Here is a 72,089-nt window from a genome sequence, read left to right as displayed (position 1 = left end):
AAAAAAAGTTGTGTTTCAATACTGTTTCTTCCCCAAGGCCTGATTACGGTTTGGTATTCTTAACTTACTTATTGAATTTTCCCTCAAGTAGTCTTTGTGCCTGAAAATTGTTGAGCTGTTCCATCATATTAGCAAGAAGTGCTTGTTCTAGTATAGTACAGCAAGGACAACAAAGCTCAACCAGTGTTACGTCACTTCATTCATTTTTCACCTCTTTTCGCTTCTGTATTTCATCTTTGACAAGATCTTCTCTATGTCTTTGTATGATCAAAGTCAAGAAAGTTAGTTTTTGGTGTACTGAATATGGATCAAAGAGTCTTTTTATCCAAAAAGCTTGCGTTTGGTTAAAATCAATATACATATTTTATAAAACATTTCAGTTTAGTCTCAAGTGCTGTTTGGGTCATTCTTTAATTTAAAATTAATCACATTTTACAGACAGAAGAGCCCAAGTAAAAGTATTAATTCATGGAAAAATGCTAACCACACTGGAATGTGGGTATATTTATCCAAACTGTAAGAAAAGTTCTCCAGAACTAGGACAGAAGAAAATATTTCTTCTGCTGGTCTTATTTAAATAATAGGAAAAGGAAGAAATAATAATAATAATAAAAAAAAGAATAAAGCCAGCAGCTCTTCATGACAGGTATCAAAGATTGCTAGGAAGCCTTTTTAATGTACAGAAGTAGGGCATAAAATTTTGACCACGCAATGGCCCTATCTGTGTGACTCTGACTGCCTTTGCAAGTAAGGTTAACACATCCTTTCAGTTTCTCTCTTTTACTGAGCCTGCCCAAAAGTATTCCAGTTAAGGACAGCTGTCTATTAGTGGCTTTCTGATGTGAATACCAAAAGCAGGCCCGGAGTTTTAGAAGCTGGGTAGATTATTTTAGAGGATAGTTTTGGAAGAAGAAATGCACAGAGATTATGAATATATATTAGACATAAAAAGCAGCAGCCTGATGTCATGAAGTTTGATGACCAAAAATGCAGTCCAGTTTCAGAGGAAATTTCAGACTTAAAAAGTTCCATACTTCCTTGCCCATTCCTAAATTGTTTTTCCCGTCATAATGTTGGGATTGGGGAAAGTAAAAAAGACTGTAAAATGGGCATTCAAGAATCACAGAAGTTTTTTTCTGGACAGGTTGGCTCGTTGCAAGAGACTCTTCTCTGTGTAGCCAGGAGGCTCCTTGGTTGTTGTCTGATCAGTCCTTGGAGCCTTATTGAAACAAAACCTCATCCCTTCCTATTAGTCCAGACGTAGCACTGGTGAGCTGCAAGGCTGCTTCACGTACTCTTCTTGCAGTGTTACATGCTTGTTTTGAGAAGTGGTGAAACAATCTAAAGAGATTCCCTGTAGCTTATAACCAGGACGTAGTGACTTTGTGCACATGCCCTGCTTTCACAGAAAAATAATACTATTTTTCACATAATTTATACAGAATAAGAATGAGTTGATGGTGGTTCATGGGCTGAGTTCCAACACTAGAAGAAACACTCTATTAAAACCTTCTTCTAGATTCTGCTCCTTTAAGAGGATATTATTTGGTTCACATAGTGGTACTGAATGCATAGCAAAGATTCTGGGAATCATGGAGTCTACAATATCTACCAAGACAATGAACATCCTGTAAAGCATGTTGGACCTGTTTTACATCAGCAGTAATTGTTTGACTATGTAAATCTGTGCCACATCTATTATAATAAATACTGGCTTATCATAGAAGTGAGACTGATTTTCTAAAGTATAAGCTTTTACAAATTTACCATTCAAGCATCATTCATTTCAGTGTTTGAATACGATGTGTTATATAATTGTATTACTATTTATTTTCTAATCACCGATTTCCTGGCATGGCATATTCTACTTGCTTCAATATATACGTTTCCATCATGAAATTAGATGGCTTTGGTTTTTCAGACCTTCTGAGCACCTGCTGCTTTCATTGGGGTGGGCAGGACTGGTACAAACTGGTACAAGAAGTACCAGTACCTCAGTATCTCAGACGATAAGGAAGAAACCAACCAAACAAAAAAAAAACCCCACCACCAAACCCTCAGAATACCTTTAGAAATTCAGTTCTGACACAAATCTATAGGAACTGCTTTTGTTTGGGATTTTACATTTTGATAATATGTAGATTCATTTTGTGGCACTTTTTCTGACGGCCATTTTTGTATCTTGACGTATTTGTACTTTATTTCTATATTAGCTTTTTCTTCCTTGAGGTATCAAATCTTCCCCTTTCTCTTTGTGCCTTAAATGTTCAGATTTCTTCACAAAGCCTAGGTGGTGCAAACTGTCCATGAAGTTAAATGATACAGTAAAGCAATTCTCAGTGAGCTTCATGGCTACCATTTTAATACTCTCTATATCTATTCTTTAGTCAGGTGCACAAGTTAATTGTATTTGTAGTGTGCAAGATCTAATAAGCAATAGAGGACTACTTGCATTTTAATATAAACCCCCTGAATACCAAGAGTATTTTTTATATCTGTGTTTACAATGAACAGTGTTATAGAAAGGGAAGATCTCTTATTGCAAAATAACTAGGCCAGAAACAGCTTTCTGTGTATTACTTCCTGAGTTGCTTTAGGATCATCCTTATAAATTTGAGTCTAGTTCACTGTGTAAATTAGAGTGATAGTCTATAATGTGATAAACTTTTATGATTATGAGGGAAAATAACAGTGTCTTCAGGTGGTACAGTAAGCTGGAGTTTCCATGGAAGAAAGAAGACAAATTTATGTTATTCTGGATATCAAAATTTGGGTATAGAATCATAGAATGGTTTGGGTTGGAAGGGACCTTAAAGACCATCTAGTTCCAGCCCCCCTGCCACGGGCAGGGACGCCTCCCTCTAGATCAGCTTACTCAAAGTCCCATCCAGCCTGACCTTGAAAGCTTCCAGGGATGGGGCATCCACAACTTCTTTGGGCAACTTGTTCCAGTGTCTCACCACCCTCACAGGAAAGAATTTCTTCTTAATATCTAATCTAAATCTATAAATAAGATGTGAAATAATACTACTGGTCCATGCAGTGACCAGTTGCTTCCTGAAGCTGCTGAAACAGTTGCAATAATTTCATGTTCATTGTATAATTGACAGGCAACCAAGAAGTTGAATCTGCTAAGAATTCCTAAAACATTGTTCCAGTCTTTAAGTGCGTATGACAGTTGATCAATGTGATATAAAAATATAGACAAATATAATTCATACGTGTATGCACCATAATACACATACTTTATTTAAATAAACTCACAAATATACACATTTAAAATAAATAAATGTCTAAAAATGTTGCAACAGAACCTTTTCTATCAAAAAATATAATTCTGAAGGGTCCGAACATCAATATACATCACAGTTCAATTCTTTCTAGTAATATGAAGTTGTTTTTATTTCTCTTTTAGATTGCTTTTGTCCCACTAAAATGAATTGGAGCTGTGGGTTATTTTGTGTGCTGATGTGTATGAGGGTTATGTGTTAGAAATATGGCATCTCGATTTCTTATTCATCTCCTATACAAATCTTTGGCCTGTGGAGTTCTTATGAAACATTTGGGTTGTAACCTAAAAAAATTAGGTTATTAATATCCATCTGACATCTTTTCATGAATAAGTCAAAGATCAAAAGCAGCAAATTTAAAAATCTCCAATTTATCTTTGGTCAGAAAGATACTATGAAAAATAGGGACTGTCAAAGTTGTCACTGAGCTAATGAGCAAAGTCAGACAAAATACTGTAGGACTGGAAGCAGGGACTGTAGGTATCCTTCGGGTCCTGGACTTCCCTAATTATTGCAATTGCATGCGATTTTGGGGAATATATTAAGCAAAGTTTCAAGTAGGGAAGACTGTGCCTTACGTTAGGGCTTTCTCTTTCACCAAGAAAAATGAGCAGTGTTTTCTTACTTGTCCTTTTAACTGTGCTGAAATTCACTTGTTCATTCCTATTTCTTTTTTTTTTTTGTCTCTTACTGAGAGAAAGATTGTTTATTACCTTCACCCCTATAACTTTTGAGTCACTTAATAGACTAAAAAAGTTTTTTGGAAGACCAAATATATTTCTACTTTCCTTTTCTTGTATTTTGTTAGTATGCTCAGGAGAACTCTAGTATATAAAGCTCTGATTCGTCAGATCACTTAATCCCAGGTTTCAATCTTTTTGACACACACAATTAGGTGGGTGTTCTACTGAGTCAGTTCTTCAAGATGTGATTTTCTTTTATGGAAGTGATGTGGGTTATAATAAAATGAAGGGACCATCGAACTGGTTCAAAATCGTGCATTTAATTTCTGTGATTTTTTTTTCTTCACTGTGCCTGATAAGATTAATATACCTCTAAGTCTCAATATCATTTTATACAGTTTATTCAGGAGAAAGACATATGTTGTCTCTTTGCCAGTTGTGTAATGCAAAGAACAACAGATTCTCTTGGTTATAGTTCAAGTATCTGCACGTCAGTACGTTAAGCTGATTGACCTCAATGTGTCTGTCTTTCAGTTTGTGTAATAGCTATTTTGCCTTGATCACGTCTCTAAGCAGGACATACAGACTAGGGTTGTGCAGTCTTGTAGCATTTATGGCCAGATGATCTCCTGATCTCTATCCTCTAAAGGAGGCATGAGCGATCTGTGGCCTATGCTGTTCCCAAAGGCATGTCCAGCTCCTGTGGACCCTGGAAGGTCAGATGGACTTTTCCATTGGGAGGGAGAGGGCCAAGATCTGGAGCGCAGTCTCACGTTGAAACCCAGAGGCTCACACTGAAGCTTGTGTTGAAGCTGGCAGAATGCATGAAGCCAAATACGGTATATCACACACATTTAGCTCTGTTGTGCTGGCCCTTCAAGGTCTGGCTGGAAACAAAAATGTTTCTCAGGCATAGAGTAGCTGTCCAAGCCTGTGAGGTTTAGGAGATTAGAGTAAATTAGTTATTGGTACTGAGGTGGTATTGGTTTGTCAGTGTACCAGCCCTGAAGACAAACTGGCTCCAGATAACTCCCTCTCTTGATGCATTTGTATGAACGCACGTGACAGAGTCACAACGATGCTCTGCTCTTGCTCTTTCAGTTTTTTTCACGGACAATTTTGCCTCATATAAGTCTTATTATCTGCCCCAACTACTCTTTATATGATAAATTAAGGAATTAAAAAAACAAAACAAAACAAATCAAAACCCTCATCCAACTCAAAGCTAAATACAGAATTCCTCAGTGTTCATGAAGTCAGGTCTTGAATAGAGTTTCACACATCCAATCAGTCCTTTCTTTAAGGCTAAAATTGACCTTTTCTGAAGAAGGAGTAGGGGGAAATGCCCGACCCTTATGGAAATGCATTTCTACTTCTAGTTAGTTCCTTGAGGTCTTCTGTCTAGTTACTTCAACAAGTGTCCCCTTAGTTCTTCTGGACGCCCACTGGATGACACTGCGGCCATCTCCCTGCAATCTGAGGTTTTACAGAAAGCTACTTTAGTTGTACCACACCGTTTGGGGCACCAATGCAAACCTATCTTCTGGGAAAAGATAAATAAGTACTGGAAAGGTAGGGATCTGTGCCAAACATTTTGTGGCACAGATGAATGCTTGTAAAGATGCAGTGACCAAATCTAAAGAAGTGTTTCAAGATGCATTAACTACTACAAACAAAAACAAATGGAAGGCAAGAAAGGATTCTTTCAGTTAATATATACTTATTAGAATCACAGGCCCACCAATCAACTGAATATTTGTCAGACTGATTCTGGCAGGTACTCTTTAAATCACATTCCTTTTCCTTTGTTACCTCATCTTTAAAGTATCCTGGGATTTAGTAAATAATTATGAAGAAGACCATATACTGTTGTCCGCTATTTTTTCTATTACTAGCATGAGCTAGGGCATTTGAATAAGTAATTCACTGGGGACTCTTGTTCCCAGTTTGTCCTACGTTCTGGTTTTTGCCTATGTCATTGGTACCCTGAAGCATTTCATAGTTTTGTTGCTTGAAAAAATCAGCTGTAACACTGTATGTACTTGATCACTCTCACACAGCAAATTCAATCAGCGGAATTCATTCTGCAACCACTTGTTTATTTTTTGGTGGTGGTGGTGAATTACACAATGGCAATTGTCAGGACACTGAAACAAGACCGTGTGTGTGATCAAATGATATTTCAGCTGGTGAGTAGTAGAAGCTCAATTAGTACATGAATCATTTAAAAACAAATTGAACACAGCAGTCAATAACATTCTTCTGGGAGTAATCTTGCACTTGCAGCGGGATCTGTCTACTTAGCAAGGTAGCCTCAGGGCTACTCTAACCTGTGCCTGAGGGCTGGCCCTGCACACAGCAGCCTCAGCATGAGAGGACTTAGGTCAGAGTTCCTTTTCATGTGCATTCCCTCCCTCCCTTTGACACCGTCGCCCACAGCATTCTCCTGGAGAAGCTGGCGAATCATGGCATAGACAAGTGTACTCTTTGCTGGGTTAAAAACTGGCTGGATGGCCATGCCCAGAGAGTTGTGATTAATGGGGTGAAATCCTCTTGGCGGCCGGTCACCAGTGGTATCCCTCAGGGCTCAGTTTTGGGGCCACTTTTGTTCAATATCTTTATCAATGATCTGGATGAGGGGATTGAGTGCACCCTCAGTAAGTTTGCAGATGACACCAAACTAGGTGGGAGTGTTGATCTGCTTGAGGGTAGGAAGGCTCTACAGAGGGACCTGGACAGGCTGGATTGATGGGCCAAGGCCAACTGTATGCGGTTTAATAAGGCCAAGTGCCGGGTCCTGCATTTCGGCCACAAGAACCCCAAGCAACGCTACAGGCTTGGGGAAGAGTGGCTGGAAAGCTGCCCGGCAGGAAAGGACCTGGGGGTGCTGGTGGACGGCCAGCTTAACATGAGCCAGCAGTGTGCCCAGGTGGCCAAGACGGCCAACAGCATTCTGGCTTGTATCAGGAATAGCGTGGCCAGCAGGAGCAGGGAAGTGATCGTGCCTCTGTACTGGGCACTGGTGAGGCCTCACCTCGAGTACTGTGTTCAGTTCTGGGCCCCTCTGTACAAGAGGGACACTGAAGTGCTGGAGCGTGTCCAGAGGAGAGCTACCAGGCTGGTGAGGGGTCTGGAGACCAGGCCATATGAGGAGAGGCTGAGGGAGCTGGGCATGTTTAGCTTGGAGAAGAGGAGGCTGAGGGGAGACCTCATTGCCCTCTACAACTACCTGAAAGGAGGTTGGAGAGAGGTGGGTGTTGGCCTCTTTTCCCAGGTGAATAATGACAGGACCAGAGGAAATGGTCTGAAGTTGTGGCAGGGGAGGTTTAGATTAGGTATTAGGAAGAATTACTTTACTGAAAGAGTGGTCAGGCCCTGGAACAGCCTGCCCAGGGAGGTGGTTGAGTCACCATCCCTAGAGGTATTTAAGAAACGTCTAGATGTGGCACTTCAGGGTATGCTCTAGTGGCAGACATAGTAGGGGTTGGGTTTTTTTGTTTGTTTTTTTTTTTTGGTGTGTGTATGGTTGGACTCTATGATCTCAAAGGTCCTTTCCAACCATGAAGATTCTATGAAATCGGACCATGCACTTAGCCATCATACCTGGAGATCTGGCCTAGGTATCAGCACTTTGTTCCTTAGCCACTTCTTCACTATCCAGCTGCTTAAATCGAATGCCAAGGGAACATGAAAATGAAACCATTCATTTTAATGTCATTGCAAAGGTTTCCTTTTTTAGTCTTTCATTCCCCCCACAACTTTTGAACTGGCAGAACAAATGCAATTGAGATGTTAACAGCAAGCTGGGACCAATTGCAGCCATCAGACTTAGGCACCTTCTTCCTACTTCTAAGCATTTAGGATGAAACCCCATCCCCCCTTAAATCTCACAGATTTCACCACACTGTTTCCACGTAAAATTATTGCTGCCATCATGCATTGCATTCTATATCAGCTTGACTATAAGTTTGTATAACAGTTATCACATTCAATTGTATTTAATTTTTAAATTTACTTACTTCCTCTGCTTTGTATGCATCTGCAGATGTAAACATCTGGATCAATTAAGAAGTCAGACTCAGAGAAGTGGCAAAGAATCCTCTGAAAAAAGCACTGAAAACTAGGTCTACAAAGGGACCTGACAGAAATACAGGTCTGCCCTGCACAGCGCAGCATTGGTGAAGAATACCAAGTTAGCACAGACGTACCTGGGAATGCGAGCTTGGGTCTGAAGGCAGTTTAGCCATATCAGTGCATTATATCTCTGAGCTTAACGTTGTACTGACACAGGTATAATGCTTGCAGTATAACAGCTGGCATGCCAGCTCAGAGGTAGCTCAGAGTGGCTGAGGTCCCAGCTGCCATCCTCAAAATTCTCCTCTGCCTAACTCCAAGGCCCTGTAAAAAAGTTCCAAAGTTTTTACTTGTATACACAGCCAGAAGCATCTTAGCCTCAATAGCTTTGAACTCGATCAAGTTTCCTCATGGGGATCCACAGCCTGGTCAAGAAAAGGGATGAAGAAGGAGGCAATGACCTGTGCTGCCTTTTAGTTGCTTGCTCAGTGGTTAGCACACATGCGAATTCCCATGTAGAGATATCTGGACTAGGAACATTTAACTTTCCAGCTCACTGCCCACTGGTCAAATTCTCAGTCTTGATTTAGGGGCTCTGTCCTTACCCTGCTTGGAGACATAGTTTAAATGATAACCATGGCAGCTAGTAGCCTAAATGATGACTTCCCTGTGTTATACAGTAGTAAATGAAGACAAGAGGTTTTCTGCTTGTTCCTCAGTGGGTCTTTGCTCAGAGAGACTGAGTGTCTCCACTCAGGATGCACCCCTCCCCAGTGCTGGGTGTTTGAGATAGGTCAGCCCCTTGAGCCAGAGAGAGATTTTGTAGATACAAAATTGGGCCAGGGCTTCCACGAGGGAAAATATATCACTGCTACTATAAAGATCTCAGCTTACTCTTTTCAGTGATTTATATACTGCTAGTGTATAAACCTTTTTGTCCCTATATGAACTGTAAATGGTAGCCACATTTTTTTCAGATATGACAGTCTCATGCAGTAGGTTATTTTTTTCCATTAGAGCACATGCCATTAAATCCATTATCCTTTCTAGTTTCTCTGTCAGTGCAATCTATCTCTTTGCTTTGCTACAGTTAATGCCACTATTAATTAATCTTATCCTTAATTCATACCTCGTATATTTTTTAAACTAAATGTAGAGCTTGTAATGAGCTGGACTGACAGATTTTGAGATCAAAGGCACAGATCCTCAGAGATACACGGGCACTTAAATTAGTATTTAGGTACCCAGCTTCCATTGATTTCAGTATTAGTCAGTGCCAAACATCTTTGAAGATTGGTGCCAACGTTTAGATTTACGTATTAGCTATATCACAAAGTTCCCATCACTAGATTCATTTTGAGGGGGACTGTGTCCAAAGGTGTAGAACATAGTGCAGACTCTCATAGTCCATTCAGTCACAGACCTTGCTGCACGGATATAAGTGTCACTCTACTTGCAAGCATAACTTTGTGGTAGGACAAAAGTTTCTACCCAGCTGATGGCCGAGCAGTCAGTTCCACCAACACTTTGTATGCAGTTGGAAAGAACTACTCGCTCCCTTCAAAATTTAATTAATTGTGTATCCAAACAAATTTTTTTTTTTTATTAATTTCATATCCAAAGTGATGAGGAGCTGGAGGAGCCTTTGCAATTTATACAAGACACTTTAGCTCAGTCTGCATCTTCTTACGTTGTTTCCCACAGATAGGAGAGAGCAGCTATTCTGCTGAAAGTGGTTATGATTTTTAAAACACTATGGCTGAAGCAGCAATAACTTGCATGATGGGCTGCAGCACTGCACAATTTTCCATGCCACAGGGTGGCATGCAGCAGCATGCCGCCGGTCCTGGCACAGCACGGCATGCCAGAGTGCGCTCGCCTTTAAGCAGTTGTAAGAAGCTTCAATGAAGTCAGACATGACTCTGAAGTTAAGCATTGCTTAAGTGCTCTGTTGGACCGGGTCAGAGTGCTAAGCGTTTTCTAAGATTGTATCTCAAATGTCTTAGCAGCCTGAAGAGCTCTACCTCATGCCCAGAGGGCGGCTGCTTACTCCTGTACAGTAGGTTACAACAGGGACTGATAACCAGATACTCCTAATTTCTGTATGAAGAGACGTAATAGGATCCCTGCTATCTTTCCTGAAGTTTTCTTACTTATGCACCAGAGTTTGCTCACACTCCAAGGTAGGCTTGCTACGCTCTTTAGCAAATTTTTTCTTCCAATGATACTGCAATGTTTTGTATTCTGTCATAACATTGCACTATAATATTTTTCGTATAAAAAAGCAAAATGCCTCACGCGCAAATAAAGAATCATTCCAACGGAGCAGCAGCTTTAGTGGAGGCTGAGCTGTCTTTATTCCACCGGAAAAGTAGCAGAAAGTAACTCCCTCCCAGTTACGGGGTGATGCAGCCCTGCAGACGTGCTGGAGCAGGCACTCTGCCGGTCCCTTCTTACATTAGGGGTCATCTGCACCACTTAGCCTCATTACCACCGAGGACACGAGTCACGTGGAACCGACCCAGCACTCTCGGTTGTATTCCTCATCGTCTGAAATGAAAGAATATTAAAGGAGCTTGACACTCTACTTCAAAGGTCAACAAATAACTCTCAGTGTCTCCATATATAAAGCAAATGACAGTGGACAATGGGCACAGCTTTGTCTCCTGTGCTAGTCGTAGTTTAAAGCGAAGTGACAGGAAATAATGACCTTTAAATTGGTGAATTGGTCTGTGTGTACTGGGGATTAACCTGTAATACCCATTGCACCCAAATTACAGAACTTCAGAGAAGAGCAGCTTTAAAGCATTGCAGCGCACGCTCTGACTGCAAAGATACCTCATTTACAGAAATACTGGTATTCCTCATTGCCGTCCCACAGTCACATGTCATAAACTTAGATTAAAATTTTAAACTACCTTGCAATAAAATTGAGTGGTATTAGAAAATGAACACTGCTGAAACGTGATTTTAGTATGGTGAGTGGTAGAGAAAGTGAAATGCATCCGCTGAGATCTGGTCCAAATGTTACATTTTTACTAATACTTCAGCATCAGTATTTATGAATGAAATAAAGTCCAAAGAGGCAAAGGATGACTCATGCATTTGTGCTTTTCAAACAAAAGAACGGGATGAAATAACTGTGCTGCTTGCATCCTTCCAAACACCCCCCATAACAATCCAGATATGGATTGCACAGAGAAAATGAGTGGCAGCATATAGACCTTTGTGTCACCATATGTCTCCCTCTGACATGAGGAACTACCGTACAGTTGCTAACATGTTCAGAGGTCATAAGCAGTAGGTAGTGAGTTCAGCAGCAGTGAGTAACAGAAATGACAGGATGCTCTGCATCCTTCTAAATCTGCTGCTGTTTTCTCTTGCCCTTTCTAGTTATTCTAGTGTGTGCTTTTTTTTGCCCCAGGAAACTCAGCCTGAGCTCACGTGAAATGGGGCTAGCAGTGTGACAGCACAAGTGCTGTAAGCTTGATGGGTTCAAGGATTCTCAGGCACAGGATTCAATATAAATTAAACTGTAAATAAATAAGGACTCTCACTCTGGGAAAGATGAGATTCAGGTGAGAGAGAGGACAGAGCAATGCAATTAATAGTTATTACGCTAAAGGACCTTTATCACCAGCAAACAATATTATTAGGGTTGAAGACAGTAATTTGAGCAAATAGTTCCATTCACATGCTTTAGTTGAAGTAGGTCCCATGAGTCTATTTAGCATGCTGATGGAGGTGTATTCTTTGGGACTGAGAGTTCCCACTGCTTTGGCTTTTTTTTTTTGGCCTTTTAAGGTCTTCATTCACCGCCCCCACTCCTCCCCACCAGGCAGAACATGAAGATGACATCTGACATAGCATGGTCAATTCTAAGCATTTAAAATCTGAAAAGAACACTCAAAATACCAGAAAGATCGACTTGTATAAAAAATCCATTAGCTGAATTATTTCCAAATCAAAATAATATTCCTTCTGATTTTTCTGCATGTAAATTTCATTGTTTGAGGAGGTTCTCTGTTAATCATGATGCCTTGAAGCTTGCTCTGACCATGACAAAAGAAAGATTCCTTTTCACGTACTCATATAACTCCAGAAGCTGAGGCATTGCAAAATGCAATAGTGCTGTAAAAAAGGCAATACTGCTGTGTGAGTTCCTTGGCTGATTATCCTTCTGTGCTCATCAACCCTTCTTGAATGTAGCCTCTCTAACTGGGTACCCTTGAGACTAACAACACTTTATTTTTTAAGGGATTTTTTCCCACTATTACCCCTATCTTCAAAGTGCAAATTTCTCCTTAAGCAGGTGTTTCCTTCTGTAAGTCAAAAGCTGAAAGCTCCAACAGTGCCTTCCAACCGATCAGGGAGATGTGGATTCCTCTCCTGCCCTCCAGAAGGACTCCATCCCTATTTTCATTTTCAAATTATTTGTTGGTTAATGAGCAGCACCTCAGGCTGTCAATCTCTGAACAGGCACAGTGTCACAGGGATGGAATATCTGCCTCTATGTATTTAATCACACGATGCAATTTTAATCAACCTGGAAAAACCCCTACATTAAAATAGAGGACAGATCATGCTACAGTTAGATTGTGATTTTGCTGTTGAGATAAAAAATGGATATTAATGCTCATGTTGCAAAAGAAAAGTGTACTTCACAGTACATAAATTAAATATATAAAGTTTGTTATTTTATAATACATCTGTCTGCATATTTTAGAGTATTGTTCCATTTTATTACATTTCTGATCAAGACTAATGCTCATTAAAAAATCTAATATGACAATGAAAAATTTTATATGGAAAATTCTTGTCCTCTATTACAATTGCTATCTGCTCCACTTTTTGGAAACCACAGCAAATTAGTCTTGGGCCATGGTAATCTTAATTATATCTTGGAATAGATGATGTTGGAAACATATTGAATAAACTCTTTTGGTGAGATTGCCTTTGCCTCTTAATGCAAAATCTCTATGTTCATATGCTTGCATTATTTAAATTACAAAAGCCAGGCATCTGAAAAACGGGATGCTTTGTTGGGCAGTCATATTCATGAAAATTCATTCAATTGTGAGGGGGGGTCAAAAAAACAGGGGGAGGGGGGAAAATGCTTGCTGATCAAAATGTAACATAGCCTGCACCATTTCATTTAGACAGCAAAATGCATAGAGTAAAAAAGGAAGTTTTATATGATCTCAAAACAATGTTTCTATGAATTTGGCATACTTTTAGCTAGATAGCAGTTGTAACCCAATCTATTTTGTTGTTTTATTTCAAAAAGACAGGAAATAGGGGCCATTCTAATAGGTGACACAAGCACTCTGCAGGTGGAGTGACTGATGTGAAGGTGACAGATGAGAACATCAGCAGTTCCAACATTATTTTATTTTTCTCCAAAGTTGTATCAGTTTGAAATGTTGCCTCTCTACACAACTAAAAACTTGACCAGGTTTTCATCTCATGTCCGGTGGTCTGTGAGAAGTATGAAATAAAGCAGGACTTAGCAAAATGGATCAGCTGCTACCATGATCACTTTGCAAGGCAGCTCTTGACTGCTGGCATCGTAGCATCAGCTGGGTGCTCGCTGTCTTGCAGTGTTCCCACAATGGGACTCCAGACCAAGAGAGGTGATTCTCCCCCTTTACTCTGCTCTCATGAGACCCCACCTGGAGTACTGCATCCAGCCCTGGAACCCTCAGCACAAGAAGGACATGGAGCTCTTGGAGCAGGTCCAGAGGAGGGCCACGAAGATGATCAAAGAGCAGGAGCACCTCTCCTATGAAGACAGGCTGAGAGAGTTGGGGTTGTTCAGCCTGGAGAAGAGAAGGCTCCCAGGAGACCTTATAGTGGCCTCCTAGTACCTGGAGGGGACCTACAGGAAAGCTGGGGAGGGACTGTTTGCAAGGCATGTAGTGATAGGATGAGGGGCAATGGTTTTAAACCAGAGCAGGGTAGGTTTAGATTAGACGTTAGGAAGAAGTTCTTTACAATGAGAATGGTGAGACACTGGCACAGGTTGCCCAGAGAGGTGGTGGAGGCCCCAGCCCTGGAGACATTCAAAGTCAGGCTTGATGAGGCTCTGAGCAACCTGATCTAGTTAAAGATGTCCCTGCTTACTGCAGGGGGGTTGGACTAGGTGACCTTTAAAGGTCCCTTCCAACCCAACACATTCTATGATTCTGTGATTCTAACTTGCAGAGCTCATCCAGGAGAAGCGGTCAGGACATGTGCACACATAATGCAGGTGATGCAACTGTTCAGCTGTGCCACGTGCAACAAGACACGATGATAAAAGGGGATTGGTGACAGGAAGCACTGCCACAGGCTACATGAAAGGTCGTGTTTAACTCCCATGGTACTACTGCCCATTGATAAGAAATAACACTTAGAGGAATTGCCTTGGCACAATGATGCAGAATGTGCCCAGGCGTCCCTGCACAGCAGCCCAGTGAAGAGCCAACAAGCTGTCTGTGGGGACCTGAGGGCATGCTAAGCTGCTGGGGTACTCTTCATTAACTGCTCTAAAAAACTGCAAACGAATCAGCTGTTCCAACTTGACCTGATGTTTGCATTGTACAGGTGACATACTGGACCATAAACCAAACTATATTGAGCAAAGCTCTTTGATCTTATACCTCCACTGTAGAGGTTCTCATCATCTCTAGTGGAACTGACAGTGTAATCATATTTTTCTGGGTCTTCTTTCCTCCTCCTTTGACTAAATACCCTTGAAAGACTGTAGGACACCTTATTCTGTACTCTATTAATTTTTTTTACTAACCAATCACTATCTCCTTTAACTTCTTAAGGTAATTTTGCTCCCAGAGACACATCTCCCTGCACAATCTTTGTTACTACATTTCCTTGAAGACATTCAGGATTCTAAGATTGAAACAGCAACTGCTCTCTGTTTAGTCAACCTACTAACAAACCGGCAGAGGACATTATGTGGGAGGCCAAACCTCATAAAACCACTGAGCCTAATCAGATACAGGAGGTTCTCAACTGTTCAACTCGCTACAATAAGATTCAAAGAGACCTGCCAGTGCTATTCAGATCCAAGTCAAAAAAATTTTAAAAGTGTGGATTTCTAGGCTTTCTTCTCTAATCTCAGGCCACAGTGTCTAAGCTTTAGATGAAACTACCCCTTGATCAAACTGGCTAAAGGAAAATCTTCAACACTTGCTGCTGTTCACTCAGTGGAGCATACCTTATCATATTAGACATCAGTGACATTCACCCTTTCTGGAGGAAAAAATGGTGGCAGGCCCAAAATCATTGGGTAATTAAGAGCTCTGTGCTGGTGCAAGACCATACCACCATGATGTGACCTGGAGCAGCTGTCACATCAGGCATTGTTAGTGAGGAGGTGACAACCCTCTCAGCCCCACCAGTAAATCTAATGTTGATGTGGCAACTTGACTGACACTTGACTCAAATGAACTACCAGATAATGTCAGTAGTAATCATAGCTCCACCACAACATTAAGGAATAGAGATCATTATCACAAAAAGATTTTTTAGGCATAAAATTCATGCTCCCCCATCTTGATGAGATTTTACCCATCCTGTTTAGACCCCATTCAGATATGTTGATATTCAAAGAGAATTATTTTCCTCTTTCCATCTTGTGACAAAACATGGAAGTTCTCTTTCACTGTGTAAGTCTTTATATTTCATTTCTGTCTTTAAATTTACTAGCCTTTAATAGAAATATTTATCATTTTTATTAGAACCCAGGCATGCATTTTAATTTTTATGGAAGAAATTTTTGAAAATATATTTCCTGCAGTTCAGCGCCTTTACTCCTTTCTGTAATCAAATTTAGATTTTGACTTTATTTACGAGTAGACTTTCCAATTAATGAAAATATTGGGATTTGCTGCAGAACAATAAGGATCCAGAAGGACGCAGTGATTGATGCCAGCCTTGATGACAACTATGTTCTCTTTCTTTTTATATTACAAAAATTACAGAAGAGAGGGAAACACAATTGCACTGTTAACACAATTACTTTAAATTTGGGGATAAATATTTTTTTCATATCTTGATTTTTCTTAGGGAGAATGAAAGGAAAGAAGAAAGCTAATGGCTGTACATCAGGGACAATATGAAAAATGTAGACATTTGCAAACCAATATGGAAGATTTATGAAAGACTTACTGTAAGATGTGGTGCTAAACACTGGCTTACTATATACTTTAGCATAAGTAACACAAATATTGGAGGTGCACAACTAGAAATAGTCTGTTGGAAAGACATAAAATATCTAGTCAGTCACAGATTGACAGACATCCTTGAGGTGAAACAGAACTGCCAAATATAGAAATATTAACCAAGAGCTATAATGGATTTTCTTATATTCTGAGAATGTTAAATTTTCTGTCACAGAATGTTCCTGGAACTCAGTAAATACCTTCACTCACATTCAGAATTCCTTAGTTGGAAGGAATTTGGTACAGTGACTAGAACTCAAAGTTAATACATCCATCTCTCTCTGTAAAATATACACTCCTGATTCACCTATTGGAGCTGTTTGTAAAGCTGATTTATGAAAATCCTTAAAGAATTGTCTGTCAGCATGACGCAGAATTGAAGATGTAGGGCTTTTACATGTTTTCTCCATTGTAGGCTGAAAAAATCCTCTTCCCTTCCCCAAAATCATAAACTTCCTTTACCCAAGTCAGCATTTAGAAGTAACGGGCAGAGAAATCCTTCATCTAGAGTAATCAGCCACAGACACAGTATCTTCAGAGGGACCTGAAGTTCTCCAGCATTCAGAAGTGGAGCCTCTTCTTCCTCCCATGGCAGCTTTACCCTGCAGCTCCGTGCTCCAGAGCAGAGCATGTGTGAGCAAATGCTAACAGCCCAATTCATTGTGTTATTCCCACCACCCAATCAAAAAAACGAACAACCCACCCCTATTCAAAATCTACTCAAAGGAGGCATACAAATGAACATACTTTCCAAGGTCAAAAATACTGGTTATCTAAAAAAAAATATATATATATCTTAAGGAGTCTTTCTAAAGTTTTAAAAGTTTTTATCTACAAAACACATAACTGCTTAGTTGCAATTAAATTAGCCTAAACAACAATGCACTTGAGCAATGAAAGCGAGTGATTTGTTAAGCTATCCCTGTCCAGAAAATAAAAAAGGCTGCTGAACATATGCTTCATTTTAAACACAGATGGAATTAAGCATGTGCTTCAGTTATTTTGTGAGTCAGAACTAAAAACTGAAAACCATAGCTATGTAATTCTTTACCATTTTACAGTAGAATCAACTAAAATGTTGCCATCATATTCTTTCATATGATTTCAATATCCTGCTTGAGCAGGTGGGTTGGATAAGATGATCTCCAGAGGTCCCTTCCATCCTCAGCCATTCTGTGATGCTGTGAATACCGTAGAGATGAAAGCATGTTTCAGTTTTATACTTATTCATAAGCAATATAAAGCATTGTCATTGTTTATGTAAACAGTAAAAAAATTACCGAAAGGCAAATGTGTCATTTGGATCATTCATTTTTCTTTATTGAGCTTTGATGAAAAACAGTCCATTTGAAATATTTCCAGCAACTATTTCAATTCCATATGCTCAACACAAAAACCTGGTATCAGAGTTCAAACATATAAAGTTACATCTCATTATAATTTAATATTTAACAAAGCTAATCATTTCTGATTTTTCATAATTAAGTTTACAAAAATAATGTTACATTTATAAAATAAATCAGCTTTTCCCAATAAATTACAGTGGTGTTCTTATTCAAAAATGTAATATATCGTACAAAATAGATAACAACTTTTTGTCAGATAAAATACTAAAGTATATTTTTCATCCAGTACATTTTTGGCAGTGTGTGAAAACATTTTATTGTACACTTGATATCTAAAGTACAGTGTGAAAACTAAACCCATTAAGCTATTATGCACATCACTTACATAAGGCAAGGGTGGCCAACTTGGGGACTACTTTTTATTTCCAGTTAAATGTCTTTAGTCAGACCAATATTGCCATGTTTATGCAACTGACTTATTCAATATTATCCAGTAAATTCATGCAGATCCAACTTGAGTCCAACATTCTTTCTGTGACAAGTATACGAAAGTGACCCACATCAATCAACTTTTGGGCTGCTCAGTATCTCTTACGCATGCATTACTTTTGTGTTTCCCCACAAAGAGTTGGTGGCCAACTTGTAAAAATAGCACCAACTGGATTCCCCTGAAGTTAATGGCAAAATGTCGGTACTTTATTCTGTCATAAAACCTTATACTAAAAGGGACTTGTAAAAAGAGCAATGCATTGACAAAAAAATAAACAGTAACCAGCAAAAAGAAAAACACTCTAAAAAGCAAAAGGTAAACATTAAGAGCTACTGTAAGCAGACTTTACAAAAGCAACTACTTTAAAATAACATAAAGAAACACAGCATCTACCTGGTGGTAAGTGTATTCTCATTGAAGCTCTTTGAATGTTCAGGTCAGCTCAGCATTTACTGTGTTACATTTCCTGCCTGCAAAGAATGTATCTGAAGAATCCTATCAGTTTGTTTGGGCAACTTTTATAAGCCAGAGATTTAACTACACCATATTTGGATGCTGTGATTAATGCAGGTGTCTGGTTCAGGATGATCAATGTCTCACCTTGCAGAATTTCTCACTCCACTATGTTTTCTCTTTGCAATAGTTCAGCAAACTGCAGTATTTTACTCTCTCTTTTTTTCTCTGTTTCTCTCTTATATAACTTCTGGGAAAGAAGCCTACTTTAAAGTACCGAAGGAAAATAATTGCTGTCTGGAATAAATAAAATGTGCAAAGTGGTGATTTTCTTATGACGTCACTGTTGTATGAACAACACATCACTTCATATATCATAATAGATTATTTTCACAAATTGTAACTGAGTGAGTATATGCCCAAGTCAGTATGTGTCACAAGGTCCCCTTTGTGAAAATCCACACAGGGTCCAAATCCAGATGGGTTATTATAAACTCCAGACACAAAACTTAGTCAATGTTGGATTCCCCCAGAATGGAATGGGAGGAAGAGGAGAAGGGGGCTCATCACAATAAACCAATTCATCCCAAGCTTCTGAAACCCCTTTAAAATCCAGAGAATGAGTATTTGGTGTGCTGGCTGTCTTCTGGCTTGGAATATCATGGCTCAGACCAGGAACATCTGGAGCTGAAGTCAGGTATGTTTGCCGCTTCAGTCATCAAGCCGTATCTCTCCAGACACAGAGCTACTAAATAAGTACAACTTCTCTGTAGGTGAAGTTCAGAGCGATTGCTGAAACGTGCATTCACCAGCCAGTTAGGCAACTAGTAAATCAAACAGTACAAAGTCTATACTTCATCCCTGAGGTCAAGTGGCATGGTCTGGCCATACTCTTAGTTATACTCTCTCTGGCCCTAAAGAGAGGAGGCTATATCCAAAGCACCTGCTGAAAAGTGTCCCTAGACTGGACTAATTCCCTAAGTGTGCCCAGAAATTGTTCGGGAGGAGTACTAGTTAGTCCTGACCAAAAAGCATACCAGTCCTTGTTCTAACTATTTAGCAACATAAATGCTAGCATCCATGCCTTGGCACTGTCCAATTGACTGATATAGACATTACTGTGTAGACAGATTTTAAAAAGTCTTCAAATATATTTGCCCATGGCAGGCCCTCTGATTCATACAATGAGGTAAGTAGGGAGGATTCAACTCCTTTGTTGAAATTTTACCTGAAAGAGATGGTTCTTTCAAATCAAGATTTTTTTTTTTTTAAATGCATTGGGTATTTCTGTCCATTTAGTATTCTCTTCTTTTTATTTAATGCTTGTGCTTTGCTTGGTAGCCTACTGTTTTACTACTAATGGAATCTTGGCTTTTGTCTGATTAACCCGCATTTTCATGTCTAGAATTCACAGCTAAACAAGCACTAACCAGTACCGTCACAATGAAAAAATTATATACACATCTAAACCAATAATATTAAGACAACAACTAAAACAGGAAATAAAAAATGAATCTGTGCAGTTAAAAGATCTAAAAATAATATCAACCCCTATACATATTTGTCAGGCTGCAGTGTCCACAGTTACAGTTGTACACAGCAGTCAGAACAGTGAGCGTTACTTTCCAAATCATGAGGTGTTTCAAGAAACACCCACAGTAGTGGCTGCTGAGGAAATAATTTCCTTTATCATCCTGAGATTTTAAATGTGCAAGTGTCCTACCAATTTATCTAGTGCATAAAAAGAAGGGAAGGAAGGGAGGAAGGGAGGAAGGGAGGGAAAGACAGAGACAGAAACTTTATCACAATGGTTTTTGTTTCAAAATAGATTGCTGTGCGATGACTGAAGCCTGATTTGTAGACATTTTGTATTCTTGCCCAGAGCCTTGAGGAGGGGAAGGCAATGGAGTTTCTGGGGTTGCTGAAAAAGAATATAGAAAGAATTACGTATTTTTACATTCTGGCCTACTCTGCATACACATATACATACTACTGCGCTGAAAGGAAGTTCTGTTACATTTGGCATGCTAAGGAAATAGGGTATTTTAATTACCAGAAATTTTAGTTTATTAAAAATTGTGCATATGAAAACAATGGTATATCAGAATGGTGCTGAATTTTTAAAATTAGATTAAATTCAGGTCAAAGTCCCTTACTTAACACTGTTTATACACATACATTTTTAATGCACAATTATTTTAATTTAAGAATGCTGATGAAATAACTCTATGAGCACTGACAGGCCACCATTCTAATTAATATTCTTAAATGTAACAGTGAAATGTTATGACAGAAAGCTAACTCGCAATTACTTACAAATCTGTTCTGCATGTACAGGAGCAGACATGGAACCTATGAGGATAGTTTGGCCAGTTAATGGATCTTGGGCTAAGTGAGGATGTACGGGATGATGCAGATGACTGGCATCATTGGAAGTACCTGCAGAAATAACATGAGCGTATATCAATTCAAAAAAGCATGTTGTTGCCAGTGACTTATACTTCAATAATTACATTTCCGCAGAGCAAATATTTTGATTGGCAATTGCCTCTGGGTATTCATTAAGCAATTTAACCAGACTTCAACCATATTAAGCACTGTGTTTATTTTTAGTGTTTTGACTGCATTAACAGTGGATTTCATGAAATATTTGTAAGGATTCTTCCATCTGTAGTATGATAAATTCAAGATAATACCACATGGTAAATTTAACAAGTTGTTAGCTTACCTCCCAGTAACATTTCCTGAAGCAAACTGTCAATTTTAACAATTCCAAATAGTTTAACCAATTGTATTTGCTCAATCATTTGCCAAGTGATGCTCTGGAGTGTAGGCAGTAGAAGCAGAAGTTCTCCAAATCTTCCTCGGGAGTCATACTGACGGTCATTAATATAATCCTCTAAACTGATTTGGACTTGGAACCGCATGTTCTTAATCTTCATTGGATTACTCAGGCCTTTTGCATCTTAAGAAATGACAAAAATTTAAAGTCAAGGCAGGTTATGATTTGGGAGGAGCATCTTACTTTTTTTCATTTTATTGTTTTCCATCCAGCTAGATAACATGAGCAGATGCTACAACAACAAAAATTACTTTCAATATAATGACGTGTAAAATAATTTTGAGAGATATTTTCAAAAAGGTACCTGGATCAAAAAACACAATCGCTTTCAAGCAAGCGTACTCATTGTCGTCTATTTGAATTTCCTGGAAGGGTCGAACTAATTCATCTAGAATCCGATTTGCCACTCGGCTGATCTCTACTTCAGTACTGTTGCGATGGATTATGTAATTGTTGCCTTAGAGAGAAAGAATACCAACATGTGGATGGATATAAAGACTTTGATGTAACATAGTAAATGAAAACCATTTTCAAAAGGACAATTCATTTTGCTTAATCAAATTAATATTTTTTTAAATAATAACTCTCCTTCATTTCATACAAAACTGTTCCTTGCAAACAGAGCGTATGTGCAACATATAGCTGTCACTCAGTAAATAATCTGTGCATGTAAATATGCCAACATGTACAGTTACTTATTAGTCCACAAGACTCAGGTCCATATTTGAATGCACACGTATGGAGCAAGCAGGCCTTTATCTTTACATAACAGATAAATGTAATAGTAAACTGATCTTAAAATTTCACTTCCCCCATTAAAATAATATATCCCAAGCTGAATGACCAGAATTTGCCAATGGACAAAGAATCCTTCCAGAGGAGACACTAGGAATGTTTGTTTTTCCAACAGATGCCTCTGTTACTCCTAATAAAATTTAGAAGCATCATAAAATTTTCAGTAAAGAATTAATTCTCCCATCTCTTTTAATTTTAAATTTACATTTTGGAGCAGTCTCCATCATGGCATCTTAATGTACATTCTGTCCAGAAATCATCTGATATAAGTGGTGAGAACACTGGGAAAGCCACAGAGTTTCCAGAAGCCACCAAGCAGTTTTTGAAAGAAAAGCTGATGATTATATCACAAGAGATCCATGACAAAATGACTCATAAGCTTTATAGATATCTACCTCCAAGTATCAGAAATAAACCTTGGAGCCTCAAATTGTTTCTTCTTTTGCTATATATGCTGATGTTGGTGATACTGTCTATAATTTTTTGCTTACTATTTTATCCTTATTTTCCTTATTACCTACTGATCCCAATAAAACTGCCAATATTTCCTTTTTATTTCCGTTAATTTTGTCAGTAAAACTGTATCTAGAGAAAGAACTAGTCATCTGTATAGTTTTTAACTTGAAAGCATTCCTGGTGCGAGTCATATCTCCAGAACAAGCCCTTCTTGTCCTTTTAATATGTGTAAAAATAGATTCAAGCTGATTTAGAGCTATAAAAAAGGCAGGACCAAAGAGGAAGAAGAAATAGTAGAAAACCTCCCTGTACCACACCACCAGTGAAGAAACTAGTTTGAGTCCATACACCTCGTAGTCTTCCCTCACATCAAAAATCCTGTCCAAGAAGACCTACGCCCTTTCTCACAAAACAGCCCAAGTGCTGCACACGTTTAATGAGATCATTTTTGCCAGGGTGCACTTCAGACTGGCAGGGTGCTGTGTCAAACAATGCTAACAAATGCCTCATCACGTCACTATACACACCGGCATGCAGCTCATCGTATTACTGTGCCTCTCTTGTATGAACGAAAGGAAGACATGCTTCCACCATGATTCCAACAACGTCCCCCTCCCAAACAGCTATGTCCTCTTTGTATAACCAAGTGAAGGAGCCATTTCAAGTGACCAAGAATATGCTTATGCAGGCATGAGCCCTTCCTGTGCCATGGATGCACCCATCTCCCACATGGCTATCCAATTTCCTAGCCTGCAGGGTCTTCTCTATGTCTGAAGGGCTCTTGAGAAAGCTCCAGATAAATGGTTTTCATGAAGACTGAAATTAGTACATAGAATCGTAGAATTGTCTAGTTTGGAAGGGACCTTTCAGATCATCGAGCCCAACCATCAACCTAACACTGACAAAAACCTGGGCCACAGGTTGGCTGCTCCTCTGTTAAGCAAAGGGGTTTTGTTTGGTTGGTTCATTGGTTGGTTGGGGTTTTTTTTGTTGTTGTTGTTTTGTTGGTTTTTTTTACGGGACAACGGTGCAGAAAGGATGATAACATAAGGAGACAATTTGCCAGGAACTCCCTTAAGTTGTGGTTTCTGGTATCCAATAAACCTTTAGCCATGTAAACTCCCAGGAAACTGTCCACCTGCTTTTGCTGGCACAAAACTGTCCACCTGCTTTTGCTGGCACGTGACAATATGTCATTAATAGCTATTTAGCATTCACAGAATGCATTGCTTTGATTGTGCCAGAACAGTCGTCCCACTTAAGTGATTACATGGTTGCTAATGTACTATAATATCATCATTATTAATTAAAACAAAACCAATATTTACCTAAAAGTAAAATATCCTTATACGCCATGGACCGTTTCGCTGCTCCAAGCAACAAGTGTTCTCCAGCGTGTGCTCTTAGCAGGGCAACCTCAAGAAAAAAAAACAGCAGACTCATTAGAAGATAAAGCAGTAAGTTCCAATAAGGACAAAAGAAATGAGGATGCATATTACCATGAGTGTATTCAGCTATAGGTACGTGTTTAAGACTGTTAAGATTCTAACGTAAAATGTACAGTGAGTGTAAAAACCTTAACACTGTACTAACAGCACACTGTAATTAAATTGTATTGTCATCCTCTGTCTCTTCTAGCATTTGGTCTAGATTTTAAATATCATCTCTGCAAAATACTTCTCCATAAATACAATCCTTGCATTTATTTCCTTGTGCCTATTCCCTTAATAAAGGTTTCTCTGGAATTTTAAGTTGACACTAAAGATTCCAGTGGGCTGGAATGAACCGCTACAGTAAATGCAGCCCTACCAGGGTCTCATTTTTCTCACCTTGAACCAAAAATTTATGTGGCACTTAAAAGAGCTGTTTCCCCAAATATGCTAAAATATCCACTACTGTCAACAAAGAAGAAACCTGATTCATACCAGGAAAGGCACTTAAAAATGTGATCATTAGTTTACTCTTTGTCACATATTTACTTTCCTTTGTTTTTAATGTCAGCTTGAAACTCCAGTGCTGGCCTCTACTTCCTCAAGGAACTCCTGTCTTGGCAAGTAATTCTTTTCTTATGAATCCAAGACAATACTTTATGAGTGATGTAAAAGTACACAGCACCTAGGAATACTTAAGGCGCTAAGACCTTTCAGGTTCTCAGTAGAGTTAACTTATCTGCTCTGGCCTGCTCTATGGTTTGCAAATCAGGCTGATTCCCAGATCAGGAATCGTTTGTTCATAACAAGATGGTTTATTTTATAACTAAATGAACAATGCCCCTTAGAAAGAGGCTATCACAAATGCAAAAGTGGCATTTGTTTTAACTCCCAATACCTTTGTCTCTACTCTTCTAAGATACTTATAGTTCCGGAGTATATCCCAACATGGACTCTTCAAGTATTGCAGGGGTGTTTTCAGCCTATCTTTGTAAGCTGATTTTGTTTGTTTGTTTGTTTGTTTGTTTATTTATTTATTTATTTACTTATAATACAGACAGGAACTTTTTAATTAGGTCTGATCTCTTTTTTCCTTCATGCCACCTTAACAATAAAAACAGCAACATATTTTTTGTTTTTGTTGCCCTTGTGTAACCATTGCACTTAAAATTCTCCTTCTTTCACATGAACGGATTTTTAACTCATTCCAGTATGTTGAGTTTGTGCACACATATAATATTCTGTGGGTCTGCAAAGACATCATTATGCTCCTGTTTTGGGGGGTTCTCCTTGGCTTGAAACATCTCCATGTTCCTGAGGAAGATTATAATAGGGAATGAGCTCAGTTTGAGTCTCAAACCCAAGGATGATCTAACTCTCCTTGCAGGATTTTGTCAAAAACCGAGAGACTGAAGAGCCAAAAAGGAGGAATTACACAATTCAACTTCATGGAGTCATTTTCAAGCTGCATCAGATTTTGGTGGTCTGGAATCAAGAGATCCTGAGCCATGAATTAACCTCCCGCCCGGGAGGACAGTGAGAGAACTGCTTACCCCAATGGGGAGACACTGGTTCCGAGTGTGCCAGCACCACTTTGAAACCCAGTGATGAGTTAGGATATATTACAGATGTGATGATAGATCAGACCTCTGTCATAAAAATCCTTAAGAAGTTTCAAGGTTTGATGCTTTTTCCCCCCCACACTTACTATATAAAAAATCATTTTAGTACATTGTATTATATGAAACATTATTTGCTATGGATTGATATCAGTATGTTTGGCATTTGTTTGAGGTTCTAATGGCTGTTATTTTTTGCAGGTAGAGAAGAGCTGCTTCAAATTAAACAACATGCTGTCTTAAACCATATTATAATGAAAGGTGAACATGAAATAAATACTTTGCAAGGTCAGAAAAAAGCATGGCTTTTTTTTACAAGATATTTTTAATTTTTTCATGCAGCTTGGTACCTCCGCTTCCAAAAGAATACAGAAAGCACAAAACACTGAAATATATACTAGTTTCCGTCTTCTTTTTGTTACGTGCTAGAGTCTTATCAATTTTTTTGTGGTGGTGTGATTTCAAAACTTAAAAAAAATTTAAGATGGTGGGTCTATCACCTAGCTCTGTTTGATCAGACAATACATGAGTGTTTAATCCTAACATTTAAATATCACAGAAATAAAAGGACAATAATTAAAGTTCTCTCTTTGGTCTCCTCTTATACCTGGTCATCCAGTGGTAATTCACAGAATCCTGGAATATATTTAGCCCATTCCACCAGGACCAAAAGTTGTTGCTTCATAGATTCACAGACATCACTAATGCCAGCAATTTTCTTAACATTTATGTCAGTGCTAGCACCGGGACTGGAGATTGAGATCTGGCCATAGTGAGAGAAAAAAATAACAATGTTAAATTTCATATGATTGCATTTTCACTGGTTAACAGCATATTTATGAAAAAAATGGCAGCAGTAATCATGCATACTCTTGAGACATTCCTTAACCATATGGACCGTTAGTCTGCACATAAATTATAAAATTTTATTTCTCATTATTACCAGTGTGTATTACACTATGTTAAAATTACACTATTCATATCATGATGCAATATCTTCTCTTTCCAAAATATTATTTTAAAATATACCAGAGCCCTTATTATTTGGGGGGGGGTGGGGATGGTGGGTGATAGTTTATTCTTTTAAAATGATTGACATTCACTTCATTTCAGAGAAAAAAAGAGCTCACGGGGGCATGCAGTAACATTAAGAGCAAAGAAAGAGAGACATAAAGGGGTAGCATGTTCTTCTAGTGAAAAGATAAGTATCATTAACTTTAGAAGGTAAAACAGGGGGGTTTTAGTGCCTGGAGGAGAATGGTTTGTAATGATGAAGCAGCAGTATAGGCAGAGGCCTGAGACGTTTCAGAGCAAATGTAAAGGATATGAGTGTGCATTAGACCACCTGCAGTGAACAGTGTTCTGTGAAATAAGAAGAGAGCAATATCTTTCTGGGCCTGAAGCTGGGGCACTTTCACATAATCACTGAGCCAAATCCTGAAATTCTTAATGACTTTTCAAGGAAAAGGAACAAAACCAGGCTTGCTCTTAAGCCAGGCAGGAAAGACAACTTAAGATAAAACCAAGCCTGAGAAAAGAAGGTCAGTTTATAACTGCTATCATACAAGAAAAAAAGAAGAAAAAGAAAAAGAAAAAGAAAAAGAAAAAGAAAAAGAAAAAGAAAAAGAAAAAGAAAAAGAAAAAGAAAAAGAAAAAGAAAAAGAAAAAGAAAAAGAAATAAGGGAGAGGGGAAGGGGAAGGAAAAGGAAAAAAGGAAAAGATCCCATCACAACAACAATAAAACCCCACCACTGTACAAGGCCTATAAAACTGACTTTCACCTTACAGTCAACATACTCAGGATATTCTGTAATTTGATTATCCTCCTCCCCCCAAAAAAAACCCAATTGTTTGATCTTCTAAAACTGCGTACCTACAAATTTCCTACAAAGGATGGTGGATGCTATTTAGGCTGACTCCCACCAGATCCCCTTCATTCCCAGATGCATGTTAAATCCCCCAGTGGGGTCTGTGGTGAAATCCCATTATCCTTGGGTGGTGAAAAGGAGTTGCACTTCTGAACTAAAGCTCAGTGCTTCCTCCGTAATTCAGTAGTCTAAAACACTGAAAACAGCCTAGATATTAATGGCAGTTAACCAGCTGAACGTTAGTTCTCAGGGAAATACAGCAGCTAGGCAGGTGAAGAAATACTCAGACATATAATCAAAGGCTATCACATAGAGAAAGGGTTAGAGGTATTGTCTCTCTGTAGACATAGCATTTGTGAGATCCCTGCTGTAATCATGAGTCCATTTCTGGCACCTGTTCTACAAAAACGAAGTTGAAAACACTGAATATCATTCAGGTGAGAGCTACCAGAATGACTCGGTCTAGAAAACCTTCGGTACAAAAAGAGAGTAAAGAAATTCAATTCAATATATTTCATTTTGTTCAGAAGAGTAAGAGGAGTCTTGATCATGATTCAAAAGTACCTACACAAAGAAGAGAGTTCTGACAGCAGAAGGCACTCCGATCTACGAGAAAAAGATACCACCATGCACCAACTAGAAGTTAATTCTTCAGACAGATTGTTTAACCATTAGACTTATTGACTCAGGAACTTAATAGATTGTCCTTCCTTTAATATCTTCTAAATAAAGCTATGCATCTTTATAAATTACGTCTTATAGGACAAACTATAGACTCCATGATGAAATTACTTGGTAATTCAGCTGGAGATTCATGGGATGACTCCCATGGATTTCATTATGAACTCCTAGGGTTGCATTGCTTCACAAAGATACGAAGTTGTGAACTTTCCTTTCTATTTCTCTATGGCTTTAACATGCCTCTCATTTCTGGGGTGCAGCACAGGAGTTGCTGATCCATAGAATCATAGACTAGCCTAGGTTGGAAGGGACCTCAAAAGATCATCTCATCCAACCTTTCATGGGAAAGGGAGCCTAGATGAGATTATCTAGCACCCTGCCCAATCATATCTTGAAAACCTCCAGTGATGGGGACTCCACCACGTCCCTGGGAGGGTTATTCCAGTGATTGATTGTTCTCACTGTAAAAAATTGCTTTCTTGTACTGAGTTGAAACCTCTCCCCATGTAACTAGTACCCATTGACATCGGACATGACTTGAACATTGAACATTGACTTCAGCATGACAATATAACACTAGATCCCCATTGTCCTGAGAACCATCAGAGACACATGCCTTTACTCTTACGAGAGTCCAGCATCCTAGAAGCCTCTCCTGGGTCTGTGGGAGAAAAATTGTACTTGTACAATTGCCCCCTCTAAGGGATCTTCAGGGAAAAAACAATGCATTTTCCCTATTTTAATATGAAAATTTTAAAAAGGATGGATGCCACCTCCTTCCTTATTTCATAGCTGAAGGACTTGGCCAATGATTTGTGATGCTGCCACCTCCTCCAAGTCTCTCCTCAGGACTGAACTCATCTTACAGACCCATTCAACTGAGGGAAAAACAAGGACCTTTAAGACTTTACTTTCCCATCACATTAAAGTGACATCTTGGTCTTTGACGCCAAGAATGTGTCTTCATATATGCTTGGCATAGTGAGAGCAATTCTCTCCTACTACAACAAACCAGTCACTAAATGTTGTATCTTCTCTTTTTTGGGGGGACTTCTGCCACAGCTTTCTCAGGTGGTGCTTCAACCAATCCTTCTTTTGTAACAGGGTGGGGTTCTTGGGCCTTTCTTCTTTTTATGATACGGAACAATTTCTTTGTCAGAAACTTCAGAATCAGCCTTGGACCTGTTCTGCTTTTTCTCTACATTTTTCCTTTTTCTCTATATTTTTCCTTTTTTGACCTTTCTTGGGTGAAAAGGCCTGGCTTTCCTCAGTCACTGATTCATTAGCGTACCTTTCCACCTCACTGACATTATCTTTGTTCTTCTTTGTGCCTTTTCTGTACTTTAGACTTCTTGCTGTCATCATGCATTACATCAGAGGCATCTCTTTCTTCAGAGTGGTGATGTCTAAGATTTGCCTGAATCCTGGACCAGGAGCATTGTGAAGCATCTGGTTGCTCTCTTTGCTTGTCTTCTGAAGAAACCCTCTCTTTAAACTCTGATGCTTCATGACACTGGGAACTTTCCTTTCTGTCTGATTTTTGCTCTTCTTTCCAGCGACCCAGCCGCTCTTCTTTAATGTGAGAGTGGCTCAGTGACCAGGATTCCTGTGGCTGCACAACCTGGCTCAGAAGTCTGTACTTTTTGTTTTTATCATCTCCACTGTGGTAAGCATCAGTATCAGGAGAGTCGCTCCTGGTAGTGTCACTCACAGCGATGTTTGGGTGACCGATGAAGACTTGGACTGCTTTAATTTCTGTGATTCTTCTTGGATTTTCTTTCCTCATCTATATCTCCTGAACTTCTTTCTTCTCGGATATCTTCTTTCTTATTCCTGTGGTCTTCCCTTCCTTTTTCTTTGTCATCCCAGTCTCTCTGGCGGTCTCTTTCTTTATCCCTGTCTCAACCTCTCTCCCTTTCTCGTTCCCACTTTTGATCTCTTTTGTGCTGGTTGGACTGGATGATCTTAAATGTCCTTTCCAAATTAAATGATTTTATGATTCTACGATACCAAATAACAAGTAGAATAATTTTGTGTATACTCCAGGTGATGTTTTAGGCCATGAATCTACTGCCTGAAAAGAATTGTGTGGCAGGAAAGGCTGAGGATGTGATTCTGTTTAAGACAGCTCTTATTCCTGAATTGCATATAACAGTTGGAAATGATTAAGGGAGTAACACAAAAAAAAGCACAATAAGCAAGTTCAAAGAATTACTAAGGAGGTAAAAATAGGTATATTTTTTATACTGTATAGGTATGAAAGGTAGGAAGGTCCATTATGTTCATCTAGTCTGCCCAGACATGCAATATGTACCAAAGACTATCACCCAGTAATTCCTGCATCAATTCTTTACAGACAGTTCCACCCTAAGAGAGATGCTGATAAAGGATGAGATTACAAAACATTTGGGGATGTATAAATCAGTCAGCATGAAATCATAAAGGTGGCAGTTAAATTCTAAGTAAGTTAGTAAGAGGTGCAAGAATGCAGAATCAATGACCATGATTTATCTGAGGTGCAGAAAAGGACTGGAGACTGTTCCATTCAGCAATTGATTGGATAGGGGAAAAAAAAAGAAAAAAAGAAAATGAAGTTCAGATGAGACAAAGAAAATTTAAAAGCAAGATGTGAATAGACTGTAGCTGGAACACTTCTGTTTGCCTTATTTATAATGTCTAAGGATATTAAAAATGGGATTTTCAAAAGAATGTAAGGAAATGAGTGTCCACACCCCTTTGAATGTAATGGCTTTGGACAATTTTTTCCCTAATATTTCATGGGAAAGCCAGCCTCAAGGATAGAGAGATGCCACCATCTGTCTGAGACAGCAACTGATTTAAAAGCAGTAAGAATCATAAAGCTTTATTAAGAAAGGCGCCTAGGACATATTGTCCTGGACAAAGCAGGATTTTTTTTATTGACTTTGCTTTAAGAATGTATTCTATTACTGATTGTTTCACTGGGAAGAGGAAGCTGTGCATTTTGGAAGTAGAAAAAAGTAATCTCAATAATTATATTTAATTCAGTAAGAAACTGAGAAGTATTTAACTTCAGAAAAAATGGTCTTAGTCATCAAATAATTTTGTGGTAGACCTCAGTACCTGACGGGAGAGTGTCTCAGCTTGTGACAATGTGCTAATAGACGGAATATTGCAGCCATCGTAAGTGGTTCTTCTTGTACTTATCCTGTCCCGTTCATTTTGTACAGCTGGAAAAGAATAATCATCTCATTTATGGACTTCTAGACATTGCCACACAGTACCATTTCAGAAGTTTATTAGATAACTATAAGAATCAAAAGCTATGACATTTGAAAAAGACCTTATGCTTTTTGCTCTAAGTAATGAGGAAGGATGACGATACATTTATCTTCTTTATCTGTATACTGTTTGCCTGTAAAAACTACGTATAAGCAATTGTAAATAGATTCTGAATTATCAGCACTTTTGTGACTAGCTTTATTACAGTAAAATCTCCTCCTTCCTTTGAATTTGGACACATGCTGTCATTTTCTTATTTTAACCAATTTAATAAGGAAGGCTTTATGACAATGGTAGAAATAGACACCTCCAGACTGCTGAACAGGTCAAGAGATACAGCACCACCGCTGACAAAATGTCTCAGTCAGAGGAAGCGTGAAAGCCCTACTACTGCTCTCCTGTGCCAAACCCTGAAACAGGAATGAATCATGAACTTAATCCACTAGTAAGATAATTTTGAAACTTAAATCTCATGCTCCTCCTCAGTGACGCTGCATTCCTAGCCAGTTTACAGAACATTAACTAAGTAAAAAAAAAAAAATGATTAAAAAGCACCAAAAAAGTTTCAGGCCGGTAAATTTTGTTTCATGGGAACCAAAAAAAGGCAGTTGAACAGGCTTTGGATAAGGAATCCTTAATCAGCACATGCAAGGCTTATGAAGCAACAAGGTTTACTTTTGAATTGAAGGAAGAGGAAAAAATAAAACTATCAATCAGACTTTTCTAAAACCTAGATCATGTCCAAGGTTAGGCCAAGGAGAAAAGAAAAGAAAAAAAAAAAAAAAGAATTGTGCTGATCAAAATCTTTTTATTGCACAAGGAATCTCATCGTCTTTTAAGAGCAGCTGCTTTATTTCCAAAGATATGTTTGCTATTTTGTGGGAAACAATCTGCATTACAGAATTTAGGACTAGTACCAAAGGCTTCAATAAAAAAAATAAAATATTCTATACACTGAATAGTTTTCAGGGTTTATCTGAACAATGCACAGAGTTTATTCCAGAGGTGTACTAACTTTTTGCCAAGGACACTCACTGATGGGCCTTTTATTAAGGTCACAGTAAGAAATGTGCAGTGATAAACACAAAGTGCTAAATGTTCATGTGGACAGGAAACAAAAAATATAACCTTTTTAAAAAGAACGGAGAAAAAAACATTCACTGAATCTCTGCAGCTTAAGTGCTACATAGAAAATTAAAATAAGGTCAGTGCTGATTAGTATTAGAAAAATAGTAAGCTATTCGGACAATCACTAGTGAAAGTCACTGGTGGAGCACTTTGAGAATCATCGGGAAATTCTTCAGTTTTCTCCTGTGTATGCATAATTTTTGATTATTAGAATGGATTGACTGTTATCCTAAAGCCTTTTTGTCAGTTCAGGCTAAAACTGCCTTAAACAGAGGCTCTGTGAGGAAGGGGGAATATTTGCTCCGAGGGCTTGTATAGCTTTCACCAGCTGAAGCCTTTCTCACCTTCACCCTGAAGAAAATAAAGCGATTTGCTAGAAAAAAGCTAAGAAACTATCATATAGACTATGCTACACTTATGCTATGAGACATCCCCTGACAGTGTAGAGAGGTACAAAACAACACACAAGCAGTGAAATTTACAGTTCAGCATTTTGAATTACTTTAGCACTGGGAAGTCTTGAATAAACATGGCTAGGACGTATGAAAAATTAAAGCTTTATAGCTAGTGTGACCAGAGGAGGCAGAGAGGTGTAAATTAGGTTAAAAGTTTTGTGCAGGATACATCTTCACTTCATAAACATGAGTCAGCAGCGTGCCTCATGGCAATGTCAGGTAGCCATGCACCGGGCTGCATTAGCATCTTGAGGGCAGTGATTATTTCTCTGTTTTGGGCTCCCCAGTACACGAAAGATGCTGGAAAACTGGGCAGTGTCCAGCGGAGGGCTATGGAGTCGTAACCCACAAGATGCACAAGGTGAAGCAGAGAGAGACACCTTTGTTTATGTGGAAAACAGAGGACCAAGGCGGAGGTGGGGGTCTGATTTCTGTAGTTTACAGAAAATGGAGCCAGATTCTTCTCAGATGCACAGTGAAAGGACAAGAGACGATGGACACTACCCTAACTGCAGTAAGACACATTCCGATTTGATATATGGAAAAAACTCTCCCCCACGAGGGTGGTCAAGCACAGGCAGAAGTTGCTGAGAGAGGTTGTGGAATCGTCCCTCTCAGGGACTGTATAAATCTGGCTGGACAGGGTCCCAAGCAACCTGACTGAACCTAGACGTTAGCCTTGCTTTACATGGGGGCCTGGACTAGGTGACTTCCAGATGTCTCTTCTGAGCTAGACTATTCTTTAATTCTAGGTTTTGAAAGTTTGTGAAGCTTTGGGTTTTGGCAAAACTTTTAAGGCTGCTGTGGACACACACCTTTTCTCCAAGTCACATTGCTAATATATATACAGTATGTTACTGATTTTAATGGCTCAAATTCCAAAAGGATAATCTGTATTCAAGGAGATCCACAAGAATTAGCAAACCTATTTCACACATACACAGTGTAACGCTGTTTAGAATATCCCCATCCAGCTGCAAGGAGAAAATCCATTTTACCTTATACTAAAACTTGATCACTAGCAAAGCAATACTATACTATAGATATATAAGAACATAAAGAAACAGCTTCCTTTTTCTTAGGAAAGCTATGTATAGACTAAAAATATAACAGCCTAGTTGCAGTACGAACTGCACACTCACATTGCAGACTGGCCTTCAGGCAGAAACACCATGCTTCAAACAAAACAGGTAGCAAAGTTTGTGATGAACCATTTTTGAGTGCTTATTTAAACCAGATCAGGACATCTTTTGCCTCTACATCATAATTGCCAGTAAAGCAATAGCCCCAATAGCCTGCTACAAAAATCCTCTGATATTCCCACTGCCTTTCTTTCCCTACTGTTCTGCTCTTCTGGTCATCTGGTGCTTCCACTTTGACAGAAGGATCCCTGTGACACCCATGTTTCTCCATGTCTGTTGGTGAGATGCACAATTAACAATCCCATATTAAGCCCTACTGTTCTCACCACTTTTTCACTCAACTTCACACTCCCTCCTCTGGTTTAAATGCTTCAAACATTTAAATTTAAGGGAAGAACCAGTAAATTGGCACTGCCATAACTTCAGTAAGGGAGAAACAAAATCCCAGATAGAGATTTTATCACTCAAATTTGGTAAAAATTAAAAACTCGCACTGAACTTTTCCAGGATATGCCTCAACACTTAGAAACCAATGAATTTGGGTGCCAGGATTCATGGATTAAACAGTTGCAAATTTACTTTAAACTCATATATTTGCTAATGCTCAAGGTGTTAGAACTGTTTACCCACCTGAAAATTAGACAATGCATATTTCACCTCGATATGCAAGCATTTCTCTATCATGAAGGCTCTATAGCAGACTTTCCATTGAATTACTCTGCTGGAGTTTTTTAGAATGTTTATTACCTTTTAAAACTAATTCAGATTATTTCTCTCTGTATATAAAATAATAAATTACTCCATTACCTTCTTTTTTCATTCCTGCTCGAAAACACTTTTTTAAGCGACAATATCTGCATTGATTCCTCTTGTCCTTGTCAACAATACATTGCCGGTTGAATCTATCAGAGACAAGAAAAGGTAAATGTATAAAGCATTAAAAAAGCAGCACCCTGATTGCAAAGAAGAAAACCAACTAATCTGGCCTGTCAGAATAACGTCTGTAACAACAGACTTGCTTCTTCTGTTGTTTTGGTGTTTGTTTTTTTTAAATTTTTATTAATCGGTTTTGAGACGTTTCATATGTGCTTAATTTGCAGGAATATATGTGTTTGTATAGATACATGTATGCACTCGAATGGGCAGGTGGGGAAAATTTTAGAGTTATGTGCATCATTTCCACCTCAGTTTACTCGTGAGATATGTCTGTAACTGGCTGCATTGAATAGTGGTGGATGGTGGAAAAAAAAAGAAGAAAAGCTACAAATAGAAAAAAGAAAGGACAATCAAGGGAAATGCCAAGGGTCACTGGCACGGAGGAGACCTCAGCTGCGAAATCAGTACCTTTGGCTGGCAAAGTTTACTCCTTCTGGGAAAGACCAATGAACAAGCTACAAGTTGTATCATTACAGATGACAATCTAAACAGGAAATGGGAAGAAAATTTTCTAACACCACAATGAAATAAAGACATGAGGAAACACACAGAGCATGAAGCTGCAAGAAGGCTTTCCCAAGCTCTCATGCATACCTACATGTGTACCTAAGGGGAACGTATATGAGGCATCTCCTCCTTTCTGCCTTTTTGTTGTGCATGTGTTTGTTAGATAAATAGGTCTACGTTTTGCAGAGCTCTTCTTAGAATCACTTATATCAGCTTTTGTCACACCAGTTTCGGAATATGTCTATGCTATATCACCGTGATATGTCTATAAGGTAAAGATTTCCTTATAAGAGTATTAAACAACCAATGAAGAGTGTAGCAAACATTTCCAGTAACAAGCATTTCTTAGAAAAAGTTTTCTCTGATTTGTCTAAATTCACAGAGGTGACATATATTCTGCAGATAGCTTAAAACTGACATTTTATGTACTCATGCACGCACAGGGCAATTCGCCAAACATGGTGCACAGACCTGCAGTATGATAATTTGGGCAGCTAGACATCCAGAAATTAGCAACTGCCATTCAGTCTGACGGGGCAAAACAGTCACTCAAAAGAGCAGTGCATCACCCAAAGTGATGTACTTGTACACTCTATAAAACAAGACTCATTAATCTTAGACTTTCTATTCAAAAATGGCCTTCATAAGAAAAAAAAAATGAAAGGAATTCTTAAGAAAACAGCTAAGAACTACAGTTTTCACATTGCCAGTGAAAATCTGAGGATTTTTCTTTTTTTTTTTTCTTTTCCAGGAGATGACCTTTCTAATTCTAAATAAAAGAATGAAACAGCTCTTGAGTGTTGTAATGATATCAACAATATCAAAAGACATCTGGAATGCAGAATGTGTAGTGTCAAGTAGTCTTGAATAAAAGACATTTTTTCCAAACCATGAGAATATACCATGAATCACATGCTCATTAAAAGCGCTGATTAGAATTCCTTAAGAAAAAGCTGAAAACACCCCTACATAATTCTGAAAAGCCTGAAAAGGTGCGATAGCAATTTTTGCTTGGATTCATTAATTTAGCACCTCTAGATTAACTTTTTAAATACCTGCATGTATAGACATGGTTTTTCCGTATACTGCGTCTAAAGAATCCCTTGCATCCATCACAGCTGGAAGCACCATAGTGTTTTCCAGTCGCTCGGTCTCCACATATTGCACAGACACTGCTGACCCCGTTGTCAGCAGCATTCATGTTGACAGCTTCTCCTGCACTGTCTGAGAAGAGGCAAAAACAACATACATAGTTACGGACAAGACTTTCAACAACCACCCCACGAACAGTTTGCACTTAAATAGAGGCCTCTTCTGGCCTCTTCTCTTCTAATTGCCACTTACTATTTATGTAGCGTGGCATATCTAATTACATCTGGTTCTCATTCAGGTGAACACTTGCAAAGTTATAAAGAGGTCAGCAGAATTTATGAAGTTTGCAACACAAAATAATTTTACTCTGAACTCTTGCCGACTACAAGGGGTTAAAAATTCAAGTGTAACTCTGCATGTATAATTCCGTATACATTCTTGCTAACACGAAGAGGAACTTTGGCACAAAACAGTGTTGCCTAGTAAGCTGGCAAAGATCTCATATATCAGTTCACGTAGGAGCCGGCAATAACTGGCAACTATCATACAAATACACAACTGCATACGTGACCAAAAAAAAAAAAACAAAACCCCACACAATTTTTGCATAATACTTAATGGAAAAATGCATGCTAAGAGGACTGTCTAAGTGTTATTTCCTTGAACTAGTTTTCCAAAGGAACATTGGTGCAGACTTTACTTGCACAAGAGAATATTAGCTACGTGATTAACAATTAGTCACTGAATATTGTAAGCCATACGGAAGGAATTCACCTGAAATCAAAACAGACATATTTATTCTTCTTTGAGTCACAATGCTTAACAGATGCATTCAAAGAAATAATTGCAAAATATCTTTTTCTGTTATGCTTCTGGTTTTATGAAAGGAAAGCTGTTTGCAGTATGCCCTAAACATTCACAGTTGTTCAGGCAGGGAGAGGAAAGAGTGCCACGTTAATTAGTTATTCAAACATGCATTCAAACGTCAAGTACATGAGTTCATGAAGAGTGGACAGGTCAAAAAGTAAAACTGTTGATATTGATACATATTGTTATTCATTCAGATCCAACTGGAATGCATTACACAAATACACTATAAAATTTTCATTCTGTCCTGAAGAGCTTACAAATTAAACAGAGTTCTTCAGACAAATGGAGAAGAAGTAACATTTTTTTTCAGTTTTACAGACACATAATTGATAGGAATTATATTAAAAAACTATTCATAAAAATGAAATTTTAGAGGTAAGAATCCAGTTCTGTAAAGATTTTATTTTAAAAATAGGTTTGTCATGATTGGAAAATTATTTTTAGCAATGGGTTACAGAATTACTTTAGCTAGAAAAATATAAAACCTTTCTTTTGGAGTTTTGTAATTTTGCACCATAATAATACAGCAGAATAATTAAAAATACAATATTTAAATTTAGTAATGAAATAATTCATAGCAATGTAAGTTGTGTATATACAGAAGGATATACTTGTTTTCCTTAGTATTCCTTGTCTGGGAAATAGACCTGATTTTGCAAAATTCCTTGATTTCAACAGAACTGCATAATCTGCCTGAATGTGGCTTGTTAAACTTCTCTGAGTGTTTCTGATTAATTTAGACAGCTAGGAAAGACACACAGAAGAGGCAGCTTTCAGTTCCAGACTAGCACGGTGGCTACAAGACAATGCTTTTATAAATTCTGTAAGAAAAGACTCAGGCTAAACCCAAAGCAAGCTCTAAACAGAAAAGGGCTACACCTAATAATTATCAAACTAATCACTTACAGTGAATAGTTTAACTAGCTCTATCACCAGCACGTAACGCAACACAGCATAACCTCCTTAATCTGCTTTCCCATTTTATGTAACATTAACAGATCTGAAAGGGTGTTATTCAGCAAAAAAACAAATGACCAATGAAATCATTCATATTAGAACAAAAAGCAGAGAAATCATCTAAAAGTTGCATAATCATTGTTGATAGCTTCCAAATCACTTAGGGCATAAAAGTTTGTTTTTTCTTCCTAAACCAACAATCAAATCTACCTTTCTGTTTACTAAGCTTGCTGTAATGTAACATCAGAAATTCAGATAAAACTTCAAGCTCAGCAATAAAAAGCAGCTTAGGCTGTATATGGCAGGAATATGCGGAAATGCATGTGCTAAATATTTTTCCTGAAAATCATTAAATATTTGTTCTGCCTTTTAAAAATACATACTACCATAGATCTATGAATTATACTTTATGATGCAATAAAACTATTTTTAAGTATATTAGAAGATTTGGAAAGTCATTTTAGAGTGGTTTCATTTGTCTGATACTTTTTTTCACTTTAACAGACTGGCTTTTCCTTTTTTTTTTTGGTAGGTACTCAAGATGGCAGAATGAAATGGTGTGCCTCCTATTTCAAGCATAACATTGATGCAATTTCTCAAAAATTTTTTGCATTAAAAATTCCACCTCAAGTTAAAGTGCTACATTAGACAAACACAAATAGTTTTTCTCAGCTAAACATTACCCTCTAGAAAGCCAATGTAATTTCTAAAAAAAAAATCACTCTAGTTCATATATACACATACCTAGAAAGGCTATATTAATATTTAAATAAATAAAATATTAGAAACTAGGCATCAGGAAACAGTAGCTAATTTTTTTTCATAAGCTTCTGGATAACTTCTTCCCATCCTTCTGAATGTTATATATGAAATATAGTTTCACGTCCAAACTGTCAATACTAGTTATTCAGTTGTCTTACAGTAAATAAAACAACTGCTGAATAGACCATTTTCTTCCTTTGATTAACTGACTGGTGACAGTACAGTTCAGTTACTTTATTACATATAACTTCTCTTTTGTTTTCCTTAATGTTAAAGAATTATAATGTTATTAACTTAGAGTTAGTGATGAAGTGTAAAAGAGCCGATTTGTAGTTTGAAAACAACCCCCAAATGCTCCCTTAATAAAACATTGAGCTAACACCTTATAGCTTTGCTAAACTCCACTTTTTCTGTTAACTGGCTTGATTTTGCATCATGGAGCAGAACTCACCATTGCCATTATACAGAATCTGCATAGTTTCGAACTCCAGTGCCGTATACGTCGGATCTAAAACTTCACTGTAGTTTGCCATTTCCATGTCTAGTATCGGTTCCGAGAGCCTCATCATTGAATGCAAAACCAGTGAAAAAGCTGCTCAAATGCACAACCTTCCCATTCTGTTTCACAGTGATTGATAATCCAAAGTTAACTATAACTGTGTGTCACTTACGTGCTGCAATGGGAGGAGCTGGAAAACTGCTTCTGCATGCTATATTCTACCTGGTGTTTTTTTTTCTTTTATGATACAGTGCAACCCTTCTGATAATCTTGGAATGCTTTATGGAATGACCTTATCAGGAGTTGTACTGGTTCCAGTTCTTGAGTGAACCCAAGGACATGCAGGAAGCTTCCTATCTCCCATGCCCTGCTACACGTTCTGTTTTCAATGTGCGGTAGAAACGGTCCTAACAAACCTCTCTGGTTGTTCTATGTAGAGAGACTGTATGTTCATATGTCATTTTGCTCTCCCTCTTCAGAACAATAAAGAAGTGTGATACGATGATGGACTATCCTCATACCCAAAACATCCACCATCATATTTTAAAGGGCAGCTGCAAAACCTCCCGTTTTCACAACTGTTAGCCTGCTTTAACTGTGGCGATGAGCATGTAGGCATGCTGAACCAAGACCTCAAGCCACACGGACTCTGCAGCAAGGCCAGTTTATAGATCCCCCCCATCACACACTGTGTCGCTCCGATGGCTCTAGGCACTGGGACCTTGAACGTGCTCAGAAGGTGGCTTCCTGCTCTAACCCTTCTTCATACAAGATGCGATGGCAGCATGTTGCTTTCAAGCACCGTTCAGGTGTACAGGGAAAAATAATATCATTCACCTTCTCTGAAAAGAAGAATGTCTGGGTAGGTCCCCTGCTCAGCAGTTGGTACACGTGCCACGTACAGACCCAGTTAAAAACCCTCCTGTGAAGCTGCTTGAATCTGTGCAAGAGAGCTGAATTTCACTTGCTCATCAGGTGCTTTTAAATGTTGGATAGCAGAATCTCAAATGTTATTACTTCTCCATAAATTCTTTACAGAAAACTACCCTTTACACTGCTGAACAACAGATTAATTAATTAAAGTTTACACATATAGGAAAACTGCCCAGTTTACATTTAATTAATAAGAGCCAGTAATTGGATACACAGCACTGAAATCCGTATTAGCATGGAAAAAATGCCTGCAGTTGCTGTTTGGTAAAACTAGCTGCAAAATGACACCAAAAAATAACTCCTTGACTAAAAAAAAAAAAAAAAAAAAAAAAGAAGAAGCAAAATTTACAGGAAAAGACCTAGATAAAAAGCCTTTTGAAATTCACCCTTCTTATTTCCAAGTCCCCAGGGTTACCTGAGGCAGAAATCATCCTGTCTCCTTGTGGACACACAGATGCAGTCTCAGGCCAGTTCTCCTCCTGACTCCAGCAGAGTCCAGTGACGTAATTATGACAACAGGATTCTTGTATAAGTCACAGAGCTATCCCCAAACTGAAGAGCACTGCACAAATTCTCTGCAGATTTGGGAGGGTCAACCTACTGCTATTCCTTTTCCTTTATACCACTCATCCATTATTATATTCAATGAGATATCAAAAAACTGCAAAAGTTACTACTTTTAAAAGGGCAAACTTATAATGTTCTGCCTTCATATTAATAGCATGTTTATTAATGACCAGTGTAGCTACAAATACTTCCTATACACTACAAGGAGACAAATAAAATAAGGGAATTTTATAAGATATTTAAGTTTATGACTGAAATGTTAGAATATTTCATGCCTACAATCATGGAAGAAATTCTACTCAGAAAGCATCATTTCACAGTACTGGAAGTGTACGAAGTTTCACTGTCTTTAACCATAGCTAGTATTTTTTAATTTTTCTTAAAGAAGCATATTAAATTAAGATTGATGAAAAGCTATTTGTTGACAGCCCTTATTTGTTTAGGAAATCACAGTAGTTTCATCATGAGATGGAATAATTTTATGCTACCCGATGGCTCAGTTTAAATTTTCTTCAGTAGCAGAATTTGTTGTATTTGCTACAATTTGTTGTATTTGTACAGCATTTGCTACAAAACCAGTTACTAGTTACATGACAAATGATTCACTGCATTAATATGCTACTTAAAATAATATGCAAAGGTTTGTATGTTAACCAGAATTATCTTTTGCATAAGTTTTGATAAGATTTTCTATAAATAATCTCCGGCTTTTTCATATCAAAATAGTATGCTGCACAAATACAAACATATCTAAGACTAGCTTAGTTTTATTTCAAAACTCCAGTCCCAAAAACATTCTGGCATATGAGTAAATTTGAAATAAAGGCACGAATGTAAGATGGGAGAAATCATGTATGACATGATCAAATCCTGCTATTCCCTCCGCTGTTAGCAGAACTTCTTCAGTGCTGCCAAAACAGGTCCCTCAGTGACTACTAAAGAGAGGGAATGAATTGACCCTTCATACTTCTGTCATATAAAAACTCATTTCAATTGATTTTTTAATATGGAAAAATGTGCACTACAGGAAAGACGTTCTTTATACTATTTTTTCCCCTGTATTGCTAAGGAAACTTCTTACAATCAAATCTTGCATTTGTAAAAATCTGGTTTCTGGGGGATTTTCGGCATCATGAAGTAAATCATGAACAATTAATGTATACGAAATGACTACTGTAAAATATTAATATGCTTTCTTTCTGCCTTAGGTGGATCAGAATGCAGCCCCGGAATTAGAGAAGATGAGGAAAGAAGATACTGATGAACAGCTTTTTGGTCCTATGTCAGTCCAAGCTTTATAATGTTCACTAGTATTCAGACCACCACACCGAGGTTTCTTTTCAGATTGGACACCTACGCTGTTTTTCAAATTCTGAACGACTTTGCAGCTTGTTGTGTGAGATGTTCTCTCAAATTCTAAGTCAAGTCATCTACTACTGACAGCAAAGAAATATTAGCCTTAGGTAAGCAGAAGTTTCAGCAGAAAGTCAAACTGTGAACCACTCCTCTGAGAAAACTGATACTGTAAACTTGAGTGAGAACTGATTTTTCAAAATAAATTTCACAGTAATTGCGAAGAAAGAGAAAGCTACACAATAATGGTTTTCTTCATGTGGTTTTGTTGGGATTTTTTCTTTAAATCTGATGACCTTACAATCACATACAGAAAGCATTCCTATCTTATCTTTAAGACTATTAACTCTGTTAATTGTTCAGCTCTCCATATTAAATGTAATCATTCTTTCTGATTGTGGTATAAAACAGAACACAAGCTAATAAAATCAAGGTTATTTCCATACAAGCCTTCCTGAAAATAAAAATAAATCTCAAACTACTATCACTACTGAAAACAGTTTTGGTTTTCTGATTTTTTTAATAGGTAGTAATATGTCCTTTCATCATTCCAGCTTAGTAAGAAATGCAGGTCCCTAGAAGAAAGTCTTAATTTAAATGGTTTGGGGTTTTTTTGTTTCCCATGTCTTCTGAGTAAGGAACACAGCTTCACAGTGTTGCTTGTTTTGCAAGTACATTGAGTTATGGTGGACATACTCGGAAGGCATCCTACTTCTGTCAATAAGCTGGCGTATTTATCCAGTATGTTGATAAAACACACATTTTGATGCGTCTCCCCTCCCACTTGCTGGTACACACGTGAGACGGGGTACGCAGGGAGTCTGTACTAACCAGCCCTAACGAATCCATACAAGCTGAGCCAGAACGTCTCCTTACTACCGTAAACTCAAAGATCTCCGAGTTAGGGAGTTTATTTGCCAAAAGCCTGCTACACAGGAAAGGGTGTGCAAACTTCTGCACGCCAGTGAGGAATCTCATCTTTGGCTTGCAAAGACACACGCCCATGTAATACCAGAGACTGGGTGTCCCCCTCCTGTAACACACCCTCAGCGCCGGGGGAACACTGCTGGTCACCGTCACATCATCTCTGCTGCTACGCACCCCCATGGATTTCATAAATGGTCCATGAGTAATGACCGGGAAATGTTTACTCTTATTCTAAAACATATAAAATTGTGACGTGTTTGAGATTAAAAGATTTGTAACACTGTGGTATTACTTTATTTGCTAGAGATAGGTGGCTTTTTATTAAAAAAAAAAAAAAAAGTCAGAGCTGAATCACATCTAAAAATCAGTGATAAAATCTAAACGTGTATTACCAAACTTCTTAGACTTCTTGTAAAATAAATAGCCTTTTGTGCTCAAGACCTAGATACCATGATGGAAACATGGCTAGAGTCCTCTACAACTCCAAAACATTACAGCAAGTCTCTCAATACCGTCATGCCCCCTCCCCGCAAAAAAAAAAAGTTGAGAGCCAAACAAGGAAAAAGTTGCCTTTGAGCTGGTTAAAGCATTTTTCAGAACAATTTGTGAATCATGAGAGTAAATGTACAGCACAACAACTGCTTCCAGTAAGATGATCAAAGGCACCGTCTCATATGCACTTCTCAAACCCAGCATCAGCCATCAGCTTCACCAAGTAAATTTATGGCACTTAGATGCTTCTGTGCCTTTTCATTTTAAATCTTCCTTTTGACTTTGTCCTAAAAATATAGTGGCTATATCAAACGCTAGAAAAGTTGCTAAAGCAACTAGAATTGAATAACAGGGTTTCACGGCACACTTATTAGGCAAGGTGGTAAGATTAGCTGCAACAAATCATGCCAGGTGAAACATACGTACAAATCTTTGTGGGAAATCTAGGCTAAGCCTCTTTCCATTACACACATTTTTAGACACTTAGACCACCCCAGGCATTCTATAAAAATGAGATTCTTGCACATATTGAATCTGCCTCTTTTTTCATTTGAATCGGTGATTCATTATGTTGAGTTCCACTGTATCATACAGCAAAAAGACATAGCTTTCTTTTATAAGTTATGATGAGGGTTGTTTTTTCTTTTTTTCATTTTGGAGTAACAGGGAAAGGACCGTTACTGCGAGGTCTGAATTGTCTTTATATTTACACTTTTGGCTTCATAAAGTATCCGTCTTTTGGAACACCCAGCTACAACTTCAGCAGCCATGAATATGAATAAACACAGAAAACAAAGAGCTTGCCTGTCTTCTGACTTGTCAAACACTATGGACCCACCCTATTTAGCATGTTTTTCAAGACTGAAGTAGTCCCAAAATAGTTATGAAGATGTCAATGAACAGTCTACATCAGAGTTTCAAAGCAGAGCAAGAGACTTTATACTCCAAATTCTATGAAGTGAAATTTACAATTTTAATCTTGCATCCAGTAGGGTCTTTGCCCTGTCTGTAACTTGAGGGGAAATATCAAAGGAATATGAAAGCTCTAAAGTATTTTGAGCCTGAAGAACAGTTGCTGCAGGATAATTTTGAAGATAATTTAAACTGTCTCAGGATATAGCTCGCTTTCAGATCCTCCCTCCCTATTCCAAATATCATTCTCTGCAGCTTATTCTAAAAGGATAAATGATTTATTCGCTTTATATGCCACACTGTCATTGAGGGGATATGCTACTAGCATAGCAGCAGCAATATAATGGTGTCATATGCAAAGGGAAGACGTTATATCTGCTACTTCAGGTCAAGGTAAACAAAGCTATCATCTGGTTTATCTGATTTTATTTATCACTTACACACGCACACGCACATCAGTGAGTGCCTTGGGTAGCATCTCACAAAGTACAAGACACATTCCAGTTCGCAAACCCTTAGTTGCGCTCTCTCTAACAGAAAGGTGTGTTTTGAGGATGATTCTCGTATTCATTGCATTCAACCACAATCTGCACAGATCAAAATTATTGACATTTCTTCTGTATTTTCCAGATGTTCTGTGCTACTTTCTGTCAATGGCTTAGTGAAACCAGTGGTCCCCCTGTGTGTGGTGGTCTTGCAGCTGCACTCTCTAGCCCTTAATTACCAACCAGATTCAGGAAGATTTTTGCTATTCTTATTATTTCACTTTTTTATTATCCTCATGTTGCAGCGAATTTCTTCAACTAAGGAGAGCTGGATTACACCTATAACTCCTCTGTGTCAGCAGCTAATAACCTTAAAACTTTCCTCTGAGATTTCTGTCGTCAATTTAGCATAAGACAGCCTTTCACCAAGTAATACCACTGCTGAAGAGCAGGAAATAGTCCAGGAAAAGCCATCTCATAGCCGAGACATCATACATGGACCACTGTATATAGGCCACCACAAAATGCCAACAAGTAGCCGTGCAACTGCACTTACGGTGAGCAGTGTGTCTGGCTGATGGAAGAGGCAAGGCCATGATGGTGCCTGTTGAAGAAAGACATTTCTATGGGAATATTTAGAGGGATAGCTAATGGCGAAATGGAAGCCTGATGACAGTCAGCTGAAAAGGAGGCTGAGGGGTGGCATTGCTGTCTACAGCTTCCTGAGGAGGGGAAGTGGAGGCGGAGGTGCTGAGCTCTTCTCCCTGGTATCCAGTGATTGTATACGTGGGAATGGTTCAAAGCTGTGCCAAGGGAGGTTCAGACTGGATATTAGGAAGAATTTCTTTACCAAGAGGGTGGTCAATCACGGAACAGGCTTCCTAGAGAGGTGGTCGATGCCCAAAGCCTGTCAGTGTTTGAGAGGACATTTGGACAATGCCCTTAACAGCATGTTTTAACTTTTGGTCAGTGCTGAACTGGTCAGGCAGTTGGACTACATGATCATTGTAGGTCCCTTCCAACTGAAACAGTCTAGTCTAGTCTAGTCAGTCAGAACACAGTATGCCAGGTACAGGGGTTAGGAGGTAAAGACTGAAGACACAGAGTAGTCATATTCCTTTACCTAGCTGTTCCAGGAGGCTGCCCATAGTAGACTGCAACATATATAGATACCAAATGTTATGCAGATTTAAAATCTTGGGTAATATATACATATGTATAAGTATGGGTATATGTATAGATGTACACACAGGAATTCATTTGCGGTGTTTTTGTGACAGCTGGATTTGCCTCCTGAATTATCCATTATACCTACAAAAATGGATTTGAGAGGGGAAGCTCTCCTTCCTCCAAACTGGACCCTAATAATTTTTGACACTGTATTGCTCATGTGCAGATTCTCTCCATGAGCTAGTAGTAAATCTGTATTTTGCAACTTCAATCCATTCCTGTGCTGGCTTTGTGTCCAGATTAACAGTAAATTTGCTAACCCTATCTGGGGTTAGCAGGCACTATCAAAAACTTGTGCATTTTCATGGGGAGAAAGGACAAAATATAGGATAATTTTGCTTTTTACATAGCAACAGATAAGGTTTACGGTTAGGTATGCGAATTACTACTAGGTAGACTTTAGTATTTAATATTTCTATTTTAACTTACCCTTCTTTAGTTCATTTTATTCTTGAAAACTCACAATAGCCATGAAGTGTTGCCAGTTTAGAGGGCTTAAAGGATTTTTGTAGCACAGATTTTTGTGGTGAGATTTGCTGAGTTACAGTTAAATAACTGGAGTCACTTGTTAATTATTTGCTTAAATCAGGTAACTTATTTTCTGGTACACACAGAAAAATTAATCAGAGACTTGTTCCGGAGAGCAGAATGAAATGAGAAGAAAAGAGGAAAGAGTTCAGGTGTAAGATAAAACCAACCCATCGTGATATTGATAAGCAAGACTAAACACTTGTTCAGTCATCCCCGGGTGATTAGTAATGTCTTAACAAGACTCCTTGGCAGGTTTTTATGCAAACTTGCTCATAAACAATGTTTTATATAGCCAGTTAGATAAACTCGACTTACAATTTATCCACATTTATCTTGAAAAATACCATATAATGAGATTTTTTTTTTCACAGATAAACACCCTTGCCTTTGTCATACGCAATAAAAGAGTTCAAAAAAAGGTTAACCAGTATCAAGGCAAGGTTTGTTTGGGTTTTTTTTTCGGCCTGCCTAGAATCTCTCTTTTCTGTGTGATGAATTAATCGCAGCAAGTCTTCTGATTTCTATATTCTATCCCCTGATGAATTGAGTTATATATTCTACGTAATGTTTCAAAACAAACTCGGTACACTTCTGCCCATACTAGTGACTATATAACTCTTGGTCCTACGTAAAAGGCTAATTAAATAACTGAATAGTCACACAAGTCCCATTATTTTCAGTTACTCTGTCTAAAATTAAAATTTTTAACTAGAGTCTAAACTGACTCATCACATTCCTGCAGAAAGAACGTTGTGTCAACACACTTGATTTAACTCTTCCAAGACACTAGCATGGTTATGCTTAACTTGACAACTTCCCTCATTTTCATTGTTACAAAAATCAGTTAATGAGTTCAGAGCATGTTAAAGCCTATGTGTTTAAATTGAAAATATGAAAAAGTGAGAGAAAATTCAAAATACTACCCGATTAAAGGAACAACACGAAAGCATAAAGGCATATCTTCTGTTTCAATGATATTTTGGCTCAGCTTTTTAAAGTATCAAAATAACTTGATTTTATCCATCAAATACATATGAAGATTTTTAGACCAACTCACCTCCTGGGGAAGCATGCATGTAAAATACCCTGATTTTCAAAGGGATGCTTTTCCCTCTGAGAACAATAATACATGACAAGATTGAGTACTGCTGAAAATATAGCTCATAAAGTATATCAAAAACAACAACCCAAAGCTTCTAAAAATACTAAATTGGGACAAGGAAACCATTGCATTAGGTCATAAACCAAGAAATTTCACATTAAAATTATTAAATTATTTTCCTTAAGAGAACAAAGTCGTTCTTGGTTTCAGCAAACATGAAATAACAGTATCTCCTTGAAAATACAAACAACAGGGCTGTCCTAAGGATTGGGGAGGCCATGAACACTTGATATCTTTATGGGCAGAGGCATCTACATTGTAGGTGCAGTAAATTCAGACCCCAGTGCACATAAAACACAATCTTCTGGAGAAGGAGCTTCAGCCTATTCTTTGCTGTATACACACAGATCCACTCTGCAATTGGCCAGTGGTTATCTCTTAATTTAACACACGCTAGGTGTGTTTCAGGTAGGAATAAAACATTAACTTCTGTGACTTCCAAGAAATGCAGATATATCTTCTCCCAACAGATTTTTTTAACAGTGATTTTAATAAGCTCAAAACCAGTAAAAGTCCCTTTTAAAAGCTGATGATAAATATTAGAAAAATTAGATGGGCTGCATCTCTGATTAATAAAACCAGAACACCGATCAAGCTGAGCAGGAAAAAAAATTCCCTGGCATGGAAACTATGAAAGAAGCAGTCCTGAAAAGTTGTGCTTAGTCTCTATCTTAAGAGCAGGTAAGAGGAAACTTTGAGAAATGGTCATAGCTGCAGTTATGAGAAAAAACACAATGCAAATCATCAAGATACAATCTGAAAAGTTATGTGTAGCTGCAGTAATGTAAGCTATGTGATCAGGCCTACTTTAAGTATGATAGATAATAGCTGTGTCTGGGTGGGTTTTCTGCACATATTCAGGTGGCTGTATTCCTTGTTTTTAATGTATTCATGTAGGTAGGCTCCATCACTTTATCTGAGAACCTTGCAGTCACTAACATTATCTCCATACCTTTGAGAGAGGCACAAACTACATTCCCCTTTTTATGAACAGAGAACTGAGGCAAAGGACAACTAAAGATAGTGTTTATAACACTTGAGTCCACGTGTCTACAATATAGTCATCTGCACGTAAAGTAAATGCCTAACTCCCTTTCTATATCTTAAACAGGCACATCTAAACAGATTCATCAAACTTATCTTTAACAGTAGGTTGAACTGAATCACTTCTTGAATTGAAACACCCATTTCTTGCCGCTGGTTGTCTAACTAAAGTGCTCACACAAACGCAACAGACATCTAGAGTTAGGTGAGGTGAATCTACGCAAATGACTCCCCAGAATCTGACCAGAGAGGTGAAGGTGGAGACCTTGGGTGGAGACCCACCTCCTGCACTATCCACCTGAGCACTTTCTTAAAAATGAAAATATATCTTATAGCCCACTTGCTACAGGTTCTGAATGCCAGAAAAAAAAAACCTTTATCACATTTTAAAACAAACTCAAATATCACTATACTCCTAGTTCACATAATGAATGTTTTCTCCAACTTAAGTTATGCTTCAGAGGGCCTGAGTTTCAGTAAGAGGGTCAGCCAACTTAAAAAGAATGTCCACGTGTGCAGTCACAAAATGATGGACACTATACCAAATGAGGATTAACAGAATCAGACCCAGGTATCTCTGCATTTGATAAAAATAGAAAGATATGTAATATAACAAAAAAAAAAAAAAGCTAGGTGAAGATCATCCCTCATAGCAGAAAGCAACAAAGCAAATGTTACGATACCATTCCTAACTGTGGGACAGCTATCCTGCATGGTCTTGCCTGCACTCCTGGCTTCTGAATGTGTACCCAAAAATCCCTGTGACTGGAGGACAGGCCTCTCTGCTTTCCTTTGGAAGTACACCAAGCACACAAAGTCAGAGCCTAGCTGATACCCCCTCTGGCCCAGGGAACCAGAAATACAAGGCATGCGGAGAACACAGGTCACTTCCCCACCTTGCAGAGACATTACTCAGGTGCACCTCCTGGGAGCAGGACTGTGATGCACTTACCCCAGAGTGTAGATACAGCCACAGGAACGGCCTTCCACTGGAAGTTAAGCTGCCTTACCAAAGCTACACTCTACGTCAAAAAAAAAAAGGAGAAATCACAACTAATCTGTTAAATTTATCACAGGAGACACACAAAAGTTGTTGCACTCCAAGGTTTTGGTGATTTTTCAAAAACATGCAGTAAAGATATCCCTCTTTTCATCTGATTAAGGAGAAAAAGCAGCTGTAAACTGTACTCTTTACTGATTAAATGCCCTGACAACACTTAAAACTGATTCATCTTCCAGATAACAGTGCTTTAATTAGACACGTGAGAAAATATCTAAGGTGACAGTCCACTTTTGATCAGTAAGTTCTGGAAATACGTCAGCATTTGAAACCCATTAGTATTTAAATATCCCTAGCTGATTTGTGAGAATGGCAAAAGTAACTTCCTATGAAAACTTAAGTCTTTCAACTTCCAAAAAGAAGCAAAATCACAGTAGAAAATAATGTCCTAATCAGAAGGAACTGCAGAACATATTTGTTTAGGAATCAGGAAGGCTGAGTCAGTAGCGGTGGTGTGCAAGCAAGGAAACAAAGATGACTTCATTTAGTCAGGTGATGAAAAGGTCACTGCTGGGTGTATCCTAACCATTTATGTTAAGGTTTTATTACAAATACCATGAAGAAGTATTTTGAAAACTTTCAGAATCTGCAGGTGAGTGGAAAAAATAGGCGTAACAGGATTTTCTTTTTCAGGTGATATAAGGTCTAACTCTACAGACTGACTGCCATAACAGCAATAACCCAATCGCTGCACCAAAGAGAATGTCAACACTGGCTGTTTGAAGTGGATGTCCTGCTTGGTCTAATGAAGATGCAACTTCTTGCTAAAACTTGGCCTTGCCTGGGCATTTGAATAAGTGCAACTAAAACACTGCAACTTCTTTTTTACGCTTTTTTTTTTTTTACATATAATAAATGTCGGGGATAGAAGACACGATAAATACTTTCTAATCAAAGATTGATGTGATTTGCCTTGTTTGATCTGCATAGTGTTCTTGGGGAAAAAAATGAAAGAAAACTACAGCACTGTTGCCTACTGCTGTCTTGGAAAGAACAGTTAAAAAAAAAAAAAATCTGAAATCAAACCATTCGTAGGAAGTGTGGCAGAAATAATTACTTTGGGACCCACGAGTCTTCAGAATCATTGTTGTAAGCAGTTTTATTTTACATAAGTGAAGTCACTTTTTTCATTTGTTTTAGAAAGAAAAAGAAAAAAGAAAAAAAAAAGGAAAAGGAAAGGGAAAGGGAAAGGGAAAAGGAAAAGGAAGAAGAAAAGGAAGAAGAAAAGGAAAAGGAAAAGGAAAAAGGAAAAGGAAAAGGGAAAGGGAAAGGGAAAAGGAAAAGGAAAAGGAAAAGGAAAAGGAAAAGGAAAAGGAAAAAGGAAAAGGAAAAGGAAAAGGAAAAGGAAAAAGAGAAAAAGGAAAAGGAAAAGGAAAAAAGAAAAAGAGAAAAAGAAAAAGAAAAAGAAAAAGAAAGAGAAAAAGAAAAAGAAAAAAGAAAAAGAAAAAAGAAAAAGAAAAAGAAAAAGAAAAAGAAAAAGAAAAAGAAAAAGAAAAAGAAAAAGAAGGAAAAGAAAAAGAAAAAATTATGAAAAAAGAATTATGAAAAATATTACTGTCTTGATGTTATTTGCTGAAGGGGATCTTAATATAAAATTCAGTCAAGAAAGCAGAGCTACAGAAGTGAACTGAAAGGCTGGGCATTTTTATGACACATGTTAATCAGTTTCATGAGTGCAAAAGGAGGAACTATATGAAATACCATAATAGACATGAGAAATCCTGAATACATTCCTACTCCTTAACTTCAAGGAGCTCAGGAGATCATAGAGTTCAACTTTCTCCTCAATGCAGGTCAGACCAGGCTGCTACGGGCTTTATCCACTCATATCTTGAAATACGGTGAAGGATGGAGACTGCCCAACCTCTCTGGGCGCCCTGTTCCTCTGCTGGACCTGGTCCCCCTGGTCCTCAGATGGGGGAAATTTTCTTCTTACATACAGCCTGAAATTCTCCTGTTTCAACTTGTGTCCATAGCCTCTGTTCTCCCACCTGCACCACAAGGAAAAGCCTGGCTCCGTATTTTCACAAACTGCCCTGAGGTACCAGACGCTGTTGTGAGGCCCCCTCTCCCAAAGCCATCTCATCTCCAGGCTGAAACAGTTCTGGTCCATTAGCTACTCCTCAACTGGGCAGGTTGTTCCAGCCCCTGGCCATCTCGGTGGCCCTCTGCTGAATTTCCTCCAGTTTATCCAAGTCTTTCCTGGAAGAAAGAAGGGTGCGGGTGGGCGGGGAGGGGGTAAAACTGGGTGCACCTTTTTAAATGCTACCTAACGAGTGCTGAGTAAAAGGGAATAATCACTTCCCTTGATCCTGCTGATACCGCCTGGGATGCTGTTGGCCCTCTGCTCACAGGACACACTGCTGGCTCATGCTCTCCTCACTGCCTACCAAGACCCCTTGGTTCTTCTCAGCAGAGTTCTCTCCAGCCAGTGCCCTAATTTGTTTCTCAATTGTCACCCAGTTTCTCAAGTCTTGACTGAATTTTTATTCTCTAAGAATCACAATACCTTTCTAGCCTCCCCTGGCTAAATTACTATGGCATTCCCTATTTTTCAGATGTATACATAAATTAAGCTACTATGATGGACTTGGTTTGAAAAGATTGACTTAGCTGTCTCAAACAGTTTTCATTAAAATACTGCCATATCTGTTCACTTAGCCAGAATAAGAAGTCAGCCAGTCGCTTCCACCAATACTTCTGGACACATTTTGTAGAGCCAGCAAAACTCATCTACACCTCCTGCTATCTGTCATTCGTCTGACAGTGAATGGCATTTCTACTTCCATCTGCACGAGGCAGGGGAGTTAAAAGCTGCCATTACAGCTGGAATTAAGGAGCACTAATGGCTTGCCAGCCATGTTCAGGGCATGAGAATGTAGATCTTATAGAAGGAGACTAAAAGGACTTGGTTTGCCCATCTCCGGGAAGTGAGAAGTGAGAGAGTATTCTACAAATAAATCATGCATGGTAACATCATAGGGGGGAAAATTATTTAGACAGTAAAACAATGCTGCCAAAAGAACAAAGACATAAATTTGAGGCTGGCAAGTGGAAAGCATCTAAACATGGCAGGGTCACGACACTGTAACAAACCTCCATTTAAGTAGCAGAGGTGAGGAATCTAACTGGTTTTAAGACACAGAGAGAAATTTATGAAAGATATTACGTGGGTTGATGACATCAGCAAAGTTGATAATTCAGGAGATCTCTTCTAGTCTTATGTTGCTGAACATTTGCATCATTAATGTTTTTTTTTAAAAGTGGACAGCAAACAATATCAAGTGTGTTATTCTAATTATGAATTAAACAAATACAAATGACAGAAAGTTAACCTTAGCGCGATAAGCAATTAGCAGAATTATGCTGTGACTGCAGCTGATACATAATTAACAACTGCTGCAAATGATGTTATCCATCTAATTTGCCCAGATTGGAGTAGCATTATTCTTAGACATGTTTAGCAAGTTCGGCGGTAATGTGCACTTGAGTGAAGTGCTCTTTACTAACGTGTTCAAATTCACAAAGCCGCCATTAGAATTGCAAATGAGATACACACCAGCATCATTTCCTTTGCCCATCATTTGCTCTTCTTTGGAACTATCCTTGACAGAAAATCAAATTGTAACAAGTCCAAAGGATGTTTGCACAAATTGAGCAAATGTGGCGTTATATAATTAAACAGGGAAAATGTGCAAAAAATCATCCTGATGAACAAGTGGGACTGAATTCAAAACACACGAGTTGCTGCTGAGTAGGAAGGAACAAGAATCATGGAGTTCACTGGGGGACAGAGGGAAACGTTCACAGTAGAATTCACTTAAGAAAGTGGAAAAAATACTTTTTGAAATCTTGTATGTTTAGGGCCCAGAACTGAAGAATATCTGATCATGCAAAATTTAATGAAATCAATAGAAAAAAATAATCACCTTTCAAGGACTGGGTCTTCAAGGTCAATACATGTTGGAGTTGCAAAGTCCTTAATTAACTGACTAAAGTATACCAATTAAAAAAAGGAAGAAGAAACTAGCGGTTCACAGGTCTTCTGTTCATCTTTCCCAGAGGATATTGAAAAATCTGGACAACTGAGGAAAGTAATAAGATACGATGAGGAAGCAATTGCCTGATAAAGAGCACACACGGCTTTGGGTGAGCAACATAACTATCATTTAGCAAAAATGTTTGGGGTGTGCATACCTTCCACCAGCCTACCACCAATTTCTCCGATTTCATAGGTATTTATGTGGCTTTCAGGAGCACATGATCTTTCCAACAGCTGTGTCTCCAAATGGCCATCATTTTCTGAGAGCAGCGTGTCGAAATAGGACTGCTAATGATGGAGTCTCTAGCAAGCAAGGAGGTTAGTGAAGCATGCAGCAAAATTTTACTTACATTCAAAAAAGAAAACAACAGAGTACAGAAGCTTCAGCTCTCCATACACAGATGAGGGAAGGCTGATTTCCTAGGCTGTGTTTCCATCCTCACCTCTAGGTAATACCTGCAGCCAATAAGAGTAAAATAAATGCTAAGCTACCTGCAATGCAAACCAACTATGCTCCTACAGAAAATTCTTATTTGGATTATAAAGGTTGAGAATACAGTGCTTTCACTCAAGGTACAAAGGCATTTCTGAAGATTAAAGAAACTTCAAGAAAATGCTTAAGTCATCAGACAATGTTGATGCCAGATTTTCTTCTGCTTGTAGAATAAAAAAGCATAGAATTTATACAATGTCTTGAAATACTATCTGGAAGGATTACATATAGGGAATAAAAGACAAAATGTTTTTTAAGACTGCAGAACTGTTGACATGGAAGTGTATGAATAAAAGATTCCCTGTTCTTTGGATGACTCTAATGTTTAGGTACTGGGTAAACTACATAGTAAAACAGGATTTGTAGTAGGAAGGACTGAAAGAGAAATAAGTTTAATTTGACTATGTGGAGAGGGTTTCAAGAACGATGAAGGCATGAAGGAAACAAAGGGACATTTTGTAGTAACCTTGAGAACTACTTTACAACTCTTGCAGGTTTGCTGACTTTTCTTGGGTGAACTGCACTTTTAAATGCTAAGCTTTAGCTGGGCTGTCACTATCTTTTTTTGTTTGTTTTATGTATATTCATGTCAATGCTACCTATCAATTCTGATCATTCTTATATGTGTGTAGTCTATGCATTTATGAGCAATTCTTAAATACAAATAAAATATACCCTGACCACTCACAAAGTTCTGAAAGACATTTTTTTTTCTGCATCACAAATGTAACTCCATGCTATTAAGATCCAAATAAAAGCATGTCATTTTTAGGTTCTCCTATTAAAAAAAAAATATATATATATCCACTGGCTTCAGCTAAGACAGCATTTTTTGCTTGGCTTTTTACTTTCCCAGAAACCTTATACGTCATACATCGTTCTTTCCCTTGGAAGAAACTGCCAACGTAGAATATCACTTCTAGACACCAGGGATGAAACTAGCTCCCCTTATGTAGCTGCAACAGGACTTTAGTCAAGAACAGAGATTCTTGGAGTCTAAATTGTAGGTCTGCTGAGGCACTACATTCTTTATTGATCTTCTAAACTGCAGTGCATGCAAAATAGCAAGCAGTAAAATTATTAGCCCATCAGTACTTTCTGTCCTCAGAAGTGATACAGCTACACCAGCATACCAGATTGATTCTGGCAATATCAGAAATCAGACTGTTTTATTTAATAGTTAAATATATATAAAATTAATTCTTATCTGCATATTGTCACATGTAGACCCTGGATCAGAAACATACCATTTGCCTAATTGTGGAGGAAAAAAGCACTACTTGTAATGACACAGCCTCTCCCACTGGGGCCACTATAAAGGCACATAAAAATCATCAGGTGTACTAAAGTGAGGATGAAGCCTAGAAATGGATATGTTCTTTAAGTCCCTCTGTGCCTCTCTCCCTACCCTCGTTTATCTATGCAAGGTAAATTAGCCTCTCCATCATCCATGATGAGGAAAAGTTGGAATCTCTATGGGAAGCGCACACTTTTTTATGTACCTCTTTTAGTTCTCCATTTTCAGCACCCCCGTATACACCTAATCCTATAGCCATTAGTAAGGCAATAAAATGACATAAAATGAGCAAAGAGCAATAAAGCAATCATATCGCAGCATGTTTATTTAGTCGTGGTCCTTAATGACGGAGACCTTCGTACCCACTGATACCCGGAGCTGCTTCTAATTCTCCTCCATCTCAAATCCCTGGTTATCATAACTCTCAGACTTATGCCCAGTGTTTTAAAGCCTGCTTCACACAAACCATGCAAAAAAAAACCAAACAACAAACCAAAAAACCCCTCACAGAAAGAAGGATTAGTCTGGGGAGGGGGGGAGGGACGGGGAGGACGCTTTGCAAATTCAGCCCAAATCCATTTTCTTTTAGAGCAATACCGAAGGAGTTGACTCAGGGGTGGCAGAATGGTGGTGGAAGCGGCCATCGGGTCTGCCTCACCAGACGGGTACTGGCTGCACTTCTGCTGCCCATACTGAGACCCAGCTGGAGGTGAGTTAGATGCAGCGCAAAATTTGTATAGCTGCACCAAGGTTGTGTTAAAATGTGTTAATGTGTGTCTTAGCCTTCGAGTGTACTGTCCAAATTAGGTACATTAAATGGCTGAAACATCAGAGATTGGTGGCTGTTGTTATTAGACTGTAGACGTATCCTTAGTGGTAAGAAAGGTATTTAAAATCTAACTATGTACTTGTGAATTTGATGGCAAATCAGACTTTCCTCTCCTCAAAATACTTGACAAGCAGTCAAATTTAAGCTGTACTAACTATAGCATATTGTGATTATTTTTACAATCATTTCTCTGTCGATCTAAAATCCGTTCCTTTAAAATACCACATCTTTTCCATTTAAAGAGCTATAGTTATCTACTGAGTGTTTAAGCAGAGTTTCCTCTGTCTTTACTTCACCATTTATATTATTTTCTAAGAAGCTTTAAGCAACATAATTCCCATAAGGGGACACTCTGATAATCTACAGTGACTTCTAAATAACACAAAAAAGTGAAACTTGATCCAGTTATTCCTAATGGGGACCAAGAACATGTAGTTGTCCTTTAGAAGAACGCATTTTGATTTAAAAATGGCAAATAACAATCTACCAAAAAAATCTAGGGACCAATCACAGCACAGTGACTGGTGACAGTCACAATTACAGTGACAGCCAAAATACAGTCATTTACTTCCAGTCTGGATACTTCTAGTTTCACCTTTGGACCATCCCCGGTTGGTTGGTTGGGTTTTCCTATTTGCAAAAAATAATCCATTTTATTTTTTTCGGGTTGCCTCTTTATGTCATGTAAAATGTCTACAGAGTCACTTTACTTTCACTTCACCCATGTGGCATGAATGTTCCAGTCTTTCCTCCCAAACGTTTTTCTCTCTTTTCTTTCGCTGTCCCACTTGCCCCTTTTCAGTCAATCTCTTCTCTCTTTGTTTTTTTCTTTTTGTTTAGTTAATTCCCTACATACAAAAATCACTTCAAAATAATTTATATATATATATATCATGAAGCCAACATGGCTTTAGAGTACTGTTGAAATTAGAGAAATTCTTTCACAGAACTATTTTTCAGGATCAAAAAATCATAGTATTTCTGAACCTGGAAGAGGCAACTGTTGGATTTCTTCCTACATTGTATTAAAATGACAGTAGATTTTACTTTGTCTTCTTTAAAACCTTCATAACACATGTTTATAAAATGTCTGTTTGTGCAGTTATGCATTTCCTGTCGCAATTTGAATGGGACTGGTCTTTGAATCCCTTCCTTTTTAGGCTGAAAAAAAAAAATCTGGATTTTTTAAAAAATAATTCAGTGGGGGTTAAACTGCATTTCCCCTGCTATATGACACACCTGTTGCATTGCTTGTTCTTCTTTGGCTCTCTCCATCTTCTCTACACTTTTCCAGATATCTTCCCTCTTTTGGTTAGCCTTTTTTGTCAGAGAGATTGTTTTTACAACAGATTTCAGCAGTGGTTTGTTCTTCTACTGTAAGCTTTAGGAACCTGTCCTCTTTCAAATTGGGATGAGTTGCACAAATGTGGAAGCCCAGCCATAAACTAGCAATTGCTCAGAACAACTAAATTACGTGACCCAGATAACATGTGATATATGCATTAATATTGTAAGCAAAACATACAACAGGTTGTGTTTGCGCAAACAAGTGCACACGATATATAGAAAATGCATGTAGCTTGGCAACATTCTTCAAATAGCATGCTCTAAATAGAAAAGTTGGTCAAAAACTACTCCGAGGAAAAAATTCCCCGTTTCATTTGAATTTTCAAGTGTCCAAACAGCACGCTATTGTGCAAAAAATGGCTTGCTGAAATAAAAACAATAAAAAAGAGCTATGTGTTGAATTATTTCATTGAGCTAGGATCCAAAGTAAAGCACTGTGATAAATCACATCATTTTGCTTAAAAGCAGGGGAGAACAAAATATGGACAGATAGAGGAAAAAAAAAAAAGAAAATAATGGGAGAAAACCAAAACAAAGCAGTGCCCCTTTCAGGATGATTGAATTTTGTTTAATCCGTATTTTACTCTCTGCTGCATGATTTTACACACTCTTGACAAAGTGTCAGGCAACTGGAAGAGAGTTGGAAAAACATATGCAGCTTTTTGTCAACTTTATGCCTCCCTAAATTTAGAAGACTTTTCTGAATAAAGAAACTAAAAATAAATCAGGAAACAATGTCAGTAACGGGGTCTGAATTATCCAGCAATAAAAAACCTGAAAATATTTGTAATTTATTTAAAGAGAACTTTCATAACATAAATAGTGGCAACGAGACTTGACTGGCAATGAAAAAAAAGTGATTTGCAGCTAACTTACACAGATGACCTTTAAAAAAAAAAAATTACACTGCCTATTTATACTGTGCCTTGTTTACTTACATGTTTAAACTATTGTAAGAACTCAGAGTTAAAATGTGGCCAACATGTACTTTACCTAATCTTAATAGCTAAAGCTGGCACTGAAGTCTTGGATAAGCAAATATTTTCACATTAATAGTTACAATTTTAGTTTCCAGAATGAAAATCAATGTCAATTTACCTGGATACGGTAAATAAATTAACAAAATATACTGAAAAATTAATGTCTACAGATTCATATAGCAATTTTATTTTTATCACACATATATAGGGTGCTTTTGTGTACATACAGAGATAGAAGTGTTATGCAGTTTGGCTTAGGGACAATTTTATGACAGTCATGTTTAAAAGCAATAAAATTATCTTTAAGGAAATGTGCTAAATTAAAAAGTTGGAAAATGCACATTTATATAAATATAATAGAATTAAGTCTGGATTTTCTAAGCAGCAAACTTCCAAAATTCTGTAAACATTCACCATACTAAATCTTTGGCTATTAAAGTAACATCATTAGAGAAACCTGACAAGAATGATAACTTCTAGGCTAAGTCAAAAATTTGGTTAATATATACAAATTTTTTGAAAAAGCATCCACAAAATAATGGCAGTGAAAAATGAAAAACGGAGGGAGCAATCTGGTTCTCAAAATCAAGAAAACGTTAGTTAATCCAAATATGAAAAATTATTAATCAAAGTTTAAAAAAAGTCCTTTAAAACATTAGCAAATGAAGCGTTTTTCTAACTAGCTCTAACAATAGTTGATGCAACACTGAGCCCAGGTGCATATTTACTTCCACTTCTACCAATTCTTTACCTCTTCTCTGCAAAATAATAGAGATACAACAGAGTTGCAGCACAGTGAAGTCCACCTGCCCAGCCAGCCAACAAGACTAATCTTTATTCTCTTTAGGAACTTGAGACCAATGAGGAGCAGAATGATCAACCAGCTTTTTTACAACCTCTGGATGAAATTAATCACGTCGCAACTTACGAGTCACTCAAGTCCCTGGAATTTTTCATTCTGTTACCCTTTCATGTCAGTCCTCTTGTTCCTTATCCTTTTCAATCTCATTAGGCTTTTATTTTCCTATGTTAATGAACACAGACTTTTACCACTCACTCTGACAAGTTCATGGGTGCAACCATTGCTCATCAGAGGTATGTAAAAGCAAACGGTATTACTTCTATCAGAAGTGTTAGCAGACTGGTGCGTTACCAAGCCACTGTTCTTGATTTTCCAACATGTCTGCATTAAGCTAATAACAAATAAACTAATAAACAAATAAGATCACACAATAAACTTCCAATATTTAACTGAACGTAGTCATAAAGTATACCACTCAGTAACCACGTACACACAGAAAACATGGAAATTATTACAAAGGAGCGCTATAACTGAAACAGTAGCAACATGCACTATCTCCTAGACAGTACTAAGGGACAAAGGATACAATCCCTTTCAATCTTAAAAAAAGGTGTAACATTCAGGATACTTCCTTAAAACAAGCCTATGGGGAAAGCTATCTAAAACTCTTAGTAAAAAGTAGAATTAGAAAAGACAAATTTGAGTCTAGTAATAGAAGTAAATCTAGAAATAGAAACTCATGTGATGATGGCTTGATGGCAAGTCTGATAAAAGATAATCAAATTTTAGTCAGACCAAGAAGAGAAATTTTGCAGTTGTTTTATGCCATAAAAGGGAAACTCTGCTACTGTTTTATGCCACAAAAATATCTATTAATGTGTTTGTAGGCTGCCATTGATTTTAATTGAAACAGTCCATTAATTATTGGAAGACATGGTATAGAAAACATTGTGCAAAGCAGTAGCTAGTCTCCAGAAAATTAAATAAAATGATGAGATGAGATGAGATGAGATGAGATGAGATGACGAGATGCAACGAACAGAAACAAGAAGAAACAGTGAGATATACCAGCCTACCGATGTTCTTTTCACAGAGAACGTTCTGTCCCCACCAGTTCTAAACACTGAAGGTGATGAGCAAAGAGATCTTAGACCTGTTTACAACTTATCTTCTCAACAAAAAATCAGTGGACAAACTGAAATGAGAAGCACATACAAACCACAAGCCAGCAGAAGGTCAAGTACCCCTATAAAAGGACCTGCAGAGACTTTTCAAAAGTATTCAGGCACCTGAAGATGCAAATGCACACTGTAAGAGACTCCATGACTCTTGGTAATGGTTGGACTCATCCTGTTGGGAACCAGCATGCTGAAAATCATGATTCCCAACTGAATCTCAACTGAAAGAGTAAAAGAGGGAAGGACAGGATCGCTGGCATTCAGAAAAGGCTGAATAAGAGCAGATATCTTGTACAGTGACTTCTCCAAACTAAAGAGGATTCCCTCTTACACACACACACACAGAGGTAGCCACAGTATTCACTGTATCACCATTCTCAACGTGAGAACCAGCAACCACAACTATTTATGATGGTTTTGATCACTCTGTTCCTTTTTGCTGGCAGACAGGATGATGAGTTTCCAGACACCATGTAGGATAGGTAGACTGTATTTCACTAGATATCCACTTGCATCTTTTGATGCATGAGCCCCTTTAAAAATCTGACCCCAGCCCTAAGTATCCCCTACAGAAACGTGATGGTAAGACTTTGCATTTGCTAGACCTTTTCTTTTTAGTCTTGAGCTAATCAGTTGGCAATTAACTGTAAATGATTAAGGCAATAATAAATGCTAGCAGGCAATTCTTAGACTTCAGTTCCAGGTGAAAATGCAATCTGTTTAATGAAACACAGTCTCGGAAAGTACAGGCATCAACCGAATAATCTGAAAATGCCTTTTTTTGGAGTAGACATACCCTGAAAAAAGAGCTCAAGTTTGTTTTTCTGTTTTTTTTTTCTTCTGCATGGATATGAATGTCATGGGCATTGTATGCAGCTAACAAGTCTAAAATAAATACATGATAAATTTTAATTTAAATGCCTCTGAATTAATTGAAATAACTGAAATGATTTTAAATATTTGCAATTATTAACTAAACCCTTTTTTCCCCCAAATTGGTTTCCATGTATCTGAACTGCATGTGACTCTACTATCAGCCACATTCTGCTATACTAAGACAATACAGCCAGTAGTGATTGAGAAAACACATTATACATAGCACTTAGTTCGCCATGAAATTCTAGATGAGTTAATGATAGATAATGGCCTACAATTCATGTGTGACTTATTTTAGCAAATCTCACTGATACAGCAATTCAAGCACACCGCATCAAGGCTGCACTAAGTATAATCAAATGGGCTTGCAGAAAAATCAGCAGAAATTACAAAACACTTAATAGAAAAGGAAGTGACATGCGTAGAAGTCCCATGAACTCAGTGCTGTTCATCTGCTTTAACTCATCTGTTTTATTAGGATTTTCAGTGCAGAATTTGTGAGTGTCAGTGCTCATTAGCACCCTGCTCCTTACCCAGAGCTAGTGAAATAGTTGCAAAAACCTGTCCAGTATCACTGTGATGGCTGCCATCTTGACTGACGCTAAAATGATGTGTAAAGAGATCTTTGCAAGCTCTCTCTCAACTTTTTCAGTGAGTTCACAGGTCCACATCCAGTACTTAAGATGTGGATGCACACTAGATGTACCCTGTGGCAGTAGGTCTGCAGCAACGACAAACTTTGCAACCTCATGAATCAACATCTTTCAAGAAGCCTTGATGAATATAATGACCAACAGAAGTCCCAGGAATATCTGTTTATCTGGACAAGTGTATGTGTGACTTCGTTAGCAATTTCCTTTCATTATGAAAGCTAACCTTAAACCCAATCCTAGACCCACCCTTTGTTTTCTATCTATTAAACAATCATTAATCCAGGAAAAATCCTTCCATCTTAACCCATGATAGCTCTGTTTATCTAAGCGCCTTTTTGAGGAAATTTGCCAAAGGCTTTTTGGAAAATTAACTATACTGTGATAATGTCTAAAATCACAACTAGAAAGCACTGCAAACCTCCTGAGCCTGACATACCCCCAGATTTTCTACTTATTGTATTGGGATGAGATCTGGAAGGGCACCAGGCCCCTCACTTCCCTCTCACTACCCTTGTTGGCAGGAGAGGAGCTATGGCATTTGATTTCTCTCTCAAGACAGGACAATCAGAGACCAGGACACAGGGAGCACACAACACCAGAAGATCCACTGAGGCACACCTACGTCAAAAACATATCCTTCTCCCTATACCTAGCAACTCCTTGAAAGACCTGCAAGCTTATGCAGTGTGCGCTCCTGCTGCAAAAATTCTTGTTATTACAGATTTAAGCTTTTTTTTTTTGCAGCAAGCTCACACTGTACTTCCACAGATTTCATCTGCAACCCTTTTTAGAAAAAAAAAAAAAAGAAAGAAAAATTAAAAAGAATTGCATGCCATTTGCCATTTTCCATGACATTCTGGTCCTTTGATACAGGGGTACAGGGTGACATAACAGGCACAGACCAGTGAGACAGATTAGTAAATATGAATTGATCTGTAACAAGATAGTTGAAATGATAATACCTTCAAATACCTTCCTACTTGGGAATAATGCCTGTTCTAGCAGTACTATATGCAAGAACATAATGTAGAAAAGTTGAAGAGGTGAGACAGAAAACATTTAAGGTAGAGCAAGAAGAATCCTGGTTCCCCATCTCCTGCCCCCCTGCTGATGGTCCCCACACCAGCACAGGAAACCATCTCATTGCGGGTCACCCCAAATGCAGCCCAGCCACCTCGGGCTCCAGATGGCAGCTCTCTCTCTGCAGCCACTGCCAAACAGACCAGTGATAATCATAGAATCATAGACTCATAGAATTGTTAGGGTTGGAAGGGACCTTAAAGATCATCTAGTTCCACCCCCCTGCCGTGGGCAGGGACACCTCCCACTAGATCAGGTTGCTCAGAGCCCCATCCAGCCTGGCCTAAAAACTTCCAGGGATGGGGCTTCCACCACCTCTCTGGGCAACCTGACGGACTCACCTAAATACAAAAAATCCACTCTGTGATCAAAAAGCCGCTGAAGTTCACAAATAATAGATGCTGGAGCACAGTCAGTAGAAATGTAGCTGATCACGGAAAAACGTCTGCATTCATCTGTGGTGGAAGGTCCACTTTTAATATAGTGCATATTATTTAATTTTTGTTGTTTGGGGTGGTTTGGGAAATACTAAAACATGAAGTAAAAATACACATGCAAAAGCCCAGACCGACACTACAGAACTTGAAACACCTTTTGCTATGAAAAATATTAATAAAAATTCAGGAAACACATAATCAGGCAGAAAAGACACTGAAATAAGATTTGTCTTAAGACATCTGGCAAAACTAACCTATTTCCACAATAAAATATAGCCCGAAGCATAAACTTTACCATTATTTAGTTGTCTTAACTATCTTCATTCACCTAATAGCAATATGAAACTGTGTAACTGCGTAGATACAGAGATCTCTTGTGTAATCATATTGCCTAAGTACATGCTTTTAATTAATAAACAGCAGACATAATAATTATCTAAAGCTGAATTACTGGTTTTACTTGATATTACCTGTCCATTCTCTTGAACAAAAATAAACAGCAGCAGGATTAATGTCTTTACCCTTCTGCTACTGTTTTAGTGGAAATCTAAAGATTCCGGGCTTTTTAGACTCACTTTTTATAAATTACATGGAGTCTGATATGATGTAGTTAATTAACGCACATAAAGATAAGCCCTCTACAGAAATGTCAGCGTTGGTAGCAATGGCCACTTCTCAATAGGAAAAATGTACTTTATCTGGATAAAGAGACTAAACCAGTTCAAACTACCTGTTTAGCAACGTCTCCCTTAAGAAAAGCGTGCATGAAAATCTAACACCAACACCCCATTTCTTCCAAGATCAGACATTATTTTCACCAAAAGAAAATTATCTGTAAGAGTATGTGTAACAGTGCCCTCTGGTGAGTATGTGCCCAAGAAACGCACTGTCATTAGAAGGGTAAAGAGAGAGATTTTTTTTTTTTTTGGCAGGGCTGGTAAGTAATTTGGGCAATTTTGCAAACTGAATTATGGCATCACTTTTCAAAACCAGCAATGAAGAAGTTAGGTGTTTTGAGATTATAATTACTTCACGCAATTGGTTTATGCTCATTTTTTTAAACGCAAACGTGCATGAAGAAAGAGACAGTAGCCTTGACTAGGTGAAGATTTATGAGTGCTATAGACAGCATAGCTACTTTTATGGCTGAGAATGTAATAGATCCTAAGCAAACACTGATAAGTCCTCTATTCTTCTGAGAAGTATCCGCCCACCAAGTGTCCTGGCATTGGAAAGCCCCACAGTTTTGATAAGAATAAAGACAAGCTAACTGTAGAAAACAACTTTATTTCTTAAGTCAGTTGAAAACATTCATCAAATGGTCTGCGTCTTCCTCCTTTATCAGACAATGACCGTTGCATTTTCAGTCCTGCTGAAATGTGTAAATCCTACTGAAATATGTGAAATACATAGATATACACACCCATAAAATACATGTCTATGTATATGATACATATATGTGTGTATATATATAAAAAAAATTAAGTTAAAATATATAAAATTAAAATAAAATATTGGCCAAGGAGTAAAATTATATTTTCAAAAGGTGTAATTGTCAAACACAATAGAAGGTACTTCATAAGAAAACGGCTGATATGAAGTTGTGGTGGTGGTTGAGGCCTGAAAATACCATTCTGGTCCAATTTATTACCTGCTATCTGGGGTCAAACCAAGAGTAGCTTTAGCAGGAATGTCGTGCTCCTTCGTCGGTACCTCACAGGGATCACATCTGCTCTGCCTCTGAAAGCACCGTGGCCGTTACCTGTAGCCTCCCCAGCGCAACCTGAACTGCAGCCACGCTCTCGTGAGGGCAGGAAGACTTAGGGATGTTACCAGAGCTGTTTGCGTCTATGATGTTTGTACTGCATAAGAATGAGAAAGTGAATTTAATGAAAATATCACCCTGGTCAACTTAACTATCTCTTATGACAATCGTTCTTCTCACTCACATTAAATATGCCTCATCACCCTCTTGCTCTAACTGTGGTGACTAATTAACCTCACGGTTTTTAAGGAAGGAACTTGGCAGTCCCACTCGGTTGTTTAACAAATAACCAGCTGTCCCCAGAGGACTCAAAGGAGTCACTTCCAGCCAAGTTCCTTTGGGCCAGGTATAAACATCAAACAAAAACCCACCTCAGCAGGTGGCAGCAAAAGTGAGGGGGGGACAGGATTGGTAAAATGTTGTCAGTAATTGAAAAAATCTAACTTTTACATTATTTTGCAATGTTTGGTCAATTTATTATAGAGACCGTGATGGCTACAACCAACATTGTAGGTCTTGATTACATTGCATGGTTCTTCAAATTTACACATTAGCCTCCTCCATTTACTTAACAGCTCCAAACATCCAGCTATCAGCTTTCCTAAAACACAGGCACTGGCACTTTCAAAGAAGGACAAGCTAATTAATTTTACACCAAGAAAATTAGTGTGGTATGTTGTAAACAACTACAACAACAAATTAGAATACTTTCAAAAAGTTAAAAGTTCTCCGCCCGTTGCAAATTGTCAGCCCGGCCAACAAGTGGATCGAGTTAACTCTGTTTCTCAAAATCTAACCCAGTTTGGCCAGAAAACTCCACATGTGGAAAACGAAGCCGATTTGATTTATTTTGGCAAATAAAGAAGGGAAGGGGCTGTGAAAGTCAGGTCTGCAGTAGAAATATTAACTTGCCTGATAATACTTTAGCAAGCACTAAAGATCCTAGAGCAAAGGCTACCTTTTTATTATGGCAGCAAAAGGCATTCAGCCTCATGAGGCCACCAAGCATCACTGTAACATAGGAAAAACACAGTAATGGTTCAGATCAGTTTAGGGTCTGCTCTGAACCTCAGATGTAGGGTAAATTAGAAGTCAGCAAATTAAATTACTGGCTTTTAAACTTTCCCCATCATAGATTTTTGTACAGCTCCATAGATACTTCTAAATTAAGGCAGCTGTCAACATCAGACTTTAACCAGCAGCAAAACGGAGAGTGAAACTATAGTGTAAGACATCCCCCTTTGCTTATGCGAGAGAAGTAGGAGCTTACTACAGTCACATTACGTTAAACCTTCCTCACTGGGGAAGTAATTGGGAGCTGAAAGTGCTAGGATGAGACTGTGATTACTTTGTGCCAGATTGATAATTTTGGTGGAGTGAAAAAAAATTATCCAGGGTAGTTGTGGGTACTGCGTGGGAATCTAGTGGAAGTAACACGGAAATTGAAAAGCAAACAAACAAATAAAAAAAAGCACATTTCTGCAGAAAACCTTAGCAAATTGACAAAACCTGACAAATTTGTTACAGTCCTCTTAAGTTCAAAGTCAATGAGATTTGACTGCAATGGACATTTTTTTCAGGCATTAAAAGCAAGAACATAAAAAAGCTGGAAATACTGCCCTGCTTGGGGGTTCAGCCCAGGCTTGTTCCGCCTGCTACGAAGCTCCACATTCCCTAGGGCGCAGCGCACTCCCTTGTGTGCCACTAAGGCCACTGCCAGACGCTTTCTCCCCGAGCCTTTGTAAAAGAGCTAAAGCAAGCTTTACCGAAATTAACTCCTTATTAATCAAAAGCAAAATAATTCTCTCTCTTCCAGCCACATGAGAGAGGAGGGGACAGTTATTTGTAAATTGGAGAGCCCTGGCAGCACCCCTGGCTTTTTTAGCTCAAAACTGTGCATCTCCGACAGTGCTGCGGCACAATTGCATCAAGCCGACTTTATTCTTCTGTTCACAAAGGGGTACTTCGCATGTCTTAGATCAGCCACAACTTGCCCCAGTGACTCCAAAGGAAAAAGGGAGAAAATAAATATACTATTATTCTAGATGTAAAAAAAATAATACACAAACCAACTGGCAGAACACACAGGTTTCTTTGAGTACTACTGGCATTCCTGTGCACCAATATCTCAAGGTGCTCTGACAGCGATGTTGCATAGTAAATAAAGTAAAAAGAAATCCACTCTAATCAAATCTATTTATTATTCCTTTAGCTGTGTTACACTGACAAAAAATGGACTCTGGTTTGCTTTCATTGGGCTGCCGGATCACACCATTACAGATCCTTCAACACAAAGTTACAAGAAAAAGCGGGACGAATATTTTTTTGTTTGTTTTTATCCAGTTTTTATAGTGTCTAGGTTTTCCATCTCAACTGTTCTTGTTCAAACTAAATCTAGTTCAGGAAAGAAATCCCCACCTCATTTCCCTGAGAACCTAGTTATTTTATCTACCTCAACAACCAAGCTACTCTACCTTGTCATTTCAATTTTCACATATTTTCTCTTTGTGTATTAGTTCTATGATTCAATGAAATCTCATCTCTTCAGCCCACTGCCATAAACTACTGTCTGGAACAAAGCTCTCTCTCAAATTCAATCTCAAACAAAATGAAAAAGAGAAAATCACAAATGAGAAAGTGGACCACAACCAATCCTATGGGTCCCATGCTCACAAGGTCTGCAAGTTATTTTGCTTCATCAAGTAAACCTGAACTACGGGAAGGTGCTATCACCTCTCTCGTTGCCGAAGGAGAAAGCGTTAATAAAAACAAGACCTCCTTCCAGGGACATTGGAGTGTCAATGTTAATCACTGATTTAGCCGAAATACAGTTCTTGATCTTGAAAGCGATTTCAAAATGAAATACAAACAGCTGAAATTTTATTGTTTAAATAAAGGCGGACACAGACTCTTACACATCTGCTGGAATTACTGCTGCTAAACTATGATTACTACAAACAGTAATTATTTACTGCAATGGTAACACCTAGAAATCCTTTGTGCTCGTCTCAGCTTTCTCTCATTTAACAGCCCTAGTAACCAGGAAGGCAAGAAAAACCTTTACGTTTATGTTGTCTATTCCTCTGCACAAAGCACTGAGCTGCAGGGGATCCCACAGTTGAAAGAACTTTTAGATAGGGACGAATTAATTTTTGTTTCAAAATTTAGGACATTTATTGCACTTTCTTATACTGCCTGTTAAAAGCTTTGCAATTTCTGTCTTCAACTCTCTGCACGCGTTTTTTCTCCTCTTCACATGCCTTTAATAGCGTCGTGCAGAGCCTCACCTGCTAAAGCCTCCCCAAGAAAGCCGTAATAGCTGTAACTCATAGGACTGGATTAGGAAGCTTTTCCTTCACCTGAAAATCTGAAAAACGCCAAAAATAAAGCACTTCTTTAGCAAACATTGACAAATGCTGGAATTGAGACACTATACGTGAACCTGCGAGTTAAAAGGACTCAGCAAAGAATCAATTAAAGTTCTCTACAGTTAGAAAATACTTTGTCGTATAATGGCTGTAAGTACTTTTTGCAATCAAGAACAAGCAATTGTCTGTATCCATACTGTGCCATTGTTGAGGTACAAGCTAGGCAAGCCCATACAATTACTTCAATTGAACTACATGCAAAGGGAGCTAGCACTGAATTAAAAAATTAGTTTCACACAATGGAAGTGTGTTTTAATGAAAATGGCGGAATTCATCTTTCCTTCTATCACAGTGATTTTTAAATTGGTGCAACTCAATTAATTGAAATTCGGTCAGAAGAGAAATCAGCAACAGTGGGTGCAGGACTGGAGCGAATATTCCTACATGCCACGTGACAGCTGTGACAATACTAATAATAGCATATTGATACTGATGTTCCTGGAGTCTCCATGACTATTAAAAGTTTCATTTTGTTGACAAGCTGTACTTAGAATTCTTTATCCAGCTGCAAATAGGAAATGTTATTAATAAAGCTGTTTTTCACTTCTTCATCTGAGCTTTTAAAAAGTTAGGTTGCAGTGAAAAAATGCTAGCATTTTTCCATGACTTTTCAGGGTAGTAGTTCTTTCTTATCAGGTTTACCCTGATGTGATTCCATAAGTGTGCATATGGTATAGAATGAGACATTAATGAACTCGACAAGCTGTAACACACTAAAATTAAGCCTCTAACATGCATACGGATACACACCTTGTAATACACACACGTTTCTCTAATTCCTTCAACTTTCCCACTGCTGTATTGTAACATAAATCTATTGCTACTGCTTTTTCTGGGAAACGCTCATTTTTCATGTCTCAACATTTTGTTTTCTTCTAAGCAGAGAATCCTTCCTTTGTGGACTCCTGCAAGGCTCTGTTCTGAGCCCTCCGTTCTGTTCTCTCCCAGGTCATCACCCTACTGCTTCCTAAGCACTGAACCTGAGGTCATCGGTCACCTGTGATCTTCACCACCACATCAGCTTCAGTGATGCTTATTTGTAGACACTTTAACATCTCTTAACATACCTCCTCCTTTGCCCCTGCTGTTCAACTAAGTTCTAGGCTTCCTCTTGGCTTACGACACCAAAGCTCGAGATGTGCCCAAACAAAGCATTTCTTTCATTATTTACCTCCTCTCTCTGCTCTTTCTCAACTGCTTCCATATTTCATAATTTCAGCATCAATCTGGTTCTTCTCCTCCTGCATCTCATCTGCTTGCAAACTGACTGCTGATTCCTGAAATATTCTCTGTATATAAAAATTGCCTTGGCACACAGCCGGAGTGTGCTTTTTTTCCCCAAAAAACTCTGAGGGCAACAGCTTACTCAGAATCCCAGACCTAGCAACGGAAAGTTTTGCAGACTTTGTCCCTTTCTGGAGATAACTCTACCTAGAACTCCAACCCTCTTCAGTAGTTGCTATGGCTGATGTCTGAACTGTGATCTTCCTGGCCATAGCGACTCCAGGTGCTGGAGACCAGCCACTTCATTTCATCCCTTCCAAACATGAGGTGGGAGAGCAGAGCCTTTGGAAATACGCCCTACACACATCTTCACCAAATTCCTCATCTTGACTTTCATCTGTTTTCAATTCAGCTACATCTCTTTTTGCCCTAAAGCCAAGCTCTCCAGTCCTACAGATGTACAGACTGTAATCCATCCTCTAACACACAGAATGATGCTCCTGCTCCTCTCCCACGAGTAAGTTACGAAAAAGAATAAATTTCCTCTAACGTTAACCCTCTCCCTCTCCAAAGAATTCGCTTGCAAGAAATCTACAGCGATGCAAGAAGAACGTGGTATGCCACATTTTTTCATGCTGTGACTGCCCACCAGCTACATTTAATACACAGCCAGCTGTTCTCCTTCTGTCTTTCGCAAAAGTTGGTGGGCCACTCGAAAGACAAACAAAACAAACCGGGGGAAAAGAAAAAAAAGCCAAACAAACTCCTAAACACATACACAAAAAAAAAAAACCCAAAGCATATATGATCAGCCTTTGTACAGCAAAAGATACCTCTGCACGCTATTCTTATGTATTAATTCTAATGTCTGTAAATAACTTGCACACGCTTATCTTGATTCAGCTAGGGCAAGGAAATTTGGATGGAATTAGACAGATATACTAAAAATGGGAGAAAATATATATAACAGGAAAAGTCAAGTTTTACCTTCCTACAGGTTAAACATTTTACAATTTTGCTTAAATAAAAAATGTGCATAGCTGTTCTCCTTTAGAGACACACACAGAAAGCCTGAAATGAGCTGTTTGGACAAACACAGGCATC

The 72,089-nt window shown here is 38.3% G+C and overlaps 1 protein-coding gene across 1 annotated transcript; it reads right to left on the bottom strand.

Annotated features, from left to right (window-relative positions):
- Window positions 1–17,564: 17,564 nt before the first annotated feature.
- HNF4G (hepatocyte nuclear factor 4 gamma) lies at window positions 17,565–39,928 on the bottom strand. Its single transcript, XM_074573640.1, has 10 exons — window positions 39,811–39,928; window positions 36,734–36,902; window positions 35,043–35,137; window positions 31,352–31,458; window positions 26,308–26,463; window positions 23,980–24,067; window positions 21,705–21,857; window positions 21,287–21,523; window positions 20,875–20,997; window positions 17,565–20,479 (listed from the first exon to the last, which is right to left on the bottom strand). The coding sequence occupies exons 1-10, from the start codon at window positions 39,926–39,928 to the stop codon at window positions 20,361–20,363; spliced, it is 1,365 nt and encodes a 454-aa protein (XP_074429741.1). The 3' UTR covers window positions 17,565–20,360.
- Between the last annotated feature and the right edge of the window lie 32,161 nt (window positions 39,929–72,089).

Source organism: Larus michahellis, chromosome 2 (assembly GCF_964199755.1).
Source record: "Larus michahellis chromosome 2, bLarMic1.1, whole genome shotgun sequence".
In the NCBI taxonomy this organism is placed as follows: Eukaryota; Metazoa; Chordata; class Aves; order Charadriiformes; family Laridae; genus Larus; species Larus michahellis.
Note: the sequence above shows the minus strand (reverse complement) of the source record. Positions and strands in the feature narration are given on the sequence as shown.

Coding starts and splice junctions, on each gene's coding strand:
- HNF4G (XM_074573640.1), bottom strand. CDS start 39,928: ATGATGAGGCTCTCGGAACCGATACTAGACATGGAAATGGCAAACTAC. Junction 24,068..26,307: donor AATTACCACTGGATGACCAG/GTATAAGAGGAG, acceptor TTTTTTCTTGAG/GTTGCCCTGCTAAGAGCACA. Junction 21,858..23,979: donor TAAGGATATTTTACTTTTAG/GTAAATATTGGT, acceptor TTTCTCTCTAAG/GCAACAATTACATAATCCAT.